This window comes from Chelmon rostratus, chromosome 4 (assembly GCF_017976325.1).
Source record: "Chelmon rostratus isolate fCheRos1 chromosome 4, fCheRos1.pri, whole genome shotgun sequence".
Taxonomy (NCBI): domain Eukaryota; kingdom Metazoa; phylum Chordata; class Actinopteri; order Chaetodontiformes; family Chaetodontidae; genus Chelmon; species Chelmon rostratus.
Window position 1 is genome coordinate 12,993,106 of NC_055661.1, and position 70,053 is coordinate 13,063,158.

The 70,053-nt window shown below is 41.4% G+C and overlaps 7 protein-coding genes across 9 annotated transcripts in view; 3 read left to right on the top strand and 4 right to left on the bottom strand.

Moving 5' to 3' along the window:
- Window positions 1-992: 992 nt before the first annotated feature.
- LOC121605417 (prostaglandin E2 receptor EP4 subtype-like) lies at window positions 993-3,611 on the top strand. Its single transcript, XM_041935322.1, has 2 exons — window positions 993-1,802; window positions 2,694-3,611. The coding sequence occupies exons 1-2, from the start codon at window positions 993-995 to the stop codon at window positions 3,021-3,023; spliced, it is 1,140 nt and encodes a 379-aa protein (XP_041791256.1). The 3' UTR covers window positions 3,024-3,611.
- A 1,369-nt stretch (window positions 3,612-4,980) lies between these two features.
- Window positions 4,981-18,951, bottom strand: slc35e1 (solute carrier family 35 member E1). The gene is made up of 6 exons (XM_041934836.1): window positions 18,584-18,951; window positions 16,403-16,473; window positions 12,766-12,903; window positions 11,464-11,589; window positions 11,087-11,332; window positions 4,981-10,404 (listed from the first exon to the last, which is right to left on the bottom strand). The coding sequence occupies exons 1-6, from the start codon at window positions 18,909-18,911 to the stop codon at window positions 10,177-10,179; spliced, it is 1,137 nt and encodes a 378-aa protein (XP_041790770.1). The 5' UTR covers window positions 18,912-18,951; the 3' UTR covers window positions 4,981-10,176.
- Window positions 18,952-20,278: 1,327 nt separating this feature from the next.
- LOC121605492 (mediator of RNA polymerase II transcription subunit 26-like) lies at window positions 20,279-25,156 on the bottom strand. 2 transcript variants are annotated; one of them, XM_041935414.1, is made up of 3 exons: window positions 24,841-25,156; window positions 23,389-23,463; window positions 20,279-23,304 (listed from the first exon to the last, which is right to left on the bottom strand). In XM_041935414.1, exons 1-3 carry the CDS (start codon window positions 24,910-24,912, stop codon window positions 21,724-21,726), a joined length of 1,728 nt encoding a protein of 575 aa, XP_041791348.1. In that variant the 5' UTR covers window positions 24,913-25,156; the 3' UTR covers window positions 20,279-21,723. The 2 variants fall into 2 exon arrangements, with proteins under 2 accessions (XP_041791348.1, XP_041791347.1); XM_041935413.1 differs by having other exon boundaries at window positions 23,389-23,466.
- Window positions 25,157-25,811: 655 nt separating this feature from the next.
- Window positions 25,812-27,638, bottom strand: smim7 (small integral membrane protein 7). The gene is made up of 5 exons (XM_041935999.1): window positions 27,555-27,638; window positions 27,284-27,325; window positions 27,122-27,174; window positions 26,898-26,988; window positions 25,812-26,534 (listed from the first exon to the last, which is right to left on the bottom strand). The coding sequence occupies exons 1-5, from the start codon at window positions 27,578-27,580 to the stop codon at window positions 26,519-26,521; spliced, it is 228 nt and encodes a 75-aa protein (XP_041791933.1). The 5' UTR covers window positions 27,581-27,638; the 3' UTR covers window positions 25,812-26,518.
- Window positions 27,639-28,906: 1,268 nt separating this feature from the next.
- tmem38a (transmembrane protein 38A) lies at window positions 28,907-37,377 on the top strand. Its single transcript, XM_041935790.1, has 6 exons — window positions 28,907-29,477; window positions 33,442-33,598; window positions 34,441-34,625; window positions 35,260-35,347; window positions 36,135-36,252; window positions 36,673-37,377. The coding sequence occupies exons 1-6, from the start codon at window positions 29,354-29,356 to the stop codon at window positions 36,874-36,876; spliced, it is 876 nt and encodes a 291-aa protein (XP_041791724.1). The 5' UTR covers window positions 28,907-29,353; the 3' UTR covers window positions 36,877-37,377.
- A 3,949-nt stretch (window positions 37,378-41,326) lies between these two features.
- Window positions 41,327-53,415, top strand: LOC121606037 (cartilage oligomeric matrix protein). The gene is made up of 19 exons (XM_041936196.1): window positions 41,327-41,436; window positions 43,769-43,842; window positions 43,946-43,997; window positions 44,436-44,584; window positions 45,709-45,846; window positions 46,190-46,267; window positions 46,875-47,027; window positions 47,628-47,732; window positions 48,919-49,026; window positions 49,154-49,313; window positions 49,587-49,705; window positions 50,211-50,263; window positions 50,376-50,569; window positions 50,674-50,852; window positions 50,948-50,996; window positions 51,515-51,711; window positions 52,340-52,512; window positions 52,660-52,799; window positions 53,294-53,415. The coding sequence occupies exons 1-19, from the start codon at window positions 41,370-41,372 to the stop codon at window positions 53,350-53,352; spliced, it is 2,247 nt and encodes a 748-aa protein (XP_041792130.1). The 5' UTR covers window positions 41,327-41,369; the 3' UTR covers window positions 53,353-53,415.
- A 7,270-nt stretch (window positions 53,416-60,685) lies between these two features.
- Window positions 60,686-70,053, bottom strand: part of crtc1b (CREB regulated transcription coactivator 1b) — a 13,077-nt gene continuing 3,709 nt past the window's right edge. Inside the window, exons 5-14 of one of the 2 annotated variants that reach the window (XM_041935150.1) lie at window positions 69,693-69,787; window positions 69,079-69,164; window positions 68,942-68,985; window positions 67,881-68,104; window positions 67,638-67,789; window positions 67,207-67,446; window positions 66,547-66,633; window positions 62,669-62,755; window positions 62,395-62,569; window positions 60,686-61,202 (exon numbers count right to left, since the gene is read on the bottom strand). In XM_041935150.1, coding sequence (XP_041791084.1) covers window positions 60,991-61,202; window positions 62,395-62,569; window positions 62,669-62,755; window positions 66,547-66,633; window positions 67,207-67,446; window positions 67,638-67,789; window positions 67,881-68,104; window positions 68,942-68,985; window positions 69,079-69,164; window positions 69,693-69,787 — 1,402 coding nt within the window. In that variant the 3' untranslated portion in view covers window positions 60,686-60,990. The remainder of the gene's footprint in view (window positions 61,203-62,394; window positions 62,570-62,668; window positions 62,756-66,546; window positions 66,634-67,206; window positions 67,447-67,637; window positions 67,790-67,880; window positions 68,105-68,941; window positions 68,986-69,078; window positions 69,165-69,692; window positions 69,788-70,053) is intronic. The other variant, XM_041935151.1, reaches the window with a different exon arrangement.

The window sequence follows — 70,053 nt, forward strand, 5'->3', positions numbered from 1 at the left end:
ATCATGAAGGGACAGCAGAAAAGGAGCATTAAAGGCAAAAATAGATTTTCTCCCTGATCTCTAATGGTGTGTTTGGGTTTCAGCATGTTGTTGCAAACAGAGCATCCTCTTTACTCTTGATGATCCACAGAACACACAGTAAACAGTATTATTCCTCAGGTAGAAAGTTGTTCCAATGGAAAGTGCTCAGAGGAACACTTGTGGGGGAACTTTTGATTTAAAAAAAAATGTTGGTAATTTTACAACGCTGTAACGAAACTCTTAAAAAAATACAGCCCAAACCACCTGTGTGGTTAGATTAATGTTTTCATTTATTTGTCTACTTGTAATTTGGGTGAAATTAGCCTTTAAAGAGCTGAGATCTCAAACATAACAGTGTTATTGGATGAAAAAACCCAGCTACTGCAAGCGTTTTAGCGTCATGGAACCTTTTTTTGTGTTTACTTCACTGGAATGGTTGTGATTTTCTGCGATACAAGCTGCAAACCCTCTGCATCTAAATATGAGTCACGTCCAAACTTGTTGAGAAAAGTCTGCTGAGGCCACTTAACTCTCTGCATGCTCCATCATCGTGTCTGTGCGTTCTCTATTTACTTTCTAGCTGTCAGGTCGACCTCCTGACAGGCTGCCGCAGGAATTACGCAGCGCGGTGGTGACGCCAACGCCGGCAGATGAGACATGGAGCGGAAACTGACAGAAACAAAAACGTGCATTTTCCCGTCCGTCTCAGATGATCCATTCCATCCTCCCCTGTCAGGCTCCTGGGTGGTTCGGTATTTTAGAGACGGCCCGCCTCTCAGCTCACAGCGCACGACCTCGATGGTCAACTGCATCTGGATTACTGGGAAGCAGAGGGGATGAGACTACCAGAGAAATTACCCCTGATGACTCTTTATATGTTGCAAGGGCATGAAAGGGAAATGCATTCTCCAATCCACGACATACCAAAGGACATATCACAACTGAACGCCAGCCTACGGGTATATTCGAACATGGAGAACCCAAACTTTACGCACGGATCCCTCTCTGTTAATGAGACGCCGCAACACTCGCAAGCGACTAGCATCGAGACAAAAATCGCTTTGCCGATTTTTATGTTTGCTGGAGGTGCCATTGGGAATTTAATCGCGATAATCGTTCTTTCGGTATCAAGACAGGAGAGGAAATCTTCAGCTTTCTACACGCTGGTTTGCGGTCTGGCGGTGACGGACCTGCTGGGCACCTGCTTGGCCAGTCCGCTCACAATAGCCAACTACTACGACCAGCACGTGCTGAGGGACCATCACGTCTGTGAGTTTTACTCCTTTTTGTTGCTGTTTTTCGGGTTGACGGGACTGAGCATCATATGCGCGATGGCAGCGGAACGGTACCTGGCTATCTGCTGCCCGTACACCTACCAGCGGTGGGGGGTGGACCGACGCTTTGCGCAGAGGTTCCTGTTCTTCACTTACATCAGTCACATTGTCTTCTGCTGCCTCCCGATGATGGGCATGGCGAGGAGCGAGCTGCAGCCGTCCAGCACCTGGTGCTTCATCGACTGGAGGTCGGACGAGCCCGTGGCCGTCGCGTACTCCGTTCTGTACGGCGTCGTCAGCCTGCTGCTCATCCTGGGCACAATCGTGCTGAACCTGGCGGTGTGCGGAGCGCTGCTTCTGATGCGGCAGAGGACCGTTCAGCGGCCCGTCACCAGAGCCAGCGTCCGGGACAGGTGGAGGGCCCTGTCCTCGGCCGCAGAGACGCAGATGATCGCCGTGCTGGTGATGACCTCCGTGGTGGTTCTGGCCTGTTCAGCCCCGCTAGTGGTGAGTCGGTGTGTGGCCGGAAGAAGTGCAATCATCGGTTTGCATCCAATCCCTTGATTGACTATGAAGAGGTAGAGTATGGATGAGCAGGACAGGAGGAGAAGCTTTAGTTTTTACTTCTCAAGTGAAGTACAAGTAACCCTGTTAAAACTGTGAGTGCAGTGAGGAAATGAAAGCTCACCACTAATAATCAGGGATACTTTTGTATCTGTGGACTCACCTGTCGCCAAAATACTGCAGTGTTACTGTAAACCTTAGTATATGATTAACATAAATAAAGATTGTGATCACTTGCTTCATTAAACCAATATTTCCTTCAGTTCATCAGAAAAGTCTTGCAGCCCATGCAGGAACTGAAAAAAGTTGAGAAAGAAGAAAGATGAGATGACACAAGGATAAAAGGAAAACTTGGACCTAAATAGCTGCTGCAGTCTGCAGGCGGTGTTGCACTATTTTAGGGTTTTTTTTATGAGCTCTTCCTGTTGATATGATACGGGGCTTTATAGCTGACAAAAAAACCAAAGGAGCAACAAGGTCAGCCTGATGGGTTACAAAGTGATGAACAGGATAGGAGGGAAATAAACACATTTCTTCTACACAAAGTCGATCATTTTCTGGCTTTTTTGTAAATGTTAAATGTTAAATGCTTGATAGTTCAACACTAGATAATTAAAATGAAACAATTTGAGATAGACAAATTAACCCTCTGACAAGGGGTCACATGTCAAAATTGTCTTCAGGGATTATAAGTGAAAAAGGCTGTGAACCAGTGATGCTGTAGTTCTTGCTCATTTTTCAAATGTTCCAGAATACACTTGAAGACATCACAGCATTTTAAACTTGTTTACAGCATTAAGATCTGAGCTGTAGTGACTTCTTTTTCTCTTTAAGGTCCGAGTGTTTGTCAACCACTTCATGCTGACATATGACCCCAAAGCTGACCTGGCAGCCATCCGGATAGCCTCTGTTAACCCCATCCTTGACCCCTGGATCTACATCCTCCTCAGGAGGTCTCTCTTTCGTCGGTTACTCAGTTTATCCAGGCGAGGCAGCTCTCGCAGGAGTTCGCCTCCCACGCCACAAAGGAACCTGTTTTATCCTGAACTCACGACGGACAGCCACGTGTTCACCCAGCTGATGTGCAACGCCAACGTCATCACTCAGCTGCCTGCTGTCGTCAAATTCACACCCTATGACACAGAAAGCCTCCGTCAGACCTGAAACAGGCTGCAGATATGTTCGACGTGTGTGGATGATTGCTGCTTTTTTGTGCTGCAGACAGCTCGATGCAGTTCCACAGACATGTTGTCAGTGGACGGAGAGACTGTGGAGCTCACATCTGGACCCGGATCCTCAGAGTTCCTGCAGGACTATGTATTGACTGAAAACAGAGGGCTGCTCTGGTTGCATCCATGTAGACGTCTCCTGCAGCGACACAGGACAGATGAGGAGAAACTGTTTGACTCCGATTTTATTACTAAACTGCAACAATAAGACATGGCCGAGCCTTTATTTATTTTGTGCCTTTCACTGTCACTCAGCCTCACCTCATCCAACCTCACCACCAGCTCCTCCTTTCACCAGATCAATCAGGATCTGGATCAGTGTACAGCTCCTGCAGGTAGATCTATAGTTCCTCATTTCACTTGGAGGCAGTGTTTAATCGACCTGTAGCTCTTTGAAGAGCCACTGTTAAAAGTCATGTTTTCATTCAACAGAAATAGCCTCGTAAGAGTCTGCTTTTAGTAGAAACTCAGTGAGATCCATCACAGGTGTTTTGCTGAGATGTGTTGTGGTGTACAGGTAGATTTGGACCCACATGGGAAGCTTTTCTCAGGAGTTACTTTTTAGACTTTTGAAACACTGACATTATAACACTGACCAGGTGCTACTGATGATGATGTTTGCATTAAAGATGTGAGCTTGAGCCTTGGTGTCCTTTGTCTCGACTGTCTGACTCTTACCGTCCAGGTACGTGCACTTGACTGGAGTATTTCCATTTTATGCACTGCTCTTTAACTTCTACTTGACCACACTAAGAGGGACATTTCAGTCTGCTACATTTATTTTGCAGATTTATTTACTGCTTACTTTTCAAGATAAGATTTTATATATAAAAAACATTTTATATATAAAAAACATGGATGCATTTGCATGCACTCTGGACTTCACATGTACATTACACAAAAAACACAAAAAAGTCTGAAAAAGAAAATAGATTTGTGTTACAGAACTTTTTCCACCGTTTCTCTCCATTAATTATCTATATAATTAAAGGGACGATGACTAAACTCCATCTGCTGGACTGTTTCTCCAGGATGTTCTTCACATGCTGCCTGGACCTTCTGCACATTTCTTTCCCTGATAAGATTCAGGAAAGATGCACTACACTGAAAACATCTTTTGAAAAAAACACTAGAATGACAGAGGGATGCATTATTGACTCAAGATTACTCGGAAACATCACTTGTGAAACAAACGTGATCACATATGGAAGGAATCCTTCACAGCCTTACATATATTTTGACTACTCTGCTCTCATGGAAGCTGAAATTATGCAGCGTTAAATGAGTTTTGGCCACTAGAGGGCAGAAAAACAAAACAAACTGATAAAGCATCAAGCAGTCACATAATCTGATTGTAGTCTGGCTTTCAAGAGCCTGATGAATATAAATGCATTATTTAGAAGGCGGCTTTTAGCTGGCCTTGATCTTTGGAGATGCTTAACTGTGTACACAAACCTCTGTCGCTAAATTCATGTGTGTGAGCTTTGGTTCAGGCTGAAAAACCAATGTTTACTCTGCCCGAAGATATTTGCCTCCACTTGTGCCTCTCATGTCTTGGCAGACTGTTGCAGGAATATTAAGATGTTTTAATTTGAGGTGAAGCAGTTTAAACTGGAACAAACTGGTCTTTGCTTGCTTTGCTCGATGTCACCAGGGACAAAAGAGCAAAATCTGAAGCTGATGTTTGCTGAAACTGAAGCTTTCAGGTACCAAATTTAACATTCATTCTCCTTAAATTACACACAACATATGATGCTAATGCAATATGCAAAATTATTACTTTGTTAGAAAAAATATTTTCTGCATTAAGATTAATAAAAAGCCTGTATATATAATCTGCCTGCTGCTTAACTTCTACATTAATACAAGCAAAGGCATTCAACATGTACATGTACAGTATTCCATAATGCATTTATTCCCCCCCCAACATTTAAAAATAGCATTTACTAAACATAAGCAGACAAGACTGTGCATAGCTGCACCTCTGTACAACATTTTTGTACCTTGACACCATAAATAAAAATCTATAAACATCGGTTAAGTAAAAATTCTGTCTCGAGATCCATTGAGGACGCACAAAAATAATAATTATACAAGTTTTACAAAGTAACCCCCCACCCCGATTCATTTACATTTACATCCCAGTTAAAAGCTTTACAGGAGAGAGAGCCACCATCCAAATCAACGGTTCTCCCAGTTCGCTCACTGTACACACACAAACAGCCAGCCGGACACTGAGAAACGACATCATAAGGAAATTCCTACACCGTACCACGTGTGTGTTTACATCATCCACCTGCAAACGGGGCTTCATCCTGTGGTGCATCAGCATTAAAAAGGTTACATATACTCTGCTTTTGGCAACATGAGGAGGGACGTGAAGAAAACCATGAAGGACATAAAAACAGCAGCTGCAGCAGTGGACAGTGATTTTAAACAAAAGGGTCAAATGTGACTTGCACTCTTCTTCCTTTCTCCCAATGCATTGTGGTCAAAATGCATCCACATGTTGACTGTTGCCGTGCATGTGAACTACGAAAGGAGACGATGTGTCATTCCCACCTTGAATAGTTTCAGTAATGTCTGCCGGTGATTCCTCAGTAGCTGATGTCTCACACTCACCCCTGAATTTTTTTTTTTTCTCATAAAGCATCCATCTAATCATCTGGGGGTGCACCATGTGTCACATTTGACCTGATTTATTTTACTAATCTGATATGTAGATGAAGTGTGTGTTTTATTTAGCCATGAAAGGCTATCTTTGTTCAAATAAATCAATTACCAGCTAATCAGGATTTGAAAGCATTTGTGATGATTTGTTTTTTACACGAGGAAACAGTGTGGCATTCAGCTCTGAGTTATCAAGGAGCAAGAACAAAGCTGTTGTGTAAATATTTATGATTCTGGGTTGAAGTTACCTGTGTGCATCTCTGCTACTGATTGATGCTCAGTCTTTAGCAATATATCTGGACAGGTGGTGACAAAGCAGTATTTTCAGACATCTGCATCTTCATACAAAAGTGGTAGAGACTAGGAAGATGTCTGAGAAATAATATCTATCTATACAGGTTTCTGGCCATGTGACCAGTAATATCCACTCCTTAAGCTTTGTTCTGGTGTCCATTCCTTACACATATGTGGTGCTTCAGTTGTTAAATGCTCCACTTTGTTGTCCAGCCACTCGGTACATCCGCCTGCTTGTTGGTGGTGCTGGGAAGGAGCACATGTGGGCTCCATCACTGGTGCTTTAAACAGCTGCTTGCAGGAGTTGATGAGAGCCGTGGCATTTGACTATACAGGATATGTGTGGCTGTAAAACCAATCAGTGTGCCGCACAGCTGCAGAGAGTGTTAATTCTCTGTTGTCTGGGCATCGTGTGCAACACTTTCATATTGCACAGTGATTTCATTCAGTGGTGATACAGGAAACATTGGTAATGTTTTGACACCACATTAATGCTTCCTTTGGGCTGACACCGCCTCAGAGGTTTTGATTCAACTCCATGCAGGTGTTTGTGGTGTTTCAGTGGACCGAGTTATATCTTCTGCATTAGCGTTTCGATTTAACGCAGTCTAACACCACAAAGTCCAAACAAATACGGCCGCAGTCTTAACAAAACATTTGAAAAGGGATGATATTATTCCAGGGCTGCTGAAATTCACTATATTACAACAAACAGTGTTTTCTGGTCAATCAGTGCAAAACAACTAACTTTATGCAACTTTATGCCTTTTTTTTTTATTTGTTATCTACCAAAGTGGTGGTGATTTCTCTCCCTGTTGGAGAAAAGTAGCTTTGGGTTCCCAAATCTCTACAAACTATGTCAGCTACAAACTATCAGCAGTAAGAGCCAGTTTGCTCTATAATTCAAAAAAGATAACAGACAATTATTGGCAATAGTTTGTCTCTGGGAAGCCAAAGTGCAATGAGCCCACAGAGCTTTTTGAGGTTTTTTTCCAGACTAAACAATGTGACAGTGTTTAAAATTTGTCAAAGGAGGCAAACATAGTACATTAAAAAAAAGCCGTATTATTAGAATATAGCTAAACTATCCCCTAACCCACGTATACCAGGGACTACAGCTGAGAAAACAAGCTCACAGGTTACAACTGGCACTTCTACAAAAAGTCAATTAATGTGTCCCTACAAAAATAAATGAGCAGAAACACAATGTTGATTTCAGATGCAGAAACGTCTGAATTACAGAAAGAAAGAACATAAAGTCTTTATATTGCCGCAGTGAGACGCTCATTGTGCATCAGAGATAACACTAGCTATCTCCAAAGAGAAAAGCAAGATGTTGCTGAAATTAAATAGTTCAAGCAGTAAAAAAGGTTTTCCTTATTAAATGATTATTACCGACAACAGGTTGACAATTTTTCAACCACATTTTGTACAAGTCAGTCCAGTGACCGTCTGACACCAATAATTCCTAAATGCTTTCACTTGAACACCAGAGCTATACAGTCACTTGACCGACCGCTACCATGTGCAAAACACATTGTGTTCTTACATGACGTGCAAACTCAAACCGGGACCCTGTTTAAAAACCATCATCATGACAGAGCAGCTTTGGTTCAGGCTGAAAAAAAAAACGCCTGACAGGAGAAAATCGTACGCCGCCTGAGAAGCTTTGCAGATCAATAAATAGCAATAATCAATACAATTGAAACCGATGCACTGTTTTAAATTGATTACTCAGCTCCAAAGTATGACAGCAAAACAATGGATTTTAACATCTCGATTGCATTTTAAATGGTTTGAGTCCCCAAGAAAGATGAAACATGAGCATCCTCACAGTCTGCAGAATGAGCGGATGATTTGTTTTGGTTGATCTAATTTACCAAAATCTAATTTATTCATCTAATTTATTAATGTTCCATGTTAACAAATGGTGGATCTTTCTACCTGTGGGAGGTCATTGACTGTCCTGGGTCACAGAACTGGTCTCACTCTTCGTTTCATGAAAGTTTGTCTTGGTTCTCTGATGGTGGCAGTTAAAAACACTTGCTGACAACAAGTATGAGTGAAATTTTACTGAACTGTGTGTGGAGCAAGTTTGTGAGCACCAGATTCTTGCAGACACAATGAGTGGATTTTTTTTCCTTTTTTCTTCATCAGGCATGTGTAGTTTTGAACCATGTTCGAAAGCGAATGCAGTCCTATTCATACTGTATCTACAACAGTATCTCTAGTATATACACTGAAACCAGACTATTAGCCATGCTAGCAGCTCAGTGAGGCTGTACTCAGACACAGCAGCACTTTCAACTAAATGCTGCTGTTACCTCGCTGACATGCTCACAATGATGATGCAACCATGCTGATGTTTATCAGGTACGCTGTTCACTGTGTTAGCATAGCATGCTAGTATGCTAACATTAATCAGAAAGATTAATTAACACCAAGTAAAGCTGAAGCTGATGGCAGGAATTTAGTAATAAACCACAGCATTGGCCACAAAAAAATTTAATCTGATGTTGTTGCTAGATGCAAAGTCAGAGGATCATCAAAGTGATTATAGTGTACCATGACAGAGAGATGAATGTCTGTACCAAATTTCATGACAATCTATCCAAAAGCTAATGCAGTAGTCATGGTCCTCTGGGGACTGTGAATTTCTGGTGGTAGGCCGACAAACATTTTGCACTTCTAGAATGGTAAAAAATGCCTGATCAAATTGTTAAACCATCAGACCAGAACTACAAAAACACTGATTTCCCAACTATTCTTTCAGTGACCGTTGCCTAAAATCCTCCACAGTCACAAACAAATCCACCTGCCTCAAGCTTTCAAACAGCGGTAGATGTTTTTTGTTTCACGGAGAGCAACGATTCAAAGCGGTTGTTTCTCCTCACGTCATTACAGGTGCCTCATGAAGAAAAATGGCAAATACAAAATCCTCAAACCAAAATGTTAAAGGACCAGTGTGTTGAAGTTAGGGGGGATCTATGGAGTATACAGCGGCATCAAAAGTTTGGGCGCCCCTGGTCAAAATTTCCATTATTGTGAATAGTTATATGAGTGGACGATGAACTGATCTCCAAACGGCATAAAGTTAAATGTGAAACATCTTTTCCAGCATTTTAAGCAAGATTAGTATGTAATTTTTGATTTACATAATTTTAGAGGGAAAAAAGGAAAGGAACACCATGCAAACGTTTGGGCACCCCCAAGAGATTTGGACTTTTACTTAGGTCTTAGACCAGCTTGTAGGCTTGATCACAACCATTGTGTGGAAAGGCCATGTGATGCAAATCTCAAAGCTTTATAAATCCTCAAACCTTGTCCCAACAATCAGCGGCCATGGGCTCGTTGAAGCAGCTGCCTAACAACCTGAAAATTAAAACTGATGCCCATAAAGCAGGGGAAGGCTATAAGAAGACAACAACACGTCTTTTACCTCGGGTGCGCAAACTTTTGGATGCCACTGTGATACTCAGAATTGTTTTCCTCAAACTATGAACCGTGTTTTTATTACCTTAGAATTTCTTTATATCTAGCCACTAAATCCTACGCACTGGACCTTTAAGGCCTTCCACTGAGCTTTGCTTGTTACAAAATATAACATGACAGACTCTTGGTGGTGCAAGTCCCGCTAAATAATTACAGCTGACAACTCTGAAAGTGAACAAAACACCCCAAAATAAGTCATGGTTGGTTGTGAAAACAAAAACTCAAGACATTTCCAGACAGTAAGGCGCAAACCATTTAACAACTACTTTTACGTGGCCACCTGCTGTGGCACATTTCTGAGTCTGGATAGCACGCCTGAATCCGTCACCAAAATGTCAGAAAACAAGTGATCTAAGTTTTGTTTTCTCTCAACCGTCACATACAGTTGGTACCAAAGTAATAAATAAACGACATACAGCGAAGCTGTGAGAAAGTGAAGTTTAGACAGGGAGGAGCGTGGGAGACGTCACGTCACTGTCCCATCATGACCGACTCGACTCATTCTTCTTCATCCAGAACAAACAGCACTTGCCTTCAGTCTGAAGTATGGGGCTGTGAAGACCCACTGCTGGGAGGGCTGCTACACACAGTAATGTCTATGACAGCGACCCAGAGCGAGGACAGACTCCTCCTTACACCACATACTGGTGGTTGCTGTTGTAGTTTGTCGTGTAGGTCTGCCGGCTGTACTGGAAGTGGTCGGTCAGCACGTTGTTCCAGCTGTGCTGCTGCTCTGAGCCGTGGGAGAAAGGCACTGACCCGTTGGCCTGGATCCTCTCCAGCGCCGGGTTGTCAAAGGACATCAGGTCCTCCTTGGTGCTGGGCAGCAGCTTCTTCTCCTTGTTAGCATCGTACTTGGCCTGTTGGCAGAGGAGAGGGGGCAGATGGATTTTAAATGACTGGGTGTCTTGGTAGTTGGTTCCCTGACACCGCACTGTTACTGCCCACTGATCCTAAATAGTTTGGGTGGGTCAAATCTTTCCCCCGCAGGATAAATGAAGTGTAACTTAACTTTACTATTTACATTAAAGTCAATGGCAAACAGCCACACGTTGGATGTCACAGATATGGAAAGCTGCTTTTAGGCAGAGTGCCAAGCAGTTTACATGCTAGGAAAGAACAACAGTAAATGGAGCAAAGGGCTGACAGAGCATATACAGACTATATATAGAGCACAACGTGGCAACTGGTTGCTATGGAAAATGATGCATTATGCTGCAAAACAGTTATCTTAATTTATTACCACAAAATAAGGCCAAGGTGGAACTTTTCCTACAGAACTGTAAACTGTAGGATAACTGTAGGTGTTTGCTGTAAATTAGACTGATATTATCTGCTGATATTAGCTTATCACATGTACATCAGCACTTGTGTAGAGTATGTATATTTTAAAGGAACAACATAAGACACATTTTTCTTTTCCCTTTAACCTAGTTTCGCTGACTCCCTCCCTCTATCTAAATTCATGCTTTGTCCCCTGATTTGCTTCTCGTCCTTCCTTTTTTCTTCCCCTGCTCCCTCCCACTGGTCAGAATGACTCACCTTGTTGTAAAGGAAGACACCGACTATGGCTGTCATCATACCCATGACGTTTGTGAGAGTGACGGGGTTGCGCAGCATTAGCAGTGAGATGCTAATGACCATGATCCTCTTGGTGGCGTTGGCGACGGCGTAGCTGAGCGGGCTGACGAGGTTGAGCACGCTGAAGGCGATGACATTCTGAGCAAAGTTGCAGAAGCCGCTGATGAGCAGGAGGACAAAGGTACCCGACCAGCTTGTGATGTCCGACTGTGAGGAAAACAGTATGGCTGGTTTACGTTCAGGGACATAGAAAAGCCAGATGCTGCTGAACCGTGACATGTGCACCACCTGTTGTGGTGTTTGGTAAACTCTGTTAAATTGCTGTTACAGCTACTGACCAGGTCTCCATTAACCAGAAACACAGAGAGGTCCACGAGAACCCAAGTGGGCAGCATGAAGATCACAGCATTAAATCCCAGGGTGTTGAGCAGCCTCAAGTGGTGGATCCTTGTGTCTCGCAACACCTTTAAAAAAATATATCAATTAAAAAAGGTCGCATAAAAGTAAGAGCCACAACTGCACTGCCTGAGAAGATAGTGGTGTAGAGTCTTCAGTCTTTCTGTTGTCCACGACACACTTACTGAACATGAGATCAAATCCAAAAAAGAGCAAGTTTTAAATGACATCACAGAACCTGATTCCTTGGCCAGTAAAGACCTGCACAGTCCACCCTACCTGTCCCTTTAAACCAGGACAATCCATCCCTGTAAACCTAAAAAAAGTCAGATTGGTGCAAGCACAGTTCTAAACCTAATTTTTCTAATATTTCCAACCTTGACGATTGTGTTCAAAACCCGATCACTTTGCTGTAGACCTGTAACGGCTGCCGAAGTCAGGCTTGTACCAAATGACAATGGAGAAAATCTGAAATTGTGGGCATGATTTGTATTCAGTGAGCGACACAGATTTTTTGTTGCAATTTAAACAGAATAAGGAGGATTTGTGTGTCAGTTAAATGCAGTGACCATCTTGTGCATTCACCACCTAAATTCAACATTCAGAGGTCAGATTCTCCCTTCTGTTCTTTGTTAGCACTCTTACAATTAGCTTGGAGCAAAACTTTTGAAAACTTTAAAAGGTATCTAAAATTGGACAAACTGACCTTATTAACAGCCAAGTCCCATATTCCAATCACCCACTGCCTGAAACTATACTGTGACATCAAACATGCTGACTAGCATTCTGCTCATGTCTTCCAAATGTCTTGTCGATCTTGTAAATCAGGACTGTGCACTGGGATAACACTCAAATGAATGTAGTAACACAAAGATTGTAGAGAAATCACCCAATCTAAATCTGCATCACAGAAAATGCCACTGAAAAATAAAGCAGGTGAGGCTAATACATGCAATCTAAACCAAAATAAATATGGTTACAATAATTTTGTATTTGTAAACACAAACACAATAATTAATCATGACAGAGTCAACCAGGTACACAAGATCAAAGTTGATAGAAAAAAAGGAAACATCCTTTGAAGCCCGCTTTTGTTCTTACAGTGGGTGAAAAACTCCACAAACCAGAATGTAAGGTTGAGGCATTTCACACCAAACCTAGGAGCAACATTTTTCAGCAACCTCCTTCTACCACCCTCCTGGTGCAGGGATCATGTGACACATACCAGCGTTCGAACAAGTTACCTTTTTGGAGAAGATGTTCTGCAGAGAGAAGCAGAGCGTGGCAGCCAGAGCGCTGATTAGTCCTGAAACATCAAAGGACAGCTCAGTCACTGTGGCCAGCAGCACTCCGCCAATGATGGGGATGAGCGATACATACACCTACAACAAGGACCACACAGAGACGGGAGGCAGAGTCAGCAGAAGACAACACAGACAGTTTGTAGTTTAAATCCAGTACATGAAAGCCTCGAAACTTAATGAGATGGATTTGAATATAACGGCCATTTTCTCAGTTCTTTAACATTTTATAGACCAAACAATTAAAAAAAAGTAATCTGCATATGAATCAATTCCCTCCCAGAAAGTCAGAACATGAGTGGCCTGGTACTACCTAATATTTGTTTTGTAATATCTCACCAACAAAAATCACAAAAAAAAACAGCTATGCTGTGCTGTAATGTCAACAAATCATTATCACATCAACTTTGATAGGCTAATAGAATAATACAGGGTGCAGTGTTTTTTCAGGCTCGTATAATTCACTTTTTACACAGACAATGGAAAAAGATACCTCCAACACTACTCTGAGCCTTACATCCAAAGCACAGCCACATTCTTCTGACGAAAAGTGGAAACCCAGATGAAATAGCTTTACAAAGACTCTGCATTAAACTTAGAAAAGCTGGACAAAGTAGAGCAGGAACACTCAAAATCTATCCAAACACATGTCAGGGGGATGAGACGACACCTGCGAGCACGACTTTAGAGGCTGCAGCTGGACATACCAACCCTTCTGTCCTGGACCACACACTTGGGGACATCACCTCATGGGTTGAAACTACCATAACATCTACAACAAGATTTATTTGCATGTTGAAAATATCAGCTCATGAGAAATGACAAGAGACCTGCAGTTGTTATGAAACCAACTTGTGCACACACTCACCCAACCACACAGAGTGAAACTGAGACAACACTGCACTGAGAACTCGTTGGCCAATTCCACCACTTTACAGCCATCAAACAATCCACATGCTCACTGTTTTATTGTCCAAGTATGTGTCTCAAGCAAGCAGAATAACACAGAAATGTTGAGCAAAGCTTATCAACAGGAATGAGGAACTGAGTCGCAAAAGAACAAAAGAACAGGCTGTAAAAGAAAGGAAAAAAACAGGTTTGGAGCTTGTTCTAGCCCAGGGGTCGGCAACCTTTACCACTCAAAGAGCCATTTGCGCACAGTGTCTGCACATCAGGTCTTTACACAGGTTCGTAAACTGTCATCTGTGACTCGTGCACGATGTTTGTTTTAAAAACAAACGAACTAAAATATAATACATTTTAATTAACGACTCATTAATTATTTTCAAAAGCCACAAGGAGCCGCATCAGAGGGATGAAAGAGCCACGGGTTGCCGACCACTGTTCTGGCCAAACATTGGTCTCAATGCAGGCAGAAAAGGAAAAAACTGTATATTGTGCCTTTAAAGGCAGCTCTTGTAATTTACTGGTTGATGATTAAACATTCTCAACAGGATGCACTACAAGGAAGCAGAGCAGCTCTGGGGAACAACTTGTTCAACACAATCAGGATGAAAAACGAACAAAAGTATCTCTTGCTAACACACTGAACATGCTGATACATCCAAATAAGTGCCCTTTATACTTGTGCTTTTTATACAAGTACAGTCTAGTAACGCGGCTGGTTAAGAGAGGCCTCATCTATTTTGGCAGAGGCCTAGATTTCTGTCCCATTTTTCAGGTGTTCTGACCTTTTTGGAGAATTCATCTCGAAGGCTTTCTGCACTCAAAAGAAAAAGTTGCAGACTACAAAGATGCATTTAAGGAGGGAACAATTTTGTCATATGTACTTGTAATATCTATACTCAGTGTCTACATTGTTAGGCACACCTGTACAGTCTTATGCAATCCAATACAACTGTTCTGCTGTGTTTCTGAAATTCTTCCCCTCGGGTATGGAAATGGGGAAGATAAAAGATCAGAAACACCTTTCAATACAATGTAGTCCAGTAGAACTCCACCTTTAAGTACGACCTCAGTTATAAACATATTGAATGTTACAGATTACTGACAATGTCAACACTATGAGCTAGAGATAGATATTAAGGCAGGGCTGTTGTATTGGGCTGCATTCCATTGTACAGGTGTACCTAATAAAGTGGCCATCGCATATTTTGCAGTCTGTTTGTCATATTTGAACATGAGTCAAGTGGAAACATTTAACTGAATTATATTATATTGAGTGCTTAGTCAGCCTAACCGCTGCTCCAATGGGTTTCATCCAACTCAAGGTCTCTCAGCAGAGTACAGTGAGCCTGCTGCTCCTCAAACAGGATTTCTACACACACACACAGTAACACGTCACCGTCACCAACACCGACACCGACACTCCCTGTCTCTGAATACTGGACTGTCGACTCTAAAGTAAACATGACGAGCTGATGCTAGAGTCAGAAGTCTCCTTATTCACATTTGGCAAACATTGGCTGTCAAGTGTTCCACCCTCAGGTTGGATATTTTAAACTGTATTACACAGATCGAAAGTTGTCAACTTTGCCGCAATAAAGCTTTTTGGCCCCTGATCCTGAATCTTTATTGCTATGTCGAGACAGACACTGAAGTTCTTTTTTCCAACGGAGATCTGATTTAATTTTATAGATCTGAATTTCTTTTTATAATATGGCTGTACTTGCACACTGCTAAGGCAGACCGACATTATGTGTATTAAAGCCAATGTGGTTTAACAGTTTGACAGGTGAATACAGTAGCTGTGTATGAAGACAATACAGCCATCAGTCATCATTATCATAGTTTCCCTTTAATGTTTCCTATAATACAGTATTTTGTGTAGTGCTTTATGATATAGATCTATGGAAGGAAGAGCTCATTTAGACTAATTCTAGAGCAGAAAACGCTCATTAATCAGTCAATTGACATATATAATAGATACATGAAATACATAAATAGTCCTTAAATCATCCTTCAGTCATGTTTTCAGAAAAAACATTTTACAATAGTAAAGATGGTGTGCTTGTTAACAGAATATTTTTGGAATTTTGGAGTAACTGCCCAACTACACAAGACATGCGAAGTGAACTGACATAACACTCGCAGTGAGATACACTGGATGATATAATCAATTATCAATTACAATAATCAACATTAATAAAGGGTGATCTGTTCTCAAAAACCACCTCTGAGGCAGAAAAAGGGGGATGATGCTTCCTTTAGTTGATATAACTTTGCTCCCTGGTCTGGAAATATTCAACCACCTGTGTGAAGCCTTTCCACCACCTGCTACCCTGCAATCCAAAACACCTTGCATGAAAGAAAACAGCCTTTCAAAGACTAGCATAAACACAAAGGCAGTTAGAACAGTTAATACGGAAAGTAGTGAGTGTATTTGGGGATATAACAAGTCAATGTAGCCGGCTGGTGGAAATAAAAAGTGTGCTTCCCTAACTGCCACCCTCCCACAGATGATCTGATCAACTTCAGGGACAAAAGCCCCTGCAGATGGCCGTAATATTAGAAGCAGTACAGAAGCAGTACGGTGACACATCACCACCACTGAGTGTCAAAGAAACAGGCTGAAACAGAGTGGGCCTTGTGTCTTGTTTGCTGTGTCGAACCCACTCACCTTCGTGGTTTGCTTCTCCCTCATGATAATTCTTGATAACAGCACAACCCATATTGGCATTGTGGCTTTGACTGTAATAGAAAAAAAGATAGAAAAGGTACAATATCAGCTTAGAAAGGAAACAGTCAAGTTTGTTTCTGTGACAAACATGCAATGACATTCAACTGGAGCAGTTAGAGCCCAAAACTGATAAGGTCTGGGTTATAAAATGAGCAGCAAAGCTTATTTGTAACACTCCTATCAGAGTCAGGCCCATGCCTCTGTCAAACACTTCACGTATGTCACTCAGATATTCACGTCTCTACTGCATTCAATCACCAACTGACATAATAGTAGATTTATCCTGGCGTGTCAGTAACAATGACACTTTCACCCAAGAGAGGCAGCACCCTTATCATTTAAGAAAGGTACTAAAGTTATCAGTACATGTTTTCAAACTTTAAATTGTCAAAACTAGATTCAGCACTGTTGAAAACTGCCATTCACAAGGACAGAAGCTCATTTTTAAAGCAGAGGAAGGACTTTCAAACTTAAGATTTGATTGACATGGCAGTTGGGACTCTAAAATTGGCTCCAAAGACCATCAAGGTTCTTTGAAACAGTTTAGAGAAGGTCAAAACAACTAAAGAATGGTTTTACGTTTGAAGGTTTGAAGTGAAGGCAAACCATTCAAAGTTAGGACTTTATTGATTTACTGATTTACTAGACACGGTTGCCTGTTCAGTAGGTACAGCAAGCTAAAACTAATGCAGTACATATGATGGGTATAATGCTTTTATTTTAGAGAGCTCTTGGTTAAATGTAATGATTATTTTGAAGGCTGCAACTCCATTGCATTACACTGAGAGGTCTCTAATATTTTGTCCACCCCATGTACGTCAGTACATTAAGTAATTGATATGAGAAACACCTATCACTATAATGCAATAGAGGTTGACGGTAAAACAAACTGCAGCCTCCCAAATGTTTGAACACTACAACTGTGATGAAGGAAGGAGTTGTTGTAGGACTGATGTGTTAACCTGCCAACTGAGTAGAAACTTTCACTGCACAAGTGAACTACCTCTGTGTGGCTAAACAAGTACTGACAGAAACTGATGAAATTTATTAATGTAACATGGAAACCGTCAGACACGAATGGTTAGGGTTTTTTCAAATGACAGCAATGGCCATCGAATTGGGTGCAGTGAGTAGAGTAGAGGAGGTCTGAACATGATAAGAACTGTTTCATTTCAAGCGTACTTACTTGATTTGTGGTTAAAACAGACTATATATTTCATTTACTCTATAAGAGGTGAATTGATTCAACCTTAATTTTGGAGGCTGTAAGTTGTGCTGCTGAGTAAGTGCACTGAATCATACCTGAGAGGTGCTTCTTTTGTTTAGGTATACCCTTATTGTTATAAACAGAGTGGACAAAATGCTAGAGGCATAGCATATGAACATATACAAAAACACATAAACAAAGCTGCAGCCTCCAGAAAGACCATAAAGTCGAATGTACACTCTCTAAACATGTTCAACAAAAACTGAACATTATAACTTCCGTAAAAGATAAAGATAGCTTTAGCCACACACCGTACGCTTTTAGCTATGTGTACCTAATAAAGTGGCAACTGAGTAGCTTTCAAAGGCTGCGGCTGATACAAGACAGGCAGACAGTTGGCGTTACTGAATACCGCAGCAGGTAACCTAATGAAATTTCACACCGGGTTTCGGGGGGGAAACTCAGTAACATGAGGAGCTGTGATTTGGTCTTCGTCTGGCAGTCTGAGATCAAAGTTAGACAAGCACACTGCAATACAGAGCAGGTTCAGTAATGGACCCTCCCCCCTGACGTAGTATATCAGCGCTAATTAAGTTGGCTAGCTAGCTAACAGCTGCCTGTTCGTTATTTTTAAAGGGAGTCTAAAGCTGGGAAATTTATAGTTAGAAACCCCACGGTAAGTTAATTCATCTCACAAAAGCCTGTTTGTCCCCGACCTGTTGGGCACCACACTGAACTGGGGCCCACAAGCTACTTAAATGTCTGTGTCGCCGAGTTGCCTAGCGTTAGCCACGAAGCTAACATCAGCTGACGGAACAGACCACGGTACAGACACATCATCAAGTTGCCCTGGCTGACACGCACCAGGTGGCCTCGCATTATTACCCAAATTAACTCGAATCCTCTGTACTCACCAGTGTGCGCATATGAAACGGGTACTTTCCATATGCTGAAGTGAGCCGACACAGATGCAAAGTATTTTCCGAAAGCTAAAGGCAGGATGTACCACCGGTAGTACCTGCTCGGCAGTTCTGTTTTGGGGACTCCCCATGCCCGCAACAACGGCGGGAGGAAGACGACGATAGAAATAATGTGAAACAGAGAAACTGTGACCGGGTACGGGAATCCATTGAGGATGATTTTGTTGACGATGTTGCCCCCCGAGCTGACCGTGTACCAGCAAACACACAGTAAAATTATCCGGATCCCTTCCCTGACCGGGGGCCGGCCAGCTGCAGCCATCTTCCAGCACGGAGTGGCGACTCACCCGGCGGTGTGTGTGAGTCTGACTGCGACGGGGGGAAGCAGCGCTGCCTAATCGTCAGACTACCAGTAATGAAGGAAGCGCTTAACTTCCGGTAAGCGGTTTCAAAATAAGAGCCATAAGAGCCAGGGACAAGCCTTTATAAAATGGAACTGTTGTGAGCTGCGTTTAAAATGGTAGATTTTGGAGTGTGAATCATAAACTGTGAAATCTACAATTTTAAATAGTAATTGAAGTAAGTTAATAAAAACGTGGTTCACCACAGTAAGAAGTGCATAAAAAGATAAGTTCTTTTTGAAGTCCCATTCATTGAACATGACAATCCCCTATTACACGGAGACCCAAAGTGTTAAAAATGAAACTAATAAAAACACTAACAAAATGGAAAAAATAGGAAAAGTTTATAACCATGAAACTGTGGAATAACCCAATACATTTTCAATAGTGTATACAATTAATTGCTAGTTTATGTCATTTCAGCAGTTTGTTTCAAAATGTCATTTTTTTCCAAATCAGCGTTAATTTCACACCTTTTTTCTATTCTAACCGTTTTATTTTCATAATACCAATCAAAACAAACAGGGAGAACGAGTAAGTGATGGCTGGATCCTTAGTAGGAATAAGATAAAATGGACACTGAACACTTTGTGTCTTCATACTCATGCCCTGACCTTGAAACATTACTCATGAAATTGTTATACTCCATGCAGGAAAACCTTTAAAGATTGCATTTAGGACTGCGACTAACTATGTTTTTCTTGTAAGTTAAATGTTTGGTCTATAAAGACCATAAAATAGTACAGCCTTGATTCCAAAAAAGTTGGAATGCTGTGTAAAACATAAAGTCTTCCAAAGTTTTTAAATTTTCAAGAGCCCACACAGTAAAATACCTCATACAATCACATGTTCACAAAGTAATGAACCTCGTTCCTTCCTCGCTTGTGAACAACTGAGGACAACTTTCCAGGATGCTTCTTTCATACCCAATCATGATACTATCACCTGTTACCAAGGAACCTGTTTACCTGTGGAATGTTTTCCAGCCCCACTTTCCCAGTCTTTGGTTCTCCCTGTCCCAACTTCTTTAATTATTAAAGTTGCCAATTATTTTCCGTTGAACTACTTAATCAAATAATCTCCAACTGCATTTACAGAGTAGCAACTGCATCAAAGAGTGTTCATTTTTCTCATTAGCATGAGAATGTTGTAGCAGCACAGATCCTGCACTATGGGATTCCACTTGTCAGTTTGATAAATAGGAGTGATGGCGAAGAGCCAGTAATAAACACTTAAAGAGAAGACAAACACAATTCCTTCAAGTTTTTTTTTATTAACACATATCAACATGTCCCTTAAAGGACAAAGTAGCAAATATGTTCTCTTCTGCATTCAACTGAACACAAAAGGCTAGTTTCTGTACATTCACTAAGGCTCTGTCTTTAGGGAAAACAGAGGTTTCCATAAGGCAAACAATATCTAAAGGAATGATATTAAGTACTTTATCCAGCATGTCAATTTAAATCTCAGTTCCTTCCAACAGTACAAAGATGCAAGCTAGTAGCGTAATCTGCTCTGCCAATTCAATTCATATTTTACAACCTAAATACACAGTAAAGGGAAAAGGCAAGTATAAAATAAAATTGGTTCACATTATCAAAATGTGTCATTTCAGAGAGTTTTCCTGTATAAGATAGATCAGTGTACCAACAGGAAAAGCTTAGAAAGTCTCTGCCGCAACACTTAACCGATTCTGAATAAAGACATCTAACAAAAGATGATTTAGTGTAGTCTGAACATGTATATAAAGCTTAAAACGAATATGTAAATGTAAATAAATATCATACATGACAGCCACATTTCTTTATCGGCATGTATTGTTCTAGCCCAACACAAGCCTTTCTTTCTCTCACCTCAAACTGCAAAGTCACATCCGGCAGTTTCATGTCACTTTATTGAACAGCATTCAACCCTCACAACACAAGAAGAATATTCAAAAGTTTCCAAACTGATCTGTCGGTTATTCTTTCTGATAAAAGTCGCTGCATGAGACAGCTGTGCAATGGTGGAACAGCGGTTTGAAAGGTGCAATGATAAAGGTTTTTCCACAGCACGAACAGTTGACAGTTGTTAATACCGAGAATAAACTTAGATACTTAAAGACAGCATTCACTTCAGGCGTAACAGCTACACAGGCTTGTTCAAGATGCATGAGCAAAGTGCCAACAAAAACAGCATTGGGAGATGTATCTGTTGGATGTCTGCTCCAATTATATAGCTTACTACTGAAATGTAATTAAGTTAATTGAGTCACAGGTCTTTTAGACATAAAATTGGGCAAAACTTTAAATGGAAAAATACTACACTGTGGACTTAATGTGAGTGGATGCAAAAAATTCAGCAAAGTCACATTCCACTAGGCATGTGGATAACATAAGACAAATAAAATGGAGCTGTGCAGTTTAACGCCACGTCCTCTTGCATACAAAGAATGGCAGGTATTGGACACTCAATCTGTAGAGTTACTGAACACCAACAACTAAATGGTCAGATGATGCATAGCCTTTTTCCTTCACGCTGTCCTCACATGTTTTAAAAAAAACTGATAAAAACACTGATTACACCCCCTGTGCTCTACGCACACCCAAGCAGGCAGCATATATTGACTCCACTTTCATCAACGGTGCAAAACAGCATCTTACACTTAAATGAAGAGCCTTCACATATGCAACGTTGCTCCGCTGTGCGATGAAGGCAGTTTACAACTTGTAATTCAGAAACCTGAACTCAGTTTCAATCCAGACAGACGTACGGCAATATGTTCAACCTGCTCTCATCTCCATGCGGGTCTAAAGAGATGCACTCCGTCCAGTCAAACCAATTACCCTTTGTGTCGTAGCAACCATTAACCCCGGACCAGTGTTGTGTGTGTAATCTGTTCAGGTCTTCACTGATGACCTCTCTGCTAATCCCCGGTAAATCCCTGGCTGGGAGTTCTGGTGCCAAAGCGTGAGTTTTCTTTGCATCGTTACTGTGGTGTTCCTCCTTTTTCAAGAACTCTGTCATGAAAAAGTGTGCACTGGGAGTGTGGGCGCCTGACGATGTCAGCACGTTGCTTTGCTGACTAAGGTATGACTGGATGATTTCGCTCCTTGACAGCTCTTTCCAGTCTGTCTGCTGGAAGGGACTGGGAGGAACTGGTGGATTCTGCTTCGACTGTTCTGACCACTGAGATTCAGGTTTGTGGCCCAGTGTAGAGCCCCCCTCCTGGCAAGACTCCTTCTGAAAGGAGGATTTGATCTGTCCTGTCACAGGATCAAATGTCAGTCTCCGGTCTTTTAACCTGACTGGTTTAGTGCAGTCTTCTACAGCCTGTCCATCTAACTTTACCACATAGTCCTTAGGCTTGTATTTCTGTCCTTTCCTTTTCCCTGTATTGTTAACAGCACCATCGTCTTCCATACTTACCCCATCACTACAGGAGGAGGGATATGAGTTGTGAAGAGATGTTTTGGGAGGCCTGCTTTTAGAGTCCATATCTGCAGACCATGAACCATCAGTGTGCAAACCCTGAACACAAACATTGAAAGGCTGAGGGGAAGGCCCCAGCCCAGAGGTCTCCACAGACCCAGGCCACACAGTGGGGCTAGAAAGACTCTGTGCTTGTGATGAAGTTTGTTTAACGCCAGCTTCCTGCTTTGGAGTTCGAGGACTCTGCAAGGAACCGCGTGGGCTTCTGGGTCGATACTGCCCCCCAGAGGCAGCTTGCTCCTGTCGGGCTTGCTGCTGCAGAACTGATGCTTTTAGCAAAGAAGAAGTGCTAGGAGGCTTGCTGTATCCCGGGGCACTTGGATGAGGTTTTACAGCATTGACAGGGATTTTATTTAGCCTGTCACTGTCCAACGGCTCAGAAATCTCTCTGTCTAAAGGCTGATGTGCACGAGTATCTGTAAAAATTTCAGAGCTACCACTAATCCTATTGGTTGGCAGCGGTTTGGCGTTTTGTATTTTATCATTAAGAGTTGTTTTGGATATCTTGGCTGGTAAGAGCTGTCCTTCCTTCTGGTCACCCTTACGTTTCCTGCTGTTCAGTTTTTCCAGCCTAGGGGAGGAGCAGTTGTTGAAGTCATTTCTGTTCTTCAACTCTGGACCTAATTTACCTGATGGTGTGGCGGCAGCTGGAGCGGAGATACAGGGATGAGCCCCACCGTTGGAAGACCACGATGCACTGGTGAGTCCTTTGGACAACACCTCACCCTTCCCTGGCTCAATCAGCTTCTGCCAGTTTCGCAGGAGCTTCTTTGCCCGTCTTGCAAGGTCCTCATTCTTGGTTTTCTTCCGGACGTCATTGATGAGCTTGCCAAGACGGGTTTCCTTTAAGGAGACAAGATCGCTATGACATCAATGGACATTCATTTTATTATGAATGCACATGCAGTAGGTCTGAATATTACTCACCTCCAGGGCCTCTTTAGTGATAGGATATTTCTCCAAAAGGGAGATCACCTCCATAACTACCACCATGTTGCATATCTGCTGAAAAGACAGAGTTTATATATCACAATCCTCAGAGATCATAATCTTGTCAGCATTACAACATACATGTAAGTACATTTGTTTGTAGGTAGACGTTACAATTTGTGGTTCACAACCTTATAGGCCCAATATACATAAGTTCCATAGAGAGAGAGAGAGAGACAGAGGTTCAAGGCATAATTTGAATAGACTTTCAAATGTGCAGCTGTATGCCAAGACAAGATGTACTCGTACTGGTTTCAGGCTCAATCTGAGAAACTGAGACTGCATGCAAATGTCCTATTTTAACTCCAAGAAGACCAAGTCAGGCTTGCAAGTTAGAAGAAAATGCTGACCATAGCTGCCTGGTCTTTGTCTGGTCTTTGGGCCTGCTCTGTGTCAACTTAAGTTTGGAGGCTATATGACAATAAGTACGACGACAACATTATACAAATTTGTCCACCACTAGAGATTTTACCATACCATTTACACTGTGGCAGCAACCTCTGGTCATGATAAACCATTGTATTGTAATTAATGAGGACTCCTTTATGACAATACTGATTTTTTGTTTTTAATCTTTCTCTGCACTGATGCAATGAAGTACCCAAATTTGTCAAGACATTATTGTATGATCATTAATACATATCATAATAAAGGATTACATATCCAACAGCAGCTCAGAGTTGTTTGTATGGTCAAAGATGTACAGAAAAGAAAAATACATTTACTCGTTAAGTTTGGTGTTTAAGCCTTTGATCAGGGCAGTACAATATACAGCATACTGCAACGGTCATACTTATATTTCTTCTCCAAGCTGACTTCAATTAATCAAGCATATGAGACTGCCATGGTATTTCATAGTACATTTCAATGACCAGTGATACCAGTAGTACAGAAGAACTGGATGGAATCCTGCAGGGTTTGGTATAATAATTACTTTTTGGCTGTGCCATATGTCAATGTTTTACTGCAACATACCATGGTAGTCTCATCATCTGTGTAAGATAAGGGTAAGGTGTTATTTTAATTTATGTGAAGCCTTGAGTTTACTGAAACTCCAATTAACCAAAGTCTGTTGCTTCCTACCCTGCAGCTCGGTTTAGCAACTCTCCAGTCCTCCAGCACTGTGCACTTTAATGTACACAAATTAGCTTACTTTGCTACATCAGCATTAGCCGGCGGCAGTCAGTTAGCCACGATCTGGAATGCCGGCCAACAGTTACTTTCGCTAACTAGTTATGTTAGCCAGCTAATTAGCAAGCAAATAATAAGTCGCCATACATTGACTGCCCCCACTTTGTCAACCCTCTGTGGCGAGCCGGAGTCGGCTTGGCCTTGTTGACAGCCTTTCTGCACCCAGTGCGTCCGTTTGAAACTAGCGGATATACTCACATTGCTCTGGCCGTCGATGGCCTGTAGCAGCCGGTCTCTCATCACCTGCGGAGTGGCTGTAGCCGCTGTCATCGCCTGGCGGAGTCGCGGGTCAGGACGGACTCAGACGGCAGAACCCCCCGAAGAGGCGGCGGTTGGGAACCTGCCGACACTCACAGGCCCGACGGAAGATCTTCCACGGTAGTCGGCATCATGTTTTGTGATGCTTTTATCTCTGTTTTCATTCGCCGCCGTCACGATTTGATCATTCTGGACGACGAGAACAAAAAATCCTCTCCGGGAATCGGCTACCCCCTTCGGCTGGTAGCCTCCTCCTCCTCTGTCTTCTCATCGGGCTTTTTGTGAAGCGCTCGCGCAGAGCATGATGGGAGAATGGTACGTAACCAATTGTTCACGTCCGTGATACTGTTCCATGGGAGATGGAGCGTTAAACTGGACAATGGCATGTTCTGTTACAACAAAGGTTTTTCATATTCTTCTATACATTCATAGTAATTATTTTGATATGATTGTTTTCTATATTGTGAAATACTTTCCTTCAGAAATTAAAAAACGATCTCTGGATTGCAACCCGAAACTGTTTTTAAGATAATATTCAGTTAGAAATATTAAGCAAAGCTATGTATTTACACAACTACAAAGATAATCACACCCTTTGTAAATCTAATTTACAAATGTATATTGCATACAATAATAAACATTCTTCATCATATTTTGAAGGAAATTGAATACTATGTTGCCACTACCTCGCCCTCAGCTCTCAGGACAAAAGTAATTTTCACACCAGGCCAGCGCTAACACACAAACACTCTAAGTGCACTGCAATCACTATTACAGTTAGCATGTATGTTGTACTATTATTAGCAGTAAGTATCATGCCATTATCTCATCATGGATAATAACACTGACAAAGGAAGTGTTTCTCTTGTGCCAACAGTCACAAACATTCAAATCAATTAACAGACAGGAGATAAGAAAACTGTATTTATATTGTTAAGAATAAGGACACATTTACATGATAGTGCACATACATTTACAGCACATATGTCCCATAGTAAAGGAAATCTTTTTTTTATTCTGAGAGGTTCATTAAAATATTCTTCCAACAGAGATGTAGAGTTTTTAAGTGACAGTGATCATTTTGACTCATCTGTTGAATTCAGCTCTGACAGCTGTGTAAGTAAAATGGATAACAGGATTTCAGCAAGATGAGATGTGAGGGTTTACGTACAAACAGGACCCTTAAATGATGACACATAGGGAACAAGCCACAGAAAGACATTTTCTACCCTCTTAGTGAGGGCCGTCTGTCATTCTAACCCTGGTGTTTTTTTTAACAAGCAAACTAACATGCTATGGAAAAAAGTTCATGTTGTATAAAGAAGCACAAGGGCACAAGACAACAAATATTCAGCAACGTTAGGGGTGCTGGTGCAGTTACAGCTTAAACAAAAAGGGTAAAAATGTAACAACTTCTGTAAGACAAAATAAATACAGTGATTCATAAATTCCTGTACAGCCAAAAGCAGGAATTGGGGTTGGGGTTGTAAAGAAAATGTAGCATAATTACAGTCAAAAGCACCAAGAGAACAGCAAAGTCCTATTAAGGAGAAGTTTATAGCATCTGTCCCGTAAAATCAGCATCCTGGTGGAAGACCAGGCTCCCCACAAATGTAGATCATGATCCAAACAATCTGTGAAGATTGAAAACATTCAGCCAGTTAGAAAAGCAAGTTCACATCTCATTTCTAGGACTTTTTAAAAGGTATTGTGGGAAATATAGGAAATCACAAACTAAAGCAGGGTTGAAGTACAGGAGCCAGGATGAGCAGAGGAAAATGGGCTTACAAAACATTAATAGATAAATAACAAAATAATCTGTAAAAATGGAAAGGATTTTCACATTCCTACTTGAGACATCTACCTAAAAATGGCAACAGTGTCAGAAAGTCGTAGTCAAAAATGTAAGTATTTCTCAAGATGTTAAAGCCTGTTCACCATCACATCCAACTTTTACTTGTCTAAAGCTACATGTCAGCTAAAAGACAGTTACTCACAGAATCATGCAGAACATGATGAAGATGTTCCACAGAGCGATGAAGATCCGAAAGTATCGCAGGCTGAGCAGAAACTCCCTAATGTTGTCACCTGAAAGATAGACTGATTATTTATGTGGCAATGCTTTCAGGACTATAGGCACCAGTGAAACAGTTCTTTTCTTTAATTAACACACACGCACGCACGCACGCACACACACACACACACACACACACACACACACCTGTTGTTGGTGCTCTGGACTCATCTCCAAATCCTTGGGACTCCTTCCTTTTCCTGCAAAACAGCCACAGTCAGTCAACTGAACTTTCATTTTGTCTTGTAGCTTTGATGTGAGGTTTCAATTGAGGTGATTCCAAACTTTGACCGTAACGTTAACACTCACAGCTTGAAATTCAACACAGCCCCTGCATTCACCAGCAAGGTCCTAGAAAGCACAGAGACACAATCTTTTTGTTGACAGGTAGCTCATATTGTTATCTACCTGGTGAGCTAACGTTAGCTGGTGAGCTGGCACTAGCGCGGAGCTAGCTTGTTATTTGGCTTGATACACCGCTATCTGACAACACAGTACACATTAACACACATACACAGAACATTTCGATTACATATAATTGTATCCGTAAGTGAAATGTGACAGAAACCGAACAAGTTACCCGAATATCAACAGATCTCCAAGCATTTTGATCACATCACATTACAGAGACGCCTCACTTCCGTGTTCGGCCACGCAATCGGGAGTGTGACCAATAACGCTTCAGTGCCCCAAGGAGCTGTAAAATGAGCTAGTATTTCCTGATGTAAGACTGTCAGGCCTTACCAGGCTGCGTACACTCGACGTTTCCGGCGAATCAAATGGTCACGTTTGGTTTCAGTTATAGCAGCAATAGATGGTAAATGTCCCCGTCAGAGACACTGTTAGTGAATTAGATGAAAGATGTAAAGAAGCCAGGAAATTCTTTCTGAAAGACTAAACTTAGGGAAAACTGGCCCTGTGTCACATGTTACCTGGGCAACGTGCGCCACCTGCAGACAAGAAACGTAATTGCAAGGGCAGGTTTACGACAGGCACGCTCCGTTTCCTATTTACTGTATTTTTAGCTGCTTTGTAAGCCTGTTACGTACGAGTAACCATCATGATACTTTTACTCCTTAAAACAACAACAGACACCATTGCGCCATCTGACACAAAATTAGTTTCCATTTCTCTCTCTCTCTCTCTCTCTCTCTCTCTCTCTCTCATATATATATATATATATATATATATATATATATATATATATATATATATATATATATATATATATATATATATATATATATATTCACAAAAAAGTTCTACAAATTCCAAAGCACATTCAAGATGGGCAAATGGATATATAGTCACAGAGAGTTTCTGGTTGCTGTTGGCACAAGTGACAATAAACATCACTCAGGTCAGACGAGACATCTCCAGCCTTTATGATACTGAAAAAAATAAAACTTAATTTATGTACAATGTAACAATGTATTTGTTTGTCTCATCTGTTGAATTAAGCCTGTGTCTGTGGATTCACTATACAGCTGAATTAAAAACGACACACGTGATTAGTCTAAATAAGAGCACATATAACAAGAAACAGTGAGTCTTTAACAGACAAAGATGCAGTTTAATAACAATTTTTAATTTTACAGACTAAACTGAAACGAAGGGTGTAAACAGTGTGAACTCAGACATTTTAGAGACACGAGCTCTTCAATGCTGTGTCCTGGGGCCCCCTGGTGGTGGTGGACGTGATTGCTCGGATTATTCTTCTCAAGAATTCAACGCAACAAAATAAAACACATAAATTAAATCAATTTTAAATTACATGAAAACGGACTGCTGTGTATGTCAGGAGGTTTGGCGTAACTGCGCCTTTTATCGCAACGTCTCTGCATCATCTGGATGAATGTAACCAGCCGGTGATATCACCAAATGCTGCCGAGCTGTTTGGGATTAGAGTCGTTCACTGGGCTGTGAGGCAGCCTCGGTGCAGGATCTGATCCGGATTGCGGGATGTTATTTATGGAAGGGTGAATGGATCTTTGTTAGTATTTAACGTGGACACTTGTCTCGGGCGCTGCTGTGTGACCAGGCTACAATCAAACCTCTAACAGCGTCTCGTGGCCCAGTAAAATAATAATGATGACATCGACAATGAACACAGGAGGACAGGAAGCCTTTTGTTTTTAAATTTCAAGCAGCTGACATGTGAAACCTCCTGTCGCCTGAAAAGCCGAGCAGCTGGCACGGAGCGCAGATGATGATGATGATGATGAGGCTGTGGAGATGAGTGGTATTAATAGGAGGGCTTGAGTGTCTCAGGCTGTCACTGTCGAGACCGGGGGGCTTGGTGGAGAATCGGTGGACCGGGTTGGGGGGGCTTTCTGATCCACACTGCGCAGTCGGACTAAACAAACGCAAGGACTGAACATGGAAGTGCTGGCAGCTCTTAATTTGGGCGATTTTGCCCAAATTTTCTCCAAAATGGGAATGTTTCCTGTGTTTGATGTCGCTTATTACATCGTGTCCATCCTCTACCTCAAGTATGAGCCAGGTGAGTGTGTTTGACACTTTCTGTTTGCCTGAAGTGAGCATTGTTTTTGTTTTTTTCAGATTACATGTATGCTTCATTATCTGATGAATATAATTATCTCTGAGCTATTCTGCTTGTTATTGTGACAGCTCCACACTCACCATAGCCTGTGGCTAAACATGCATTTATTTACAACAGCACAAAGTAGAAATATGTTCATGTCATGGGCATTTAACATTTAAACCCTTTAAAACTCACAAGTAATTTCTGAGATGAAACAGACTGATATTTATACAAGAATCCAAATGTGCATCCAGTCTATCTTCAAGCTGTTTTTCTGTGTTATAACTGCACATTGCTCTAATGCTCCTACAGGAACTTTCTGTTGCTGTTATCTCTCTGCATAACACCATATCCTTATAAAGCATGACCTGTTACATAAGTCTAGCAGGGGCACTTGCAGCTCTGCTTGCTTGCTGTGAGTGAATGTCTGTTGCTGCAGCAGTGCTTATTCACGCTGAGAAAATCACTGGAGTAGATTAAACCGCTCAGCTTTAGGTAAAGTCTGATATTTTCCAGGATTTAACTTCTTTGAGCAACAGAGCCCGAGGAGGATGAAACCTGAGAGAAGGTCTGCGCATACCAGCGACTTAGGCAATAAATAGAAGATCCTGAAATAGACGGTGTCAGTGGGTCTTCGTAGCCCCTCTGCTGCACACATAGTTATTTACACTGAATGGTGCACATGAAATAAGCTGTCGAGCAAGACCTTATTGTTCCAGGTGGTGTGTAGCTTTTACAATAACTCGTGTACCTCGCCCTAAAGAAAAAGTTCACTCTGGCTTCAGAGTTCAGTCATTGTGATCTTGTCAGCTGAAGCTTCAGTGAAGGTGGTCGGAGCACCGAACGCATCTCAAGCTCATAATCTAAAAGTTTATAGCTTTCTTTTAAAGCTTCAAAGGAGCCTAAGATATCCATCCAAATCCTTATTAAACGGCTTCTTCAGCATATTTCGTGTGCATTCTGCAACCAAAGAGTTGGGATGTTGGCACTAAAATTGATCTTTTTATTTCATTATTATCTCTCACATTTTCCTCAACGGTGACAGTAAATCCAGGGAAGCATAGCGGCCACTGGTCAGATGAATAAAACCTTTGGGCCCCCACAATTCTGTGCTTCCAGCCTGTCTGCAAATCTACATCTTTGCATCTACATTAGCTTGTTAGGTAAGGTTAGCTGTAGCTATGAGGGTAAATTGAATAGAAAGCGGAAATGAACCATCAATCTAATCTAGTCGCCTTAAAAGGGGAACTCCACTTTGATGATTTTACACATCAGAGTCTGATGACAGGCTCTAAGGAGGCACTGTGAACTGCGCAATGTCTGGCTGTGAGTGATGTCACTTGAGTCAGCTGAATCTGAAGACCACAAGTTTGAAAATGGTGCTAAAAAACATTGAGATGTGGAGTGAGTAAGAGGTAAACCTCTGCAGCATGCTCCGCATCGCTGCTTGAGGCTAGCATCTTAGGCTATGTTAGCCGCTACTACAACAAAAACGAATCTCAGAACAAACTTTCAGTGGTCAAGTTGGATTCTGGGTAATGTAGGCGACAGGTTTTGTGTGTGGAAACAGTAGAGTACTCTTTTAACAGTCCTAACTGATGTAATGAACTAACACTAAGCTAAGCTAACATGATGCTGGCTCTCACACGCCTCAGAGTAGCTGAGTTAAAGGGGGTTGCCTCACTTTCCTTTCAGCACATTTGTTGTGTTTTGTATGAAATGAAAAGAAAAAGAAGTCAAAAACACTGTTGCTTGTTTTCAGCATTCATGCGTGTCTTCGTGTGTTTGATCAGACCTCAGGCTAACAGCAACACGTGGCTCCCAAAGCTGACTTCATGACTGTAACCGCACACCTTCGTCTTACTTCATATCTACAGAACAATGTGTCGCCATTCTACACGTGTCTGAGCGGAGTCATCGACCTCAGTACATGTTTGAGGAGCACATGAATGAGTTGAGGGGTCGACATGGGCGGGGCGGAAGAGACAAGTGGAGGGGTCAAAGGTTAAGACGGGCCCGACAGTTGCAAGGCAGGAGAAGCAGTTGAGCAGGATATATTTATAGGGCGACATTTCTCAGGATCAGATTGCTCTCAAACTGAGCGCCTGTTGCACCACGACACCCTCACCCACCTGTTGTTGAAGATTTGTACGCTGAAGCGGCCGCACTCTGTTCACATCTCCATTTACAAAGTAGATTAATCAGGCACTGGTCCACATGGCATTATTGGGGTACTTGTCCTTCATATAAGTATTTCCTTCATACTTCTATTCTATTGCATTTCCAAGTGAAATACTGTGATGTTTCACTGGTATCACAAATTTGCCTCAAGGTGCTTTATAGTCTATACAGTATACACCTGCTATAGACCCTTGATTCAGATAAGGAAGAGCTACTCTCCCTCAAAGTCCTATGTCCTTTCCTCCATGGAGACCTGAAAAGAGGAAAGATTTCACATAGACACCAGAGGAAGCACTCAAATGCACCATCAGGAGCAAACAAGCACACATACACACACACACACACACACACACACACACAGAGAGAGAGAGAGAGAGAGAGAGAGAGAGAGAGAGAGAGAGAGAGAGAAGAGGTGAGGCTGAATCTCCTGATCCAGATCCAAAGCATCTGAATTGAGTAACCGACAGCCAGAAGAGGTAGTCCAGAACAGAGTGCAGAGAGAGGACAGGGCCAAGAGAGGGAGAACGAGAGACAGGCACACAGCCTGGACATCATGTGTTTGTGTTGTGTTTGTGGGACAGCAAAAACAGAGGGTTGAAGAGATGCAGTGGCTTTCATAAAGACATGAAATATAAGTACGAGGCTTAATAGACTCATTGTCCAACCTGCCAAAAGGATAATATGTAACAGGTACAAGACCTGAAGTTATTGACGAATAAGCACCCTTTGACTGGAATAAATGTCATGCTATGATGTGTGCTGACATGGTATAAATGTTTGGAATATAATATAGTCTATTATATGCATTATAATCTATAAATCCACATAGATATTCTAAATGTTTCCTACATGACATGCCATACAGTATATACAAAACATGTATATCATATGTAAAGCATACAGTCAGTTTTTGAATAATAAGGAGCTGTCTGTTCTGCTCCTTTGGTGAGCTATCAACTCATAAATGACTGCAGAAGTCTGGAGTCAATATTAGGTTATGATAAAAAGGCAAATTATCAGGGCGGGAGCTGAAAGGGTTGACTGGGCGTGGACAAAGATACAGCACATAGACACACAAGGAAGCCACTGATAATGACTTCTGAGGGTCACAGCTAACAGTTTTGCTCTGTAGGAACTTGCAGAAAGTTTTAAAAATAAACCGTTGTGACGCTGTTCAATCTGACCCTTGTGATTACTGAGAAAGAACAAAGGTTACTGCAGACGTCTCTGTGGAAGAGCTTCTAAACCAGGATTTGGACCATTAGGATTCAGGAGGTCATTATTTCAGTGGTTAATCATAATTTATTTTTTTAATTGATACATTTACAAAACACATGATGAAAGTAAAGGAACGTTTTGGCAAAACAAATGGATCAGCATCAAATCACACATATATTAATGAATAACCCTAACTTATCATTTTTTGTTCAAAATAAGGATAAATACATTTTTTTTTAAGTTGATTTGTGGCATGCATTGAAATCTTTTTTGATTCCACCACTAGGAGTCACCAAAAGCAGAACATTTAAAAATTTTAATAATTTTCATACAGTGTTTGGTAAATAAGTCAATTAAGTAACTGATTGATTCATTACTGAAAAAGATTTAAATTACTCAGCATCAATCAATACCCCTGCTTCTTAAGACAGAGAAAATATGCAAAGAAAATCGGTTTTGCAGCTCTTCATGTTGCCTGTGTGTGCTGGGAACAGACCCTGACAGCTCCTCCTCTGTGTCGCAGGCTCGGTGGAGGTTTCTCGCAGGAGTCCCGTGGCCTCCTGGCTCTGCGCCATGCTCTACTGCTTTAGTAGTTACATCCTGGCGGACATCATGCTTGGAAGCAGCCCCGTCGACTATTTCCAACACAACAGCCACATCCTGCTGGCTTCAGCTGTCTGGTGAGAAAATCCTCAGAAGGATGTTACCCTTCAACGGGGAAGAGATTCTATTCGAAGGTCACGAGGATCAAATCAGACTTTTTTGAGTCAGGCTTTTTATCGAACTTGTAAGACTGTGTATACGATCGATTTATCCCCTGCCAGCCACGATTTGCAGGTCTTTCCCTTCAGAAAACGGATCTCTTTTCCTGCTTTTCACAGGGAAACAAACACATCTTTGAAGGATCAGTTCAATCAAATCTTAACACAATCTTTTCCCCTGCATGTCTGCAGATAGTTTTGTTTTTGTGGTTGTAAATGTAATAAAAGATGCATGGAATTTGGTTTGCAGCAGGGCTCAAATAAATGCAGAATTACTTGTGAAGAACTCAAGTGCGATATTTGTCCCAGTCTACAGACAACTCTACAAATCCACAGACCTCAGGGACACCAGTTTGTATTGGAAACATTTCTACCAAAAGTTAAAGAGAGAGAGAGAGAGAGAGAGAGAGAGAGAGATGTCCACTGGTCTGAGAAATATTTCTAGGAATAATTTTTACCACTATTTAAACACAGAGGCAATTCTCAAGTGTTTAACATAGAGTGAAGAAATGCACTATGATGGCATTTAAAAACACAATAAACTAGAAAATAACATGAAATAGAATATAAAAAACTGAGACTTTGATGATCTCAGCAGTTTGTTTCTCAGAACCTTATAAAACAGACCTCGTCTTTATGGCCAGAAGGCTGGTGGGACGAGTCGTGTTTTTGTGATGTGGGTTACCATCAAAGCTGAATATTTGATTTTTACCACCTTCTTCCATCACTCTAACTCCTTCTCTTTCTCTGCCAAATGCAAGGTATCTCGTCTTTTACTGTCCACTGAACCTCTTCTATAAATGTGTGGCTTTCCTGCCCGTCAAGCTGGTGTTGGTCGCCATGAAGGAAGTCGTCCGCACTCGTAAGATCGCCGCCGGTGTTCACCATGCCCACCATGCCTACCACCACGGCTTCTTCATCATGGTCATCGTTGGATACGTCAAAGGTCAGTGTGTGCTGTTTCACAGTGACTTGCCTCCGTTCACCGTTGACCAACCAGCTGATTAACTGACTAATCGTCTCAACCTCAGAAGAAAGTCTTTAATGCAGCTTGGTGAGCCTGCAGTCTCAGCTCTCTGTGTTGACAGCTGCATTCAGTGAATGACAGCAACACCTTCAGGCAACCGCACAGCTGCTGCATTTAAACATGAATGAACAACACATGTGCACGACAGTGTGCCCATGTGTAACCAGGTTATGTGAGAATCATGATGTTAGGTATGAAGCAAGAGTCAGTTCAGTTTAGACTTCTTGAAATAACTATGAACAATGTTTGAATCCATAAGTCATACTTGATCTGTAATTTACGTCTGATGTCTTAAAATCCAGCCCTTGTTGCAGACCTAAGTCACATATTTCCTGTGCTTTGTCTCTGTAAATCTGCAGCAGAGAACAGCAGCAGCAGGGAAACGTCCATAGAAATAAATATAAAGCGTTGTCCTGATCTTGAACCCCCTCCTGTTTCTGCTCCAGTAGTGATGCCCTGCAGGCGTCCATGCTGAAAAGCTGAAGCCAGAGAAGAGGAGTCTCACAGACTTTTTTGTCCTCATTTTTTCCACTGTCTATTTTTATCTTCGCAGGCTCTGGAGTGGCTCTCATTTCCAATTTTGAGCAGCTGCTGCGTGGTGTGTGGAGGCCCGACAGCAACGAGATCCTCAACATGTCATTGTAAGTCTGTGTTTCCTGCTACTGTTGGGAAAACATACTCATCCTGCCTCCTCAAGCATGTAGGTGTTTCCAACCAAACTTCTGAGACAAAACTAGGACTTTAAGGTTACTGTGACTCAGATTTGACACAAAACTCAGCCAGCCTTTTTGAGAGGTGCAGCAGATTTGTTGGAGTCACTATGTGTAGAATTAAAAAGTTTCTGACTTCAACGCCCCCTGGTGGGAGTATCATAAAATGGACTTTGGCAGACTGTACTGTACCAAACTTAAAGGTCTATTGTGTAGGATTTACTGGCATCTAGTGGTGAGGTTGCAGATTGCAGCCCTTCATTTTACCCTCCCCTACGGTGACCACTAAAAACAGAAGAGAGGTGTTTGGTTTGTCTGTTCCGGGCTACAACACATCGAAACACAACCATTATTATTATTCCCTCTCTGCCTATAGATTCCCCTAAATCTTACACACTGGACCTTCAAACTATGTCACTGTCGGATAAACAGTTCATTAGTGTATTTTAAACTTTCCTGGAGGGTTTTGATAAACAGTGAATTTTTCCATCCTACAGAGGAACGTTCCAGCTTTAATCCAAACATTCAGCTAAACATTCATTTCAAATGAAAATGCAAAAATAACGGAAAAATCGTAGGTTTTCACACTTCATACATTTAAAACAGTGAATGCTTTTATCTCCCACTCCATCTGTGATTCTAATTGTCATCTCATTGTTATTTTGATCTCTGTGGCAGTCCAATGTTTTCCTGACGGTCTTGTCTTATGTCTCTGCAGCCCGACCAAAGCCAGTCTCTACGGAGCCATCCTCTTCACCCTGCAGGAGAGTCACTGGCTGCCAGTGTCCAAGAGCACCCTCATCCTCGTCTTCACCCTCTTCATGGCCACAAGCAAGGTAAGATCAGTGCCACTGTGGGAAGAGGAGCTGACAGTGTTGCTGTTCTGATAACTCAACAGGACATTTTAAAGGAGAACTCCAGCAGTAATAATCATTATTATTATTTCACCTCCATACAGTTGTGTCACACACACTTTTAAAACAACATAGTCTAAATTGATGCAGCAGAGATCGAGATATGCAGATGTTTTTTTGTCCCTAGTATGAGTCTCTAAAAATGCTGAACCCTACAATTACCATAATGCCTCTCAATAACATCTGTAATTAGATCATTCTTATCTGGTAAAAATCTATATTTTACAAACTCCATGTCCCCTGGTTTTTAACACAGGCTGTCATGGTACTGAATTCATAAAATGCCCCTTTAGTTGTCATAAAATCAGGCTGATCTCTCCTGACTGACACCATCTTCCTCAGGTGGTGATGACTGCCCGACACTCTCACGGCTCCCCCTTCGCCCTCATCGAGTCCTGGGTTTGCCACCTGCTGTTCGGCTCCCCTCTGGGTGGATCTGAGGAAGACCACCATCACCCTTCCGCTGCTGCCCCGTCTTCACCTCTCAAAACCAAGGAGGAGCTGAGCGAAGGCGCTCGCAAGAGGAAGGTCAAGAAAGCCGAGTAGGATGCCAGAGAAGCTGCATCTGACTCGCCCCCATCGTGGCCTCCACATGGTGGGACTTCCCATTCCTTTCCAGGGAAAGGGGCAGTTTGATGTTTTACCAAATGAGACCCTTTCTGTTAGAGCAATATGGTGCTTTCTGCTTTTTACACAGCACGAGGACTCTGTAAATACCACGGCAAATGTTTCAACCCAACCTGGACATTTTAAACCTATTTATTTGTGTGTTTGTGAGCATCTGCATCTGTGCTCAACACTGTGTGGTGATCCACGTGTAGGAGCTGCATGGGCCTCTGTTCCACATCAGTAGTTGCGTGACCGGGTGTCAGTGGTTTTCTCAAAGTCCACCAAACCTTATTTCAGTTCAGAAAGAAATAGAAAACACAAATTCATCAGACTCTCAATCAGAAATTTAAATGTGAATAAAGCATTTTGTGAAAGAACAGTGCTGCTTTTTCCATTGAGATGAGGACAAGTTCATGACTTTAAATAAAATCAAGAGAAACCTTGTGTTGTGGTGGTTTTTCATTTCCTTTTCTCAATGACATTTATTTCCATGCTGACGATTCAGTGGTAATAAATGGTCATAATAAAGCTTTATCTCCACTTCACATAGGTCCAGTTCTGGATAAAGCAGTACGCATCATGGTATCACATATTACAACAACGCATCAGCAGTTTTCTGCGGCTTGATTAAAGTTTTTTTTAAGGTTTTCAGTAGTTTTCTGCGAAGTTTTCTTCAAAGGACTACAACACATTTTGTCTTTAGGTAACTTATTTGAAATTTTCTGCTGGTGTGAATTTAATAAATTTACACCAGTTAATTTAATAAATGCGCATAAATGTGCAAAGAACACACAGGTCAACCTAACGCTGAAACATTTACTTTGAAAGTTTCCAGTGGGGGTGGAAGGAGTATTCAGGTCCCCCACTTCACTTAAAGTAGTGCAGTAACTGTCTTTGTGTTAGATATATCAAATGATTACTTTTACTGATGCGTTCATGTGTGAGCAGCATTTCTCCTGTAGTTGGCTGAGGTGGAGTTAATTTTTAACTCCTTCATAAAGAGTTAGGATGTTTATCTGCAAAACCCTCAATCTCATAAAGACATTTCTGCCAGTAATTGAGCTATATGAACCTTGCATGTAGGTATATTTAATAATCATTATTTATTTTTTTATTTAAACCAACTTCCCTAGACAGATTTAGTCTACTTAAAACAGGAATGACTAAGTCATCATTGCTGCACTAGAATTATGAAAAAAGTTAGTTTTACAAAATTCTTGAAAATTGATTTATGTTGAAAGCAGTTTGAAATATTCAAGTCTTGGTTAAAGACAAAAGTGACTTTTTTCACTGAACAATGCATCACATTTTAGAAGTTAAGAATGTTTAGAATGTTTTGTGAAACTTGCAAAATAACGACAGCTGTCAGATAAATTGTGGAATAAAAATATAAAGAAGCATTCACTGGAAATCCTCAAGTTTATAAAGAACTTGAATCCATGACTTCAGCTTTTTCATAGTGTTTTGGCACTGAGCCATGCATCTTTTCATTATTCTGCATTTCCAAACTATCTTTTTCCAAAATATCTCCATGTTGAAAAGTGTGGAGCCTCTTTCTCTGTGCTGTACTGCAGCCATCTGCAACTCTTCACTGGGTTATAAACCATCAATGTGGACCTGAGAACACTTTTCAACACTGAGCAGTGTTTATGCATTGCACTTATTTTTAACTGCAAAAATTAAGCGCAAAAACTCCAGCATTTAAGAGCCCTTCAGGACTGACGCTGGTCCAGGTGTCAGTCTGCAGTCAGGGGTACGTATGTCTTCATAACCTCTCTGTTATGTAACTGTGAGGCTGTTGGGAGGTGACAGGAAAGGTCTGAGGTCAACCTAAGGTCATGTCCTGAGAAACCTGGACGCCCCCACCGAGCCACAAACTCTTGTAGCACAGGCAATAAAGCATCACTAATGAACTTTGCAGGAGGTTGTTACACTCGACCTTTAACCTTAACATTCCTCGCAGCAGCAGAGAAGATCTGGGAGGTAAAGGCTCTGTTGGCTACGTTTGTCGCTCTGCTGGAACTCACAGACAGAAACCCTCTGAAGCTTGGGTTCAGCCGGAAACACAACGCTGTCCAAATGTGTTCTTTATCCTCTTTGGTGACTTTGGTTTCAATTTTCAGTGAGACATAAAACTTTATTGATACTTGAGATAGGACTGGGTAGTTTCTGCAGAAGATGCAGATTGAAAGAGCTCAAGATAATACATCACAGCAGCAGAGATTAGACCAGCTAAAATACCACAGTAAAGACGTGGTTAAAATGTATTTAAACCTTTTTTAACCTGAGCATTTTAATTGTCACATTCACGCGTTGGTGAAAATTTAAGAGTGATTCTAAAAGTTAAGTGGCCGTCTCACATTACAAGAATTCAGTCACAAACTGGTTTGTGTTGCTCACTTTAGGTGTAGCGCACGCAGCAGCGGCCCAGCAACCACGTGTTGCTGAGTGTTTTAACTGCTGCTCAACACAAGAGGAAGTCCACAGATTCAGTTGCACTTTTATAATGCTGTCGGCCTCATGATGGACAGTCAGCAAAGGTTTTGAAAAAGCGTTAAAACTGATGCAGCAGAACCAGAGATATTGTCTTTTCTATTCCACACATTTTTCTTCCAAGTCTTAACCTGGCGCCTTCATTACCCACAACTCCATCACTGGGTGTTCGGATGGAGATTCATGTGTGTTATACTAGCAGCGGCTAATGTAGCCTCAAGCCGCTAGCCTCAAACAGAGATGAGGCGCAGACTACAGAGGTCTGGTCCACTCCTCCATTTTTTGTTTTTATTCTTCTTCTTATTATTATTATTTTTATTATTATTAATTTCAAATTTGTAATTTTCAGCTCCAATCAACGCATATCAGATTTCGGACAGCTCCCTCTGGAGCTACAAAAAGCTCTTTGCAGGCTTTTTTCTCATGCGCAGTGGTTCTCCACGAGGCCTGTGAACATACTTCACTTGACAGACTTGAGGTGTAAAATCAGTGGAGTTCCCCTTCAACGGTCAGCATCCTGCCAGATGGGTCAGTCAGTACAAACTCCCTCTGTGCAGCCAAACATTGTGCAAACTTCAGGAGCTTTATTTTGAATTGTCGAGGACATCCCGAAGTTTGCAAAGGTACCAAATACTGTATGTCAGACTGAATTTTGGGGAAAGGAGTGTAAGACTATGCAAAAGGCAGAGAAAACTGTCCAACTTAAAGAGGCTTCTTTTTCAATATAAGCATCATATATTTTTAATGACAAGCTGGAATAAGCTGATAAAAGATGAGAAGAAAGATCTCAGAGATGTTGTCATTTCTTCCGCTTCAGAGTCAAGCATCCAGGTCTCCAGCATGGCGACAGAAAGGAGCTGCTCTGTTTGTTTTTCCGGCGGAGGCCCAGAGCGACACTTCCCTGCTCCTTTGGGCAAGGCAGCGAGCAGGTGGGGACGGAGATTGAGAGGAGGTGGTGAGAGCTTATCAAGGTGATCTGGAGCAAAAAACCTTAAAACCTTCACTGCCAGGAATGTAACCGACATCTGCTGATCCCATCACTGACACACACGCACACACACACACGCCTAAAGTTTAATGTAATCATGAGGATAAACATGGTTTGTTGTACAATCTGGACTATATCTGACGCCTGTTTTCTCATTTCATGCGAAAAGTCGAGTTGTGCTTTTTGTGTGTGACTTCATCCAAATGTCAGAGGATAATTAACAGGAAACATCGGATCTTTGTAGACCTTTTGTGGAGCCAGTTTCGCTGATAATCAGACAATGTGAGTGTGTAGCTGCGGATTGGCTTAAAAATAATCATCATAGTGTAATACAGTGTTTAAATGTGTTACTATGTGACTCTTAAGTGATATCTTGTCTAATGTGTCCAGTGTGGGACACATACATTTTCCTGCAGTTAAGATGATGAGGGTGATGGTGATGAAGTTAAAAAAGGGACTATTTGTTTACTTTTTGATTAAGCAAAGAAATAGTGACATTCAGACATGTTGGTCGAATGTTAATATAGATACAATTTTAGTTTTTAAACGTGCTGACTAACTATCAGGCCAGCAAATGAGTCAAGCAGACAACATGAGAGCTTAGTGAGCCACAAACAAACAAACAAACAAACAAAAAAGGCCTTAAACCCTCTTACCTGAACACCAACCAACAAACCATGCTGTCTTTCTGGTGTAACACAGAGGCTGATACATGTATGATATGTGTTGGTGTTGTGTGTTGTGCAATCAAACTCCCATCCCCGCTTCCTGGACGTGTAGAAACAGTGGTTTGCAGAGGAGTTTTAGGGGAAAGCACGGGGATGTAAGCCAGGGAGGGGGCAGTGGAGGGGGGGTATAAAAACCAAAGAGGAGAGAGTGCTGGAGGAGCGACGCAGAAGAGCGAGAGGAGGCGAAGCTGCTGCAGCTGAACGGTAGAACAGGTTCGACCATGCTGTGGTTTCTGGTGCTGACCTGTGCGCTCTGCATGGGAGGACACGCTGTGGCGGGACAGAGAGGTGAGGTTCTGTTTTTTGGACCTATTGTTTTTGCTTTTGGCTGTGCGGGTGGGAAAAAAATACCATGAAACGTGATTGCAAGAGAAGCACTGATCAATAAAAGTTGCTGTTGGCATTTTTACATGAATTCATATGAATTATGGAGAATTCTACCAACAACCACATGTGTGTTAGTTGACTATTTGTATTTAGTCCAGTGTATCAGCAACCAGTGATTGAACAGTACATTTACTCCAACTTTATACTTCTACTGCATCTTAGAGGTAAAAATTATATATTAATACTTATTACTCCACTAGTTTGTCTGAAAACTTTAGCTACTTTTCTTCAATATATACATTTTTCATGACAGTATCTTGTAATTTAAATGAATAATTTTCTGAGGAGGAGTTTTCCATGCGAAGGTTTCCTGAGTTCACAACTGCACTTGCAAGCAATAAGGAAAAACAATCACTGGGAGCTCTGTGTTGTAGAAAGGTCTAATTTACCTCTCTATTAGCTGAGAGTGATTTATATCCAGTATCTTTCCTTTCTGCTGTGGAATCCATTCAGTAAACAGAGTTTCTGCTAATGGGAAGAACACATTTCCTGTGCTTTACGCTCAGGAGATTCCTGCCCTCATAGGGCTCCTCTGGGGGAAGGGGTGGCCGTCGGGGGGCTGACGGGGGTCTTTGGGTCAATTACTGCAAGAGGCATGGTGTCTCAGGATCTGACCACAGCTGAAAATCCTAGAGTATCCAACCCCGAATGACATTTTTTGACAGTGAGATGATGTCGAGGTCGTCTCTTCTGGAGATTTAGCACTCAAAATCAGAGTTTTATAGCAAGTTTCTGCTCAAAGTTTCTGCAGTTTTACTGTTCTAGTTCACTCTCACAACTCTCGTAGTGACATTTTTAGCTGCAGCAGGCAGCTGTTTATCAAAAAAAGCTCTAAAAACTCATCACACATGACCTGCTCAGCACCGAACAGCTGACAGACACCGGTACAGACTATTGAACATAGTGGAGCATTTAGCAGCTAAAGAGCCCGATGTTTCCCTCTCTGATATGTCAATGTTGTGTTCACAACTTGTCCCAAGTGGCCAAAACATCAGGTGCTGTAGGTTTAAAGTTAACTTTGCTGCATTTTGAATAAATCACATTAATTCACAGGAGCCTTTAACGAGTTTCAGTAACCTGCCAGCTGCCTTTTTCTGCTATAAATGCTTGTTTTGTTTGCAGTTTCTTCCTCGCTCAAACAGCTTTATTTTGCCTGAAATTACAGTTATTGCTTGATAGTTGAGAGATGACAGAGGACAATCTGCATGATAAATCAAACATTTACTGTATCACACTGCAGAAACACACAGATGCCTGCGGAGGTTAGTCTCTGCTAGCTTGAAAAATGTATCTCTCAGAAAATCTTGTATCATTCCATTACTGGAAAATCCATTCTGCAGCTGCGATCAGAGCATCTCTGACTCCAGTGAATGCGTGGGCAGTGGATACAAATGAGACCTGTGGTGGCTGAGGAACGTCTGTGGTATGTGACAGGCGGTGGATCATGTTGTGCATACGGTCTCTGTGTTGTACCCCCCGACTCTCTGACCCTGCGCATTTACTCCCAAGCGGGCTTCTGGTCCCAGATGTTCAGCCAGTAGGAAGACTGACGAGCCTGGAGAAAAGGCGTGGAACTCAACGTCGCATCAGTTTGTTCGGGTGTATATAATGTAATAAATTATGATGTATTTTCTTGGATAAAGGTAAAACTTTATCTCTTTGTGAAATTCACAAGCTCCCCAGTTATAAGAATAAACCCCACATTTATACCAGCAGCAACATTAAAGTAGTGTACATATTCATACATTAATAATTATAATTCAAAAATTCAAAAACAATCACTCTGAAATGGGCCACTCTGATAAGTGAGTACTTTTCCTTCTCGCATTTTAAGTAATTTGATGCTAATACTTTAGTACTTGTGAAAATTTGAATGCATGACTTTTACTCACTACAGAGTAACTGAGTACTTCTGCATTGTGATATTGCTACTTCAATAACACATCTGTGCATTTCTGCCACCACTGGTAACTGGGAACATTACTGCACTACAATGAAAAACACCAACAGAGCTTATTAGCTCTGTTAGCTCTTGGTAGAAAAGCACCAAAACAAAAAGGCCTCCTAAATCATTAGCAAAGAAAAATAAAAGCAAAGCATCTGAAAAATTCAAAACCGTCTCAGAACTCATAACACTGTATGTGCGGACTGGTTCACCAGGAAGGTAAATCACATGGTTGTAATACCCGTGGCTGTTTTATGCATCTCTTGAAATGATTTTTTTTCTTTTTAGATGGAGAAATTATCAGTCAGATTAAAATGACGAACCTTGCGCTGGCTGAGATTAAAGAGCTTCTGAAGCAACAGGTAAAAAACACATTAAAGATTTACACAGGAGGCACAAAGCTCATCTGGATCCGTAATTTGTGTAACTAATAAAATTCATCATATAATTGCTTGTGTTTTCCAGATAAAAGAGATAGTTTTCCTGAAGAACACAGTGATGGAGTGTGAAGCCTGTGGTGAGTTGAGCAGATGAACAGAAACCCCGATCAGTGCTTTATTTATACCACTGTGTACATAAAACACATATTTTCCTATTTCTATACATAGTGTTTTCACAACAAGCTTTGGCTGTTGTCCAGATGATTTATGTTGATGATAACAACTAATTTTCAGACCTTTTGACACTATTCCTAGCAGTTCCTGAACTTTTAAAGCTGCAACTCAGACTTTCAAGTGCTGCACAGGACCCTTTGTGCAGGAATAATATGAAGAGACAGTGGAACCATATTTATATATGTTGATGGGAGTTTCATATCATCACATAAAGCTAATATACTACAGAATCCGTCAGAGCAAATTGGATGAGATACGCATATATAAATCAGCAAAACAACCTGCGTCAGCACACTACAATGAGCTGTGGTAAAGAACAATGGATCTCGTCTCTTCGTCAGGGATGGGAGGACTGCAGCCTCGTCCATCCTGTGTGCCTAACCCCTGCCACCCAGGAGTGAAGTGTATGGAGACACCTCAGGGCATAAAGTGTGGACCCTGTCCTGAAGGCATGGAGGGAAACGGTACTCACTGCACTGACGTGGACGAGGTATGCAGAGATATAATCGCTTACGACACAACACAACGCATTCACATGGTTTTTAGGTTTAGGAGACTTAATTACCTCTGAGCTTGTCCCAGCTACTAATTCTAACCTGAATGTCTTGGGTTGTCATTCGACAATCAAATCAAACAACCTGAAACTTGGTGAACTAAACTGGCTGTCTGCTGCAGCTCCACTCGTTGTGCGGTTGGCAGCTGGTCCTCCTTTTGAGCACGTTAACAAATAGACGCAGATAGAAACTAAACCATTATTCACATCAAGTTAAGCTGGAAGCTGCCCTTAGACTGACTCATATGGAATGAAATGATAAGCCTAACACAACCTAAGAGTGCAAGAAGCTGCAGAGCTATAGTGATTCCCAGTGAGTTAAACAGTACAAGTCAGTTCATTTTGATGTTGAACAACTGTGCAGCTATGGTCCACACACTCAGGTGTTTTCACTTATTGCTTGATAAGACCTCAGTGAGGACTGTGTGGGTGAATAAAAACCCCTCCTCTCAGGTGTGCTGCACCTGTCAGGATGGGGAAATTACACCTCTTTCATTCCCATTGGTTCATGAAGTTTGGTGACCTTACGTAATTGCCAGCAGAGTTGCGCCGAACATGAACCTGAAGTTTGATCAGCCCGAATGAGTGAAACACCTGTGTGGGGGTACAGGGTCTCCTCTCTGTACTTACAGTAAGTTCTAAATGAGCTTATGGAGCCTTCAGTCATTTTGGTCCAACTCTCTGAATTTCTCTACCACATGAACTATGGTCTGCTACAACAGTGACTTTTAAAAGCAGACGACAAACCTTTACAGGCTTTTAGTTAAAAGTGTGTGGTTGATGGGTAACACTTTTATTCTATTATTCTATTATTATTCCCTTCTTATTGCAGTTTCTTTGCCTATTTTTTGCTTTTTATTTTGAAGCATGTTGAGGCTACACCTGTTGTTTGAAATGTGCTTTAGAAATAAACTTGACTTCATATCAAAACTAATTCTCCCACCTGTTGACCTCGAAGCTCAAAACACATGTGAACGTGCAGCAATCATCTCAGTAAACTGGTGCAACAGAAACACATTTTGAATTCTTGATGAGTGTTTCTGTGTCTTTGTTGTCGGCAGTGCACTGTGATGCCGTGTCACATGGGCGTGCGCTGCATAAACACCTCCCCGGGTTTCCGCTGTGGTTCCTGTCCTGCTGGATACACGGGCCCCCAGGTGCAGGGCGTCGGACTCGCCTACGCCACCGCCAACAAACAGGTCAGCACTGGTGCATGCACACTCAGCTCCTCTGCGCTCTCCTACTACTTTTACTTAACTTTTAAAAATCTTTCTTTTACGTGAAACCTTCCCATCTGCACTGCAACATGTGTTTTTGCTTTTCACCTCCTGCTTTCTACACCCATCTACAACACCTCCTCACTCTGTTCTGTACACACAGTGTGTCAAACAGCGTGCGCTGGTCTGTTTCAGCACCACCTTAATCCTAAACACACGACTGTCTCCACTCTGCACTTCATCACGCACCTCCTCTTGTTCCAGTCTCGATGTGGAGGCCCCCTGAAGTTACTGGATGTTCTTTCTGTCTCTTTGTCCTATCAAGGTGTGCAGAGATATCAACGAGTGCGAAGGCTCAAACAATGGAGGCTGTGTGGAGAACTCCGTCTGTATGAACACCCCTGTGAGTATAAACACTGTTTAAGATAAATTACTTTCACCTTTGTGGGAAATCTGCTGCTAATATAGTTTCCTGTAGCCCGTAAAAACATGTATGGGCTTAAGATTTAAAATGAGTAAATCCAGATTTAAAATAAAGCAGATATCCGTTGCACAATTAAATCCAAATTCATTGATGTCAATTTAAATTATATAGATGTCGTGTTTGATGCTTGTTAATTTTGGAGCAAACTTATGATGGGTACAAAAAAGTTTTGGTTGCCACGTGTTTGATGAATGCCTGATAAATTATTGCACTGCAATGTGAACAGATTCGAACTGCAAGCCGATACACATGAGCAGTGTGATTAGCATCCATGCTAATCTCATGATTTGAAAATGCAGCAAACAAAAACACATTATCATCACATCATCATAAACATCCATTATATACTGCAGGGACATTGGGTCATTATAACCCATGTTAATTCCAGGATAATGCATAATTTCTTCCTCCTGCTGCTCAGTTCAGTTGTTTGAAGTTCGATCGCAACAGTACTAATGTAGGAACATGGACTGATGCTCGCCCTGATCAGTGAAATGATCTGTCTGCTTCCTCTGTGTGCCATCAGGGCTCATTCAGATGTGGTCCCTGTAAGACTGGCTACGTTGGGGATCAGCGACATGGCTGTAAGCCGGAGAGGGCCTGTGGGAATGGCCAACCCAACCCCTGCCACGCCAGCGCTGAGTGCATCGTCCATCGAGAGGGTAAAATCGAGTGTCAGGTGAATAAAATAGTCCACAGTTCTTAGCGTAAAATTAGGCAGTTTCACTCTTTGCCCGCCACAAGTAGGAGTGAAGGATTTAATTGTATTTAATTGTGTCATGATTTCAAAGTGTATAGATCTTCATTATCTGCTTATTCAAGTTGTGATTCAGCAGTAAGTCTCTTGGCAGGGACTAACGACAGTGGAGGTTGATTTGAGCAAATGAGAAGTTGGGATGGTGTGGGTATTTTATGTACTTTCACATAAAAATATCAGCACAACAGCTTTAAAAAAATATTCTCTGTCACTATCAGTTGCTTGGGTAAAATCTAGAAAATTCTACTTCATAGTGCATATATTAACCTCTCAATGACACAGTCAGGTGCAGTTTAAAATGTAGAAGTCAGAGTTTGTACAAAGCTGTTAAACCTATTACAAAGCCTTTTTAAATATTGTTGACACAAGCCTTTGAAATATTTTACTTTGAGTACTTGGGCCGGATGTTGTGAAATCAAAGGTCTGTTTGAGCACTTAAGACCATCTGATACTGCATGCAGTACACAACAGGGGCAATGGAAACAGTCTGTGCAGTACATAAAACATTTTCCATCCTCACAGTGTGGAGTCGGGTGGGCTGGCAACGGCTACCTCTGTGGGCCTGACATCGACATTGATGGCTTCCCTGATGAGAAACTGAGCTGTCCTGAGAGGAACTGTAACAAGGTGGGTCCCTTTTATATCCTTGAAGAAGATTAGTGGCACAAAAACACAAGCGTAAATGATCACATAAATGAATCGGTCATCTGCAAAGAATCAAATACTTCCAGGTCTTATGTAGATGTGGTGATACATATTTACTGTATGATGTGATACCTGGTCAGAAATTGTATCATTCAAGATTCAAGATTCAAGATTCAAGAGTCTTTATTGTCATTGCACATGTCAATGAAATTTCCATTGCAACCCCCATGTTAGATGGTAAGAAAGATAAGACTAGAAAGAGTGAATAAAATTAAGATAACTACAATAAAATAAAATAAACCAACATGCAATAAAAAAAATATTCGTGAAGCAATTAAAAATATAACAGAATGAAAATATACTTAGGCAATAAAATATACTAAACAATAAACAATAAAATATGGAAGTGAAATGTGCAAACAGAATAAAATATACAAGCAGAATAAAATATAAAATATACACAGTGAAATGTACCGACAGAATAAAATATGCCAATGAAACTGAAATGTGCTGATATACTAAAATGTATATAATTATAGTATATGTGTGTACATAAAAGTCAAGTACACAGAAGGTGCAGGTGGAGGTAGAGGTGTAGGTGTAAAGTGCGGTGTGCAGTGTTCACAGTTCACACAGTCTCTCACTGCAGTGAGGGGCTGCTGGGGGTGATAGCTCTAACAGCTCTGGGGAAGAAGCTGTCCCTCAGTCTGTTAGTGGTGGTGCGGATGTTCCTGTACCGCTTTCCTGATGGAAGCGGTACAAACAGTCTGTGGCCCGGGTGGCTGGGGTCCGTGGCGATGGATCTCGCCCTCTTTCTGACCCGACCTTCATATATAGAGTCTAGGTCAGGGAGGGGGCAGCCCACGATGCCCCATTGTTGAGTATATAAAGTTAACTTTTGTTGACACTGTCAGAATGGTACTGGCTGAGGTCTATTATAGAACTGTGGTTTGAGGTTTAAATTCCATTGGAAACAACAATTTCACCATCACAGGACACCAAAATTCAAAACTTAGACATTTAGTTTTAGCAGTTCTTGAATTAAAGCACATTTAAGGAGAAACTCATCAGTAACACTGCATATCAAACACTGTTAGTAGCTTTATTGGATCTCATTTCAGTTTTCCCTCTTGTAGTCGACTTTAATAGGGAGTGTCCTTCCTTTCAGGATAATTGTCTCACTGTGCCCAACTCTGGTCAAGAAGACGCTGACGGTGATGGAAGTGGAGACGCCTGTGATGATGATGCAGATGGGGATGGGATCCTCAACACACAGGTTCATGCACACAAGACAGTGATGGGATATAAAAATAACTCAAAATACATAAAACTAATGAAAAGCATACATCTATCTTTTTGTCATGCCACTGTGTCCTGCATGGACTGAAACAATTTCTTGACAGGACAACTGTGTGTTGGTGCCAAATGTGGACCAGAGGAACATCGATGAGGACGACTTTGGAGACGCCTGTGACAACTGCCGCGCTGTCAAAAACAACGACCAAAAAGACACAGATGTGGACAAATTTGGTGATGAGTGTGATGAAGACATTGATGGGGATGGTTAGTATTTAACATGGTTTTTACACACAGTCACTTCAATACTGATTTCTTAATTCATCAAGTATTGATGTTTTGAGCTTTGAACAGTCGGCGAAAAGCTTATCAATTTCAAAGTGGATTAAAAGTAATCTTAAAGCTGCAAAAGTTGATTAATCATTCCAACATTAGTGGACACTAACATAAGAGATCTAATGTAAATCATGGTTTTTAAGATGAGGGCAGGGGAGTACGCTAAATTAGGTGAACATTCAGTGATGCACACTTTAATCTCAGGAATCCTCAATCACTTGGATAACTGCAAAAGGGTTCCTAACGCTGACCAGAAAGATCGTGATGGGGACAAAGTGGGAGACGCCTGCGACAGCTGTCCTTACATTCCAAACCCTGACCAGGTCAGAAAGCCCCTTTCCTTCTGTACTCATCAACAATTGTGTTGTAAGCTGGTTCTGCAAGTCTCTAAATCAAGAATTATACTATACTAAGAGTCTAGTGAGCCAAATTACATACAGGTTTAACCTTTGAACCAGTATTCATGATTTAATACACAACAGTCAAAGTTTAAGTCTGAGTTTAACAGTCAAAAACTCAACTAATCTGTGGCTTGATCAGATTTGAATGAAAAAGTATTTTTAATGCTTTGAAAGATTGACATCACCTTTTCCAAACAGGCCCCACCAAAAGATAGGGAAACCTCTGTTGAGAAAGTCGTTTTCAGGACATTTAAGGGCCAAAAGCAAAGAATTTTCACATGACAAAGTTTTTATCACTACGAACACTGGCCAATGACATCTGCACACACAGCTTGAAAAAAACAACGTCAGCCGAAAATGGTGTTTCATCCCAACCTATAACCTTGTTCAGTTCCATACCAACAATAATTCATTTCATCTTTGTCAGACGGATGTGGACAACGACCTGATTGGAGACCCCTGTGACACCAACAAGGACAGGTATTGTGTAACCTCATCAATCACATCACATATATTTGTTCCTAAACGCCTGTGTAATGAGTGTGCTGGAGACCAAAATGTGTATGTGTCAGTGAAAGTCTCTCTCGTCCAGTGACGGCGACGGTCACCAAGACTCTCGGGACAACTGTCCAGCCGTCATCAACAGCTCCCAGCTGGACACGGACAAGGACGGCAAGGGAGACGAGTGTGACGATGACGACGATAATGACGGCATCCCAGACCTGCTGCCACCTGGTCCTGATAACTGCCGTCTGATCCCCAACCCTCTGCAAGAGGACTCCAACGGTGGGTAATAGCCCTCACTGACCACAGTAGAAATATACTTTTCTTACATCTAGTAAAGAATAAATAAAGAAAATGTTTGGTTCTACGACTCTTTATCTTCTCAGGTGATGGTGTGGGTAATGTATGTGAGAAGGATTTCGACAACGACACTATCGTCGACACCATCGATGTTTGTCCAGAAAACGCAGAGGTCACCCTGACTGACTTCAGGGAGTACCAGACCGTCGTTTTAGATCCGGAGGGAGATGCTCAGATTGACCCCAACTGGGTGGTGCTGAACCAGGTTAAGTCACATGTTTGTTTGTTTGTGTCCCAAACTGCTGAACATCATATTAGTCTAATTAAATTTCTCTTAAATCCACTGTCTTGTTTGTGCAGGGAAGAGAGATTGTCCAGACTATGAACAGCGATCCCGGGTTGGCTGTTGGTAAGAGCGTTGTATCTGCTATTTTAAGCAATATTTTAACATTTGGGGAAATTGGGGAACATTTATATGAAGGTACACATATTCATCACTATTAGCCTACACATAGCATATTGCATCATGACCATGCATGACTATATTCTACAACTACCTGGTAGTTTTCCCTCAATAGCCTCCGAATTACTGCTTATTGATAGTAAGGAAGTTGTTGCACACAATTATAATGAACTAACCCTTAATAACCATAACCCCCAGAATAATGCATTAATAAGTGCTTTAAAATGATGAATAAAGAGCCAATGGGCCACTAATATGCATGATAATAAGCAACTAGTTAATGGTGAATAGGTGTACCTTAATAGAAAGCGTGACCAGAAATTGTCATTAGCTCTTTCGCCTAAGAGTTAGATGAGAAAACCGATGAGAATATTTGCATGGAGTTCAAGGTTTCCATGAATTCTACTGTGAAGCAGGACTTCTTGGTCGTTAAAACCAGCCAGTAACACCTGTGTCTCCACCAGGTTACACTGCCTTCAGCGGAGTGGATTTTGAAGGGACGTTTCACGTAAACACGGTAACGGATGACGACTACGCAGGATTTATCTTCGGGTACCAGGACAGCTCCAGTTTCTACGTGGTGATGTGGAAGCAGGTGGAACAGATCTACTGGCAGGCAAACCCGTTCAGAGCTGTGGCAGAACCAGGCATCCAGCTGAAGGTAGTCCATCCGTCTGCCGTGGAGGGGAAAAAATAATGCTGAGGTATACTAACACTGTAGACTGTTAGCTGGTGGTGTCCTCCTGTGGATACGGAAGTGCTGGTTTACGCAGGGGCTCCTTCAACTACAAACACGGCTGTTACTGGATACACAACAGCTACTGTAAGACATACCAGTACCATAAGGCATCATTTATAAAGGGCAATAAGATGTAAATAACGGTTAATAAATCACTTATTAATGCTTTATAGATCAGTTGTAGGCCATTATGAGGAACGCCTTTTGGGTTGCCAGGTTGTGGAAAATCCTGTTTCAGGAAGACTTTGCTTTTCTTATGAGTGACATCTAATTCACTAAAGGTTCTCACACATATCCATCAAGTCTGGAGTTAGAGCAAATGTTTCTAAAATAATCTAAATGGACAGCCAGCTATTAGCTAATGTCTTAGTCTTTCATGTAAACTAACTCAGTGCAGGTATGCTTAAAGTTAGCAATACTCAGTTCTTCCTAAAGCATTCCAATAGTTTTAAAGACACACAAAAGAGCTGCTATGACTTGCTAACTGATCGAAGGACATCAATGGTTGGTCCAGAGACTCAGACGTATTGTCCTTTGTGGTTTTGAAAAGGCTGTCAAGTCGGACACGGGTCCAGGTGAAAACCTGAGGAACGCCCTGTGGCACACCGGCGACACGAGTGACCAGGTCAAACTCCTGTGGAAAGATGCTCGCAATGTTGGCTGGAAGGACAAGACTTCTTACCGCTGGTTCCTCCAACACCGCCCTGCTGACGGCTACATCAGGTAACGACAGAGTTAAAGGTGCACTCTGGTCCCTGTCAAGTTTAGCCTAGCTTAGCACAAAGACTGGAGGGCGGGAGAAACTACTATCCCTCCATGAAACCACTTGCTGATGTGTGATGTTGTTACCTGCTCTCTGTTGGTGTGCAGAGTCCGTTTCTACGAGGGTCCTCAGATGGTGGCGGACACAGGCGTCATCATAGACGCCACAATGAGAGGAGGTCGACTCGGAGTCTTCTGCTTCTCCCAGGAGAACATCATCTGGGCCAACCTGCGTTATCGCTGCAACGGTGAGTCTAGTTTCTGGTTTGAGAGACAGGACTGTGGCCAAAAACGCATGAACAAGCTTTCCTTTTTTACACTCACATTCTGTTTTACAGCTACATGGCTTTGGTTTATCAAAACTAAGTGGCCCGATATTAGTCTCTTTTAAGTACTAAATAAAATAAGGAGATTTTAACTAAACACTAATGTGTTTTCAGTAATTTTCAACAAATTAACAATAGAATACCTTCAGTTACTCATAGTTAGATAGTTGTATATAGCCAAACCTAGAAGAAAAAAATAAATTAAAAGATTGTAGGCTGGCATGCCTGTACAGTTTAGAGGCATGCTGTTTAACAAAAAACGAGAAGAGCATTCTGATCAATTTGGATCTACAAACTGGATTTGTGCTTCAGGAAATTGCCGAATGTAAATACAAAGTACAGATATGAATGCAGCTGTAAATGCTAAATGCTCAAACTGTGAAGTAAGCAGACATTTCTCTTCCTGTTGCCTGCAGACACTCTTCCTGAGGACTTTGACACCTACAGGGCCCAGCAGGTCCAGCTGGTGGCCTGATGACAGCAAACAGGTCCGGGGGATCCTGAGAACACTTTCCAATGCACAACTGGGGTCAGAAATAAAATCATCGCTTTGCAAACATTTATTCTTCCCAGAAAAACTGATCGGCTTCACTTCAAACTCCTGACACAAGAGGAAACGCCACAGCAGCAAAACCAATTTATAATAACACCAGTTGTTTGATTTGTTTAACAGAAAATTCCGATCGTAAATATATTTTTCTATATTTTCCACTGTATGTTTACATTTCAGTTTATAATTTTGAAAGAACTATTGCAAAGATTTAACTGTCACGAATGAATAAATGTGGATTTTGGTAAATTATTTTGCAGTGACTGGATGAACGTGATGCTGCTAAGTGTGACCATTTACTAGGTTGCACAGCTGATTCTAGTCTTTAATCAATAATAACAGAATATTATCTTATCAGTAATGATGAAATATGTAATTTGAGCTGTAGTTTGAGATTGCAAACATGTCAGATTAAGTGCAGGGAAATAATCAAGGGACTTGGAATAATACTTTTTTGACATGGTGAATTTCCCTGGCACGGGATAAATAAAGTCTTATCTTATTTTATCTTAAAGCACCTTAAGTATATAGAAAAGCTTTCTATAAATGAAATATATTAATGGTGAACTCATACAACAGCTACACTGCCAGAAAGGTGAAACGTTTGATTTTAAGTAACAGACGTGACTTTTTTCAAACTCAACAGCTTTTAGTGGAAATCAACATTCTGAACATTTCACAAGCATGCACATATCCAAAATAATCTTTTAGATTTTGCATTTGGAAATACAGATTACAAAATAGAAACGATAGCAAAGACAATATACAACAGGATTGAAACACCATGCAGGTCCACAGCAACACGCTGTGATGTTGTAAAATGACATCGGACAGTTTTTTAATCAGCATATTCTGCAAATCAAGACTATGTGCAGAGAAAAATCTGTCTTCCACATTCAATTTAATTGACATTTTTCTTTCATCTTATAAACAAATGGTCACATAAGGAGAATCACATGGCAACAAATAAATAGCTACAGATCTTTTACTACGACTTACAGGACAACAGTGATATAATGCTATTCTCACTATAAGCTATAAGTGGAACTTAAACTGTTTTTCCAGAGAGAGCTGTAGAGTCAGTTAGAAAACGCCGTGTTATTAAAGGGAGATTTTAGTTAGACCTAAAACACTGTGGGAACAAGCAGTAAATACCAACTTTTTCACTTTTTCCTTTCATCCTGGGACTTAAAGGTATACTATGCAGGATATTTCTTAAAAAAACTATGTATGGACTCATACATCAGTAATCCCATACAACTATGTGGCGGTGTATTTATCTGCAGCGACCCTGCCCTCTGCCATTATTTTCTTATTTTCTACTTTACGTTTTGCTGTGGTCAGGATGTTTCTGTGTGTCAGCTTTTTGGGCGGTGGCTGAGTAGCCCCCAACCAATAATGCGCAGGTGCTAGCCTGTAAGTAGCACTCATTTAAGAGGAAGCTACAAGAATGGCAAACAGCGTGGAAAAAGTGCAAATGTAGCGATACAAAACGGCAAGTGGGCAAAGCTCGTTCCAAAGCGAGACTGAATCTGGGGTTGGCTTTCATCTGCTGGCGAGCACGGAAGGCAAGGATGGGGATGAAGAGCGACGTGGACTTAGCCTGGGGGGGCAGGGTTGACCATTGTGTTTTCAAACAAACTGACACTTCCTGCATAGTACACCTTTAAGAGACACCTTTAAACACAGGACTCCTGTTTGAGCTTCACTTGTCTGCTTATTCACTTAGGGGCAAGATTTAGCTTTGCTGCTTTCAAACACAACATGAATAGCGGCTGCGCTAACAGATAATGCGAGTAACTGGTGTCTCAGAAACAGGTCGATGAGGCAAAACAAACTAGTTTACAAGACGTAGAAAAAATACTTGGAGGTGATTTGTTCATCTCGTCCATTTGGAAACTGGTGTTCGCTTTCTGTATGTCAGTGTTTAGCGTCAGACTCTCAGCAAATGTTTGAGAAATTAGCACAAAGCCTCCAAAATGCAAATTCATGCTTTACATGTGAGAAATGTTTCCCACAAAGGATCTTGTACCATAAACTGACCAAAGTTGACATTTTTACCCTAATAATCTTTCCAATACCTCACTTTAACCAAAGGTGTACTAGCTGCCTAACTTGAGCTCAACCTTCACCAGTGTTAGTGTACAATTCAAAAAGGCATCAAATTCTATTGTCACATATGTTGCTAGGCGATTAATCAACTTCTAACTTGGAGAGAGCATGCCAGACCAATGTGAACAACTCTCCAGTACAACATGCAACATCCACCAAATACTTTTTGCTAATTTGCCTGCAGGTGGATGTTTCCAGCATCTGGAAACACTTGGTAAAAGCATGTTGTATTGGAGAAGAGTTGTTAAACATTCTTCATGTCCAAAACATGTAACCTGCATTTCAGATTTCCAGCTAACTTCATGCAGTGACAGAGACTGTGTTGCAGCACCATACAGTACTCCGATAGTGGCAGTATGTGTAGTCAAAGTCAAGATGCAGACTGCATCACTTGAGTATTATTGAGGTTGCAACTGACTACTAAAACCAGCCTGGTGTCACTGTGAGAACCGTGAATCGCTCGAACTTGATGTGAGTTTCATGTGGGGGGGGTAAAATAACCAACAAAGAAATACATTCGTTGGCGCCATTCCTTTCCAACATTAGAACCCAAGCTGCACTGGAGTAAGCCCTTTCTAGTTTTGCATCCCCTAAAATCTTCACAGATTAAAAAAACAAAAAAAACAAAACAAGACAAGCCAAAATATAGTTTACAAAGGAAAATAGAGAATTCATCTTTTCTTTGACATGAAAATATCTCCGGAGTTTACATCTGGAGTGAAACAGTCAGCATTCACATCAGGCAGAACAGTCCCTGCTCAAAGCCAGGAAGTCACAAATAAAGTGCCAAGCAACTAGTGGACTTAAACATTGCACAAAAACAGAAGAGATCAAAAAACAAAAAACAAAACAGAGTTACACTTTACCCAGTCCAAAAACCTGACATGATAAGCAACAGCATAAAACAGTATCTGATGCCACAGCTGGATCAAACTCCTCTGTATCACATGGCATAAGAATCAGCTCAATGTGTCTATCATGTCATGCAGTTGACTGCGTAATGCAAAAGCTTTACAAGATTCGAGTCCACCTATGCAAACGATCAGTGCATGAGCCAATCTGCAAACTTTGCATGACAGAACCTGCTTCCATCTTCTCAGGAAAGCCAAAAGCCTGCGCTGATGGAGACGAGGGGCTGGATCGACTGCGGGTTTCTTTACACTCGCACGCGTTGAGATGCTACAGTAGAGAGAGGGAGAGAGAGGGAGAGAGAGAGGGAGAGAGAGCAGAGCAAGCAACAGTCTGATTCCTCAGAGGAGAAAAGAGTGACGACTTAAGAGCGGAGAGCGAGAGAAGAGTCTGGTCCGAATGCGACGGGACCAAGAACTCCAAATGTCAGGTCATTTGCCAAAAACCTAGGACACTGCCACAGAAAGTACATTCTCTTATCATTCATGAAGTAGTATTATACAGAGATGGAGGTAACAGAGTCACTTAACAGGAAACTGAGTTAACTGTTGCACAGGAGAAACCCATACATGCATCCCTTTAGACTTTGTGATAGCGTTACGTTACACAAATCAAACCTGCAGAGCTATAGAAGGCCTTCATTTAGAGGTTTTGACTGTCGGTTTGGTCATGCATTTTGTTTCAGCTATAGCGTATATGTACAAGGTCAGTGTGACGGACTAGTATTCAGCAGGATGGCAGGAAGGAAGAGACAGGAAAGCCAAACATCACTGGCATTACAGCCGTGAAGTTTGGCTTTTTTTTTTTTTAAGGAATAAATATATTATATATTTGTTTCAGTGACTTAAAGGAAAAATCCAACTTAGGATAAATAAAACCAGCGTCTGGTAAAGTGACATTTCTCGGTCATTTTTAGTGGTTTATTTTTCGTCGTCCTTTGACAATGTTTCATTGATCTAAAACATGAAGAGCGAGTCAGGTTTGGCATCAGTTCAGAGGGAGAAAGGGTTTCTTTCTAGACAACAGTGGCACAGGAAGAAAGAGGAATTCTGGAAAAACTGAAGACAGTTTGAAGTAGATGACATGGCAGACTCAGAGATTCACACAAAAAAGTTTCAAAGTAAAGCTGGATTTATACTTCTCTGTTGAGATGTTCCTCTGACATACAAATAATCTATAGTTCAGCATACGATTTCACTCGTTGATTGTCATAGCACCACTTCAACACTTGATGGACATCCTGCACTCATTATATACTAAAACTAGTCGAGTTTGAGTTTTTTTTTTTTAACAGAGTGATGTCATCTTTTGGGGCATACCTCTGTTTATCACAGCAATAATACCGGCTGAGACGACTGTGATGTGTACTGGAAATGCACTCTGTAGATCACAATATAAATTTGTGTGGTTTAATTGACTCAAAGCTGTCTTCACTGTCAATGATCTCCATCAGCATTAGCAACATATAGGAGAAGACAGCCCAAGCTGACCATTAACAGGGTATTTCACCATTGGAAAGACGGCCTTTTCATAAAACAGGGCTGTCTATGCAATAGAAAGATTTTTGAAATTGGTGCTACATGACCAGAGAAGAAGGGCTGTGGTATTCCCCTTTGCTCAAAAGGTAGAAAACCTACAACTACCAGAATGCACCACAACAGACCGCAAAATGCTCCTGCTGGTGGGTGCCCTGCTGTGAGTTGGGTGGCGCTTGGTTTTGGCTACAAGCTTTCTTGTATTACAGCTCAACAGTCGACTAAAAAATGTTTCTGAGAACATTTCAGGAGAAGAATGGACAACGCAGTAACAAATACTTCGTATTTGAGCAGCACTGCCTCGTTTGACAGTTTGATCGGAGTGTCGTGTGGTGAGCCGCCCCTCTCTCGATCCGACATCTACACTCTGCTGAAGCGGGTACACAAAAACAGCCCTATAAACGGCAAATTGAATGGAGCCTGGGTGCAGGCAACATGGAGGGAAGTTCAGCATTCACTACCCACACTGTAATGATACAAAGCTGGTTGAAATTGGCGAAGATTCCCTTTAACAGTTCTTTGTTTATGTCAGTAAGTGTGATGTGCAGCTTTTTTCTTTTTTTGGCGGTATAAAGCCTCCATTACAATAACATTTCAGAAGAATAAATCCAGCTTAAATTCTGCTAAACAATAAAACATCAAAGGTGGATTTTTCCTTTAAGGTTGTTTTTTTTGTCTCATTTGCATAGGAATCACAGATTTGTGGATGGCAAACAAAACCTTTGATGGAGGATTACAGCAGACATAAACACTTCAACTAAAACAAATAGTACAACTGTAGAGGTGTGCAGTAAACCAAATGTGATTCCTTTTCGGGAAGGGGTGGGGCGGGTGGGTTGGAAAATCTTCCCAACAGCGCTTTAGGTAAGTAAATGATTAGCATGTCTGTACATGAACATTACAATATACCAAACGTGATCCCGCAGACCAGCACACACCTCTCAGGGAAACTCTGACAAAAGGCCAACGCAGACTGAACGCTGAAGTGACTTTTAAAATTTGTTCTACACATTTTGGCAAACGAGATCGCGTCATGGATGTAGTTAGAGATGATATCAATATATACATTTTCAGAAACCTGTGTAAACATTTTTTCAGTTTGAAACGGCGTAAACAATTTTAGACACTACATCCCTGATTGTTTTTGTGAGCATTTTCGTTGTTTGTAACACTGAATGAAACGGGGCCGATCTTGCTGCTGTCGAAAAAATTGCATACAATATATAAATACACTCATATCCTTTGTTTTAAACAGAACCGTTATGCACTTCACCCAGTTTACCAAGTGGAGTGAACAGACCTTCTACAATAAAAAATATTGTTATATTCATAAACTCTGAAATTGCAAGTTTGCATCTTATAAACACAATCATTTGGAGGCTTCAATGCTGCCGACTATCCAACAATAAACCGTGAAAATCTCTATGCTTTGTGGTACTTTTGTTGTCGATGACCTCCGTGGCAAAGGTCATTAGCGTTTTTGTTAGAGCTTCCCTGTCCAGGAGCAAAAAGCCTCCCCATAATTGCACTCCTTCTCAAATACCTCAAACCCATCCTTTCATTTTTTTGTTTTGTTTTTTAGCCCCACTTTAAAAAACATCAACAATTTGGCTATAAACTGTACCGATACAAAATACAGTACATTGATTTGTCAAACCTTACACAACATAACCACAAATATCACGGACCAAAAGTTTAGTTCCTCTCAAATACAAGAAAATGTTACAATAAGTTACGAAAATACGCTGTCACATTAGACACTTAAGTAGAACAGTAGAATACTCATGTAAGGCAAAATTAGGTGATTTCACAGTGACGACTTAAAAAGATTTAAGATTTTAGTGTTTAAAAACAGACAGCTTCCTTCACTGAAAGGAAGTTCAGTCTGGTGGGAGATATATATATAGATATAGATATATATCTATATATATATAGATAGATATATAGGCTTTTCACTGGCAGAAAATCAATTTGGATGTGTTTTTCTTGCTTTCTAGTTTAATAGAAATACCTGATGATTTTCTCAGAAAAAGTTAATCCAAGTGGCGTAAAACCAACCCATTTCTGGAGCACGCAGCAGTTTCTGGAGCTGTGCTAAAAACTAGGATATTCTGATTCGACCGTTGGGCTGCAGCATGGCAACGTCTACCACGTCCTACGTCAGAGAATGGCACATCGAACACCAAAGAGCAACTATGGGGAGGTTTTGCACTCCATCGTTAACCAAGTAGCTTAACAAACACATATATAAATATGTTGTAATCAATAAATAGACACAAATTACATCAGTGCAATTTTACACTATGCCTACAGAGAGCATTTTGGCATCAAATTTAAATTATGAAATGGAATATAAAATCTTGAACTAATAAATAAATAGAACATATAAATACATAAAGCATCAAAACATACAGTACATGATGAAAATAACATTTGGTTGTCAAAAATAAAGCTTTGAGTGTGAAATAGAAAGCCGTTACGGCATGATGGGAAAACCGATTCATTTGATTGCAGGGTAGAAGCAAACCGGCTCTGGTATATATGTTTTTTTGTTTGTTTTTTTTAACCCAGCCGTTAAATAATGTGTACGGTTTAGCCCAATGTCCTAGCAGCTTCCTGCTATGAGCAAATATTACCAAAACAAATATTAGAGTGGATATGAAAAAATAAAAAAAAAAAAAAAAAAAGAGTCAAATGTGCGTTTTTTTGGAATATATGTGGCATGTAATGGTACACTGTAAACACAGCAGGCTAGCGAAAGCGCTGAGCGACCAATCTCATTCAAAACGATAGCGAGGCCATTCCCCGGCAAGCCACTGGATGTCTTTTTCCCTGTTGTCTTTTGGTGGCGCATCGTTTCAAAGGGCTTCACGGAGTCGAGGGCGAGGTCGGACAGCTGGACGGCCATGCAACGAGGGAGAGGGTTCATCCCGCCCTTTGTTTCGCTCCATTCACAAGTTAGTGTGTTTTTTTTCTTCTTGTTCTTGGCCATAGTCAGCTTCTTGCGTTACAGCCTGTCCATCCTGAACGTGTCCTCTGTGGCGGGGTCTGCCAGCACCATGTCGGGGTCATTGAGCATGTGCAGTCCATCCAGGGTGAGCGGGTCGATCTTCAGCTCGTCCAGAGGAAACTGAGAGTCTGCATCGAAGCTGACGTCACCAACACCCGCCAGAGAGTTGGTCAGCTCTTTGGAGAGGCTCGGCGGAGACTCCCCTGTGACTAAGATACGTGACATCAGAGAGAGAAGTGGGTACTGACATCTGAGAGAGAGACGCGGAAGGTTCGGCAACATTTTTACACACGTTCAAAACACTTTAAAGAGGTATTGTGCATTTTGTAACTGGCAATAGTAACTAGCAATTAGTTCCTAGCATGGTTCAATGGTTATGTTTGTAGTTTATCTACACGTTTTCCTTAAGCATTTTCTTTTTGTTTAATATTTTACACTGTTATTTGCTTTGTGCCAACTAAAAACTAAATAGAAAGAATTATTATTACACACAATTATAAAGTAAGACAGTATAAATCTCTTCAAAACAGTATACATTAGTATTATTAAACGAACTCATGTGACATGTTTGGGAACGCAGTGTTACCAGTCTGCACATTTGAGCAGCTGCATAATCAAGTTTTAGCAAAGCTGTGAGTACAACGTGAGTTTTCCTTTTGTAACATCCCATTATTGATTCTACCAATTATGATAACACTGCACTCACCAGAGTAACTGCTGACTTCTCTGAAAAATCAACTAAAAACAGGTTTAAAGGGGCAACAAGCACAGCTGGACTGAAAGTCATTAATGTATATTGACAGTCTGCAAACACCTGGAGGGATTAAATTACAGCCCTTCCAGCAGGACATGAACCGGTATATGGACCAGCTCTGAAACCCTGATTAATGGTGCAAAGTGGGCAATACTTTTTCATACTATGTTTAACCTTATAAATTAAATTGAGCTATATTTTGACTGTTTTGAGTGTTTTCTTACTTTTAGACCCATCAGCTAGTCTAAATTTAAAGTTCTCTTTAATCATCAGGGAAATAGGAACATCTCAAATGATTGTAGTGATGAACACATTTTTTTCAATGTTGCTGCTGAGCGTGTCCACGATGGCAAAGACAAGGCTAACTGTTTTTAAAACCTGCATTTAACTATAAACAAATCCCTACACGTTCTGTGTTTGTAGAAAAAAACAACATGTGTCTTTTCTTGTGCTTGAGGAAGAAGAAGAAAAGGGTTGATGCTAATATCACCCTGTGAAAGAAGTTCGTAGTAAGTGAGCTCAATATTATTGGGACATTATTCTTGTCATAATATGCAGCCCAGCTAAAGCTGTGTAACTTTACTTGAAGTGAACCTGCTACCTGCTACAACTAGAAAAGTCTAATGACGGACTTGTGGTGTCACTACCTGTTAGGATGATGTTTGGGATGTTGCCGTGGTTACTGTAGCCGAGTTGCTGCGAGTCCTGTAGGCTGCTCCCGGTGAGGCCCATCATGGCTGCTTGTGTGTAGTTGAGGGTGGAGCACTGGTTGTAAAGGCTGGTGGAGCTGATGGGGTTCTCGATCATGTTGAACTGCTCCAGCTAAAAAGGCACAGAATTGAAACCAAGCATAAAAGTCAGGGACTGTCAGAGGAAAACATTTCTGTCTTTGCTGCTTACTGGTGGTGCATTCTGTGTCACCTGGTGAGAGAGGGCATTGGTCTGCCTCAAAGCCAACTGCTGATCGTAGAAGGAGTCGCCAAATATGCTGCCCACCACAGGAATGTGCTGGAGGAAGAGAGGCAAATTCAGAACAAATGTCAAGGAAGCAGCTACTGTTGAGAAACACAAACTAAAATAGCCAGAAGGAAAGTTATCTGGGCCCAGAAGCAGACGTTTCAGCGATGGAATAACAGACAACACAAGCAAAACAAAAGTCACACATCTGTCACACTGAGCAGTGACCAAAGCAAATGGTTTTCATGACGAGGGCTGTGGCGATTCAGACAAAAAGGGGAGGCTCATGAAAAGTTAAAAAAAGTTTTAAAATGATGTCTGTTCTTTAATGTAACTTAAAACAAACAGAATAACTTTAACATGATAAAAAAGTAAAATAAAATAAAATAAACTAAGACATGGAACGGAAGTGTGGGCATGATACGGTTGTGTGTCCCATACCTGTGGACAGGACACACAACAGTGCAGTGATGTGTTGACCGCAGCAGCCCTGTTCACTATGACACAAAAACAAACCAACTTGTTAAAAGGAAAATTCTGGTATTTGTCAACTTCAGTGTTATTCTGATATTTTCATCCAACTATTCATCAGGTAACTCAACCCACATGGACTCCAGCGTGAGCTTCCAAAGACTTCAACTGAACAGAAATCATACTTCTCTCATAATTACGGGGTTTTTTAATTAAAAATTGTAGGGGGTGGGGAGTAATATACTATTTTACAGGTAGTCACAGTTGACAAAGTGGACAAAACACTGTCCAGGTTGACAAATACTAGCACTTCCCTTGAACAGTTTCTTGTAATGAGAAAAGCACCAACACTGTGTGACTGGCATTTTTTAGTGGTGGAGTCCCAGTCAAACTGTTTCTAACGTTAGCCTTTTAGCCACTGATGCACCAGAGATGACTTATTCAGCACACGAAAGCCCAGAATTCAGATGGATTTAAATCAATCTGTACCTTTAAAAATCTATTTTCTCCTCTTTTTCCACCGATCCAGAGAAGATGCAACATCTACCACACTACACCTCACTCCAAAACATCTGGAAAGGAAGGACACCTACGCCAGAATGCTCTTCATCCACTCCAGCTTATTATACCACAAAAGAGGCAGTACAGAGTCAGGTTTAGTAGCTACACATTAAAGTCCATCTCAAGGAGCACAGGCTCACCCCTGATCCTACTGTTGTTCACCCTGCCACTCAATAACCGCACTGCCAGATCTAACGGTGTGTTCACACAGAAAACAAGGCAAATGTTTCACATGGCGCGATTACATAGTAAGTCAATGAAAAGACTCAACAGACGCTAATTATGTGACGTGAATACTCATCCTTTGCGTATTTATGCGAGTATTTGAGCTATAAATTTGCACATATTGGTTGGCTTTGCTGCATGTTTCAAAGGCACAGAGTCGCTGCTTGCTGACAGCTGCTGAGTGCTGGGGAGCTCTGGAAGAAGAAACATCTGGAGTGACATCTGACTCTGCTTTGATCCCGAGCCGTTTACCAGTGGGAGCTCAGAGTTTGTTTTTTTTTGTTTTTTTACTTTTGAGATTAAAAAGTGGATTTATCTTCACTGTCACATCTCAACTTGTCTGCAGCAGCAAGCTGCGGAGGTGTCGATCTCCACTGTTGGGTGTTCATAATTAGTCTCTCTGTCCATGACTGCTGACTGGAGGGGAAATGCACTGTATTTCATGGACACAGAGGAGACAGGGGAAAAAAAAAAAAAAGAACTAGACTCTCTGGTGGGTTCTGAGCTCAGTCAGATGATGAACTGAACACAAACAAAGCTGGCCTAAAACGACTTTGCACTGTTCCTCCTGAAAAAGCACAAAGGTTCGAATCATTTTAATATCTATTTTTGCCCACTACGTCAATGAGTGGGCAAACCAATATAAGAAAAGACATTCTACTTGTATAATATTTCAACATAAACACGTCCTTTAAAATATCTACAAAGATATATTACACTTTCAATCAAAGAGATTCACTTCGAAAAAATTGGTGGTACTCATGTTCTGAAAGACTTTAAATGCCCTGGACAAATGGGAGAATTGCAGTCAAATATTGTCTGTTTATGGACTCATTTTCCAATTTTAAAAACTGGTCCAGAATTGAACAAGAGCACTTCAGAAAGAAGCTGCGAAACAGGCTGCAATGTATGACTCCGTTTACAGAAACAGTAATTTTATCATGATAAAACACACTTAATTCAAATATGACACAAACAAAATAAAACTCACCAGAACTGACCAAGATTTAAATATATTTGACTTCAACAGATTTTCCTGGTAAAAAAACGGTAATTACTGGAACAGACACTCTGTGTGACTCCTGTTTGTGACTGACTTCAGGAAAGCCAGCAGGCACCATCATACACTGCTGACCGTCGGTCATTAACATCAGGTTCCTGGGAGTGCACATGGCAGACGACCTGACCTCAACGCCCATAATTAGTGCTGGTCACTACTTAACATACATCATTTATCAACATCAAACTGAAACATGCACTTTCTCTCTAAATGCACTCGAATACGCTCTGCTTTCTGTTCTGTATTTACATGTCTGTATTTGTATTGTATTTACAGGAACTTTTAGACATATTTTCCTCCTTTCTTGTTGTACTGCTGTGGGCTGGGAGGAAGAGTACTTTTGTACTTGTATGCAGCAACACAAGAAAATTACAAACTAAATCTTTTTGATTTCCATCTCATATATCGTATACTTAAGTTAGCAGGTTGTCACTTCTACGGAGTTTTTCACATCTAGTAGAACCATGGAATAGGTTTTTCTGTGGGTCCCTGTTGTTTAAATTGTCTCTCATGCAGTGTGACATACAGTACATTGCTCACATTATTCCACTTATCTGCAGGTGGCAGTAACACACCAGCAGCAATGAACCAACAAAGACAGTGAGGAAGAAGACTACACGCTAGTAAGCATGGATGTAAATAATGCATCTTATGAGGAAAGAATGCATTGAACTTGTTTGTTAGACCTAAAGAAGACCCCACAGGACTCTTCAACTACATTTAATAACTTAAAATGTGTTTCGAACTTGAGATTATTCAGATTGTTGTTTCAACATTGCTAACTTTTGGTCTTTAAGTTTTTGAGGGATGGGGTAAAGCCCTGATGACTGTTCCAGTGGGGCGTGAAACGACTTGTTGTTTGTGTGTATATGAACAGCAGATGTAAACTGAGGCACGGTTTAGCTCTAGTGAAAAGAGTTCTTGACTCACAAAAAGACAAACGGCTAATGTCACCATAAAGTCTCACAGTGCGACAGTTTATAGGCCAGGGCAGATAACGAATTTGTCGAAAAAATGTGTGACAGCAGAGCTGAAAAAACATCAAAGAGCTAGAATGCTTCATAATTACCATTCCAAGTCCTGTGAATGGGCATTTATAAATATTTTCTCTTTAATCAACATAAAGAACATTATTATTGGTCTATTTGTCTGTTCATATGAAGAGCAAAACGGAGCTGAACAATCTCAGACCTCTTATGAAACTGACGCTTATCCATATCAGAAAAGTATCTCAATCATGTGTGGTGCACACTGAAAAGACTTTTTTTTTTTGCAAGCTGAGAGCTTAACATTTTAAGACCTACAACTGGTCAGGGCCTCCATCAACAAATTATCGCCATGTTGTCATGCACACAGTGAACAGTGACCGTGGTGATGAAGAAATGAGTTATGCAGCTGTTGACACCATGAGTGGTTTACTGCTGATACAGAGAATGAAAAGCAGCCTAACTCATCTACAATTAGCTTTCCCCCAGGCACAAAGCCCTTCCCCAAACAGCAGCCAGCTTGGTGGGTGGGCCCTTACTTGAGGCGAGCCGCCGGGGGAGAAGCCTTGATTGGAGACTGGGGAGGTTGGAGACTGAGTGGCTGGTGAGCCAGTCTGATTGCGGTACTGTTGGAGGGAAGAGGGTTAGCTGGCACTAAGTTTCATGCCTGTCACACACAAATCTCAAAGGACGGGATCTGAGAGGGCATCAGTCTTGAATCTGCTCATCATGTTTAATGTGTATAGGTGGGAAACATTACCAATTACAACCAGATAAATTATGGTACAACTCTGGGGCTGGTCGGCTTTTTTGCACTTCTGGAAAAAATGTCTGTGGAATAGTAACTGAGTGCCAAATGGCGAGAAGAATTTGTCAGCTTTAGAAAGACCTGCAAGCATCTGATCCTGAATATAACGTGAATATAACGTGAATATAACACGAGTAATAACTTTGCTTTGAAGATAACTGGAGCAAAAAGGCATAAGATGTTTTTCCTAATACAATGAGTTATATACAAAATGACAAACAGGTGTCAAAGCCAAGTAGTATAAAAAGGATGTGAAGCTATTTATTGGGATGTATTTGGGGCAGCTGCAGAACTTTCAGAACAACTGGCTGGCGAAAGCAAAATGGTCCCTGTCATCAAATTAGCTGTTATCTCTGCTTCCACTTTCTGACTAGACTTCCTGGATTCTTACCGAGCTGACACTGATGCTGGCGGTGGTCTGGCTCTGGCTGTCTGGGGAGGGGCTGCTGGCAGTGGCTGTACCAGGGGAGGCCAGAGTTGGCAAGGTGATGAGCTGGATGCCCTGTGACAGGGCCTGCTGCTGCTTCTGGAGGTCACTGAGCAGCTGAGCCTGGGCCTGCGCTGTCAGCTGGTTGAACAGGGGGTACTGGGCGAGCTGCTGCTCCAGGGTCAGCGGCTCTGTTGGCACGGCCTGAGGAAAGATGCACATGGACTCTATTGAGGCTTGTCCCAGGAAATGTGCTATATGCTGCATATATTTCTAAAAAGTACACAGACACAGTCAGCTCTCATGGGGCTAACAGTGTTCAAGCCAAACCACTTCCCGTAACGAGTAAAACAAAACTTTAAGTCAAACTTCAAGTTTGTCGAGCTGAGCCGTACCTGTGTGATGTTAACAGGTGAGGAGAGGGTGGGTGAAAGCTGCTGTGGGGACTGTTGGAGATGAAGGTCAGAGGTGAGAGTGAGCGGCACCACGGGCGGTTGCCGGCGCTGTGCCGTTACAGTCATGGTGGGCTGAGAGGAAGTGGGGATCCCTGACGAGGAAACAAATAAGAGGTCTCATGAAGGTCTCCACCATCCATACCTGATGCACATTCAGGTGTGTGAAAGTTTTCAGGTTATTACCATGGCTGGCAGCACTGATGCCCAGGTGGGTGAGGTTGGTGGTCAGGCTGCCCGTGCTGTTGGACGTGCTGAGGGAGGGGAAGGCCACAGTGTCCTCCGGGTCCAGCGGGGTGGACAGCGGAGGGGGGAACTGGATGTTGGTCAGATCAGGAAGTGAACCACCAGTGTTGTGTGCAGCTGGGAGCACGGATGGGTTCAACTCCTGGTCTGGTGATGGGAATATACTAAAAAAACACAAGCTCTGTCAGACATGAGGAAAGCTACTCCTACATGACCATGCAGCTGAGTTTTTCAATGACTTAGTGTGAGCGCTAGGTTTCAACCCATCAAAATACAAAGTACTATTTTTTTCTAGTAAAGACACTGGATCTTTGTGTTCAATATAAAATTGAATTGATTGATGATTTCAGTTATATAATCACAGTTGAAAATGTGGGCTAATGTTTACAAATGTTACTGATAGAAACAAACCTTAAACAGCATCAGGAAACATCTAAAAGCTGTCCTTTAGGATCAGTCCTTGTATTGAACTATCCTTTAATTAATTTGGGAGTGGCATTATTAATCCTGTGCTGAATTTTGGTATTACTGACAGATTTGTGACTTTCAGTGGTGTTGAAAAGGAACAGTAACAGAAGACAGCTTTCTAAATTATGAATCTGCTCCTAAAACCATAAATGCAACACACGGGTCAGTTGTCTTCTTTCTGCTGTGGACGGTTTCCTTTCCAATCACAGGTGAAAAAGCAGTTTCTCTCATCAAGTTTAGATACAACATAAAGGTGTCTGGAGCCCATTTAACAGACCTTTAGGGTTTTTACTGGGATGTTTATCAATTTTGGTATTACAACCATAATGAGCAGTTCCTGTAGGACTAGATGTAACACGTTTTAGTGCCTTTACAGCACTTTTCCAGTGTACCTCGAACAGCTGTCTTGTATCAATGCACTTACTGTGTGACTTATTTGTGTGACTGACAGGCTGCTATACTCCACTGGTGTTTCACTGTAAAGAATACTACAAATAATAATAATAATAAAACAATATACTTGAACCACTCACTTGATTCCCGGGACATCACATGTGTTGGGCTTTGATGAATCATCCTAAGAAGAAAATATAATCATGAGCCACACATATTTTATACACGTATCACAACACGAGTACAAGTGTAGCTCTTCCTTTTTCCCCAACAATACCTTCTTGTCATCCCACAACTGTTCCTGCGCATCCTTGTCTGCATTTGAATCTGAATTCTCCGTCCCAGGCACTGTTAGCAGCAGTACTAATTAGTGAAACAGCAGGACACAGTTACTTGCTATGACAAAATACATAACAATTCAAATCAGTGCAAGAAATGAGTCATCAATATCCCAGACAGTCAAGCAGGATATGGTGCTGTGCACTAGATTCCTGAGAGTCTAAAAATAGCAAGGTGACCAGCAGACAGTCTGACTGAGTACATGCCAGCCAATCTTGGCTTCATTATATCAGAGCCTCACACATAAAAAGACATAATCCATGAGTAATCAGTGAATTATTGATCATCCTCTCTAGAACATCCTGAGTCAGCTCCATTCCGAGATGCTACTTGTCCACAGCCAGCTGAATACTGTACCAGCATGCTGAAGCAGTTATTTGAAAGATATAAGTGTCTAATTACGTCATAAATATTTCATTAAAAGTCTACATCTAGTTCTTTGTGACATCAACCGACCCGTTAATGTCATTTAAGGTTTGCCGCCTGCATTAGTCCACTGCACATTAATAAATAAAAGCTGCCCTGTGTCTTTGTAACTGGATCTTCCATTACCTCGTTTAGGCTGCAGCTCCTGTGATCCCCCTGCAAACACCTCCTGGGGCTTTGGATTCATGGCGCTCTGGTGTAAGGCAGAGTCCGAATTTGTCCTGTATGTGTTAGAAAGATGAGATGTCAGCAAAATCATGGCCAAATCCCTAATGCTGACAGAGAGCCAATTCTACAGCATCATATCCACCGAGAATCACATTCTGTTACAGATGTTTATTTGCCATCATACGGCCCAATACACGGCCTTCTTAGTGCTGGTTGAGTTTGGCAATTTTGTCCCAACATTGATGCACAGAGTCACATAATTAAATTTTTTGCAATTGAGCTCTGTCCGGTTGGGTGTCCTACTTATCGTTTTGGAAAA

Coding starts and splice junctions, on each gene's coding strand:
- LOC121605417 (XM_041935322.1), top strand. CDS start 993: ATGGAGAACCCAAACTTTACGCACGGATCCCTCTCTGTTAATGAGACG. Junction 1,803..2,693: donor CCTGTTCAGCCCCGCTAGTG/GTGAGTCGGTGT, acceptor TTTCTCTTTAAG/GTCCGAGTGTTTGTCAACCA.
- slc35e1 (XM_041934836.1), bottom strand. CDS start 18,911: ATGGCTGCAGCTGGCCGGCCCCCGGTCAGGGAAGGGATCCGGATAATT. Junction 16,474..18,583: donor CGTTTCATATGCGCACACTG/GTGAGTACAGAG, acceptor TTTCTATTACAG/TCAAAGCCACAATGCCAATA. Junction 11,333..11,463: donor TTCTGGTTAATGGAGACCTG/GTCAGTAGCTGT, acceptor TTTTCCTCACAG/TCGGACATCACAAGCTGGTC.
- LOC121605492 (XM_041935413.1), bottom strand. CDS start 24,912: ATGACAGCGGCTACAGCCACTCCGCAGGTGATGAGAGACCGGCTGCTA. Junction 23,467..24,840: donor CCATCGACGGCCAGAGCAAT/GTGAGTATATCC, acceptor CTGTCTTTTCAG/CAGATATGCAACATGGTGGT. Junction 23,305..23,388: donor TCACTAAAGAGGCCCTGGAG/GTGAGTAATATT, acceptor GTCTCCTTAAAG/GAAACCCGTCTTGGCAAGCT.
- smim7 (XM_041935999.1), bottom strand. CDS start 27,580: ATGCTTGGAGATCTGTTGATATTCGG. Junction 27,326..27,554: donor GGAGATCTGTTGATATTCGG/GTAACTTGTTCG, acceptor TGTGCTTTCTAG/GACCTTGCTGGTGAATGCAG. Junction 27,175..27,283: donor GCTGTGTTGAATTTCAAGCT/GTGAGTGTTAAC, acceptor GCTGTTTTGCAG/GAAAAGGAAGGAGTCCCAAG.
- tmem38a (XM_041935790.1), top strand. CDS start 29,354: ATGGAAGTGCTGGCAGCTCTTAATTTGGGCGATTTTGCCCAAATTTTC. Junction 34,626..35,259: donor CATCGTTGGATACGTCAAAG/GTCAGTGTGTGC, acceptor TTATCTTCGCAG/GCTCTGGAGTGGCTCTCATT. Junction 35,348..36,134: donor GAGATCCTCAACATGTCATT/GTAAGTCTGTGT, acceptor ATGTCTCTGCAG/CCCGACCAAAGCCAGTCTCT.
- LOC121606037 (XM_041936196.1), top strand. CDS start 41,370: ATGCTGTGGTTTCTGGTGCTGACCTGTGCGCTCTGCATGGGAGGACAC. Junction 44,585..45,708: donor ACTGCACTGACGTGGACGAG/GTATGCAGAGAT, acceptor TGTTGTCGGCAG/TGCACTGTGATGCCGTGTCA. Junction 47,028..47,627: donor AGGGTAAAATCGAGTGTCAG/GTGAATAAAATA, acceptor CCATCCTCACAG/TGTGGAGTCGGGTGGGCTGG.